At 40.6% G+C, this 60,948-nt stretch overlaps 2 protein-coding genes and 1 non-coding gene across 5 annotated transcripts; 2 read left to right on the forward strand and 1 right to left on the reverse strand.

Annotated features, from left to right (window-relative positions):
- The first annotated feature begins 18,636 nt into the window (after nt 1-18,636).
- On the forward strand, nt 18,637-55,335 carry LOC125006279 (casein kinase II subunit alpha). Of its 3 annotated transcripts, XM_047582197.1 has the most exons (13): nt 18,637-18,797; nt 24,835-25,108; nt 25,197-25,308; nt 25,396-25,497; nt 32,018-32,068; nt 32,327-32,386; nt 32,496-32,579; nt 33,694-33,804; nt 43,474-43,575; nt 47,543-47,643; nt 50,579-50,727; nt 50,815-50,904; nt 53,237-55,335. In XM_047582197.1, the coding sequence occupies exons 2-13, from the start codon at nt 25,008-25,010 to the stop codon at nt 53,353-53,355; spliced, it is 1,182 nt and encodes a 393-aa protein (XP_047438153.1). In that variant the 5' UTR covers nt 18,637-18,797; nt 24,835-25,007; the 3' UTR covers nt 53,356-55,335. The 3 variants fall into 3 exon arrangements, with proteins under 3 accessions (XP_047438153.1, XP_047438154.1, XP_047438155.1); XM_047582198.1 differs by lacking the exon at nt 33,694-33,804; XM_047582199.1 differs by lacking the exons at nt 24,835-25,108; nt 25,197-25,308 and having other exon boundaries at nt 18,683-18,797.
- LOC125007491 lies at nt 32,117-32,252 on the forward strand. Its single transcript, XR_007112711.1, has one exon. It is a non-coding gene; the product is annotated as a small nucleolar RNA SNORA57 (small nucleolar RNA).
- Nucleotides 55,002-59,625, reverse strand: slc2a10 (solute carrier family 2 member 10). Its single transcript, XM_047582200.1, has 6 exons — nt 59,609-59,625; nt 59,408-59,484; nt 57,915-59,192; nt 57,609-57,731; nt 56,722-56,857; nt 55,002-56,630 (listed from the first exon to the last, which is right to left on the reverse strand). The coding sequence occupies exons 1-6, from the start codon at nt 59,623-59,625 to the stop codon at nt 56,537-56,539; spliced, it is 1,725 nt and encodes a 574-aa protein (XP_047438156.1). The 3' UTR covers nt 55,002-56,536.
- Nucleotides 59,626-60,948: the final 1,323 nt, after the last annotated feature.

Below are 60,948 nucleotides of genomic sequence, written 5' to 3' on the forward strand. Positions count from 1 at the left end.
ATGTTCATTTACGTTTGTTCATGATATAGTTTATTTTGTTTTAAAGTCTTTTTAAAATGTTTTTCTGTCTATCAACATGAGGCAAATCAGAGCAGAACATTATTCTCATCATTCAGACAAGTAGAAAATAATGTATGCATGATGTAATATTGTTTTGTTATTTTCCCTGATTCATCCATTATAAAGTAATATTAAAATTGTGGCTGAATATTTTAGACCATTGTTTTAATACCACAAATTGTGTCTCTTCATTTTCAGGGTGCCCTTTGGAGGGCAGTTGGAGTTGAGGTCTAGGGAGAGGAGGTCGAGGAGAAATTCATCAGGGAGAAAGACTAGGTCTCTTGTGATATGAGGTGGTCGTGCAAAAGATGCAATTTTAGGTCAACAAAATGTTTAGAGCTCTTAAAACATTATAGGTTGAAGCATCCACACGCTGGTCAAGGTCGGTCAATTCCCTGCTTGTACTCAGATTGTCCTTGTTTATTTAAAAGTTGGAGGGCACTTCATGCACATTTGTCCAGAAATCATACAAAGACTCAACACTCAGGGCAGATAGTTTGATTTCCGTGTCTTGTATGTAATTCATGTAGTTTTAACACAGAGAACCAATATTTTGAACACCTCGGGCATCTGAAAAAGCACAAAACTGTTAATTGTGTTTTTAAAGATTGTGACTACAGTACGAATATATATTCAACTTTTGCTTCACACAAAAGAAGAAAGCACAATCCTCACTGCATTGAAGATTTTAAAAATACTGTATTCCAGACACATTCAAGTCAGGCAAGTGAGGTAACAGAGGATAGTAGTTTGATTGAAAATGAAGTTACTTCTGATGAAACATTTGTCCAAGAGGGTGAAGATTTAGTCGAGGTTATTGTTGATGAGCTTGGTTCCTTATTGCTTAAGTTACACTGTATATTCAATGTGCCTAGAAGATGTATAGACAGATTGTAGAGGAGCTTCAATTTATTTAATTGTTCAGCATCTGCACCTGTTATTAAAAATATTGTCCATAGCACATTACAAAACCATAACTTCACTGTTGAAGAAGTGGTGATCACAGATTTAGTAAAAAGCCTTTGCCAGTTAAATCCTCTTAGTGTAGCCTTTAGTGAAGAAGGCTCTCTTGGTATGGCATACAAGAGAAATAGTTATTTAAAGGAACATTTCTCTATTGTTGAACCTGTTGAGTATATACTAGATGCAAAAGAAGGAAAGACCTTTCAGTATATACCTGTTTTGCAATCCTTGCCACAATTTCTGAAAAATAGTGACATCCAGGAGAAGGTTTTCAAAGTGTAAGACATTGTGGTTCTTCATGCCAGTACACTAGTTTTCATGATGGTACCCACTTCAAGGAAAACACATTTCTTTGTGGAGAAGAGTTAAGGCTTTCACTTCTACTTTACTTTGATGACTTCGAAATATGCAATCTATTAGGAACCTCTCGTAAGAAGCACAAAGTAACAGGTGTTTACTGGGTGTTTGCTGATATTCCATCTGTATTGAGGTCTACATTATCATCTATTTACTTATCTGTTTTGTGCAAGGCAAACGACATTAAGAAATTCCGTTATCCCCAAGTGCTAGATCCGTTGTTAAGTGATTTGAAAAGACTTGAAGAAGATGGTCTTTTTGTGTCCTGTTTAGGAAAAATAATAAAGGGCACTGTATTTTCTGTGAGTGCCAATATCTTGGTGCCCACTCAGTTGGGGGTTCTCAGTGGGTCACACATTTGCAGATTTTGTGTAGGAGAGAGATCACAGTTTCAGGAATTTGAGGTCAGGACAGGAGCATTCCCAGGTAGAACAAAAGAGCATCACATGTTGGATATTGAAGCAGCATTCGCTAGTAACACTCATAGTTGTGGAGTTAAAAGACGGTGTACAATTACTGAAAGATTAAATCATTTTCATGTGACAACAGGTTACCCACCCGATGTTCTACATGATTTACTTGAGGGTATTGTACCTTTAGAAATGGCATTGTGTTTAGATAATTTGGTAAAGAAAAAATATTTTTCTCTTGAAGAGCTCAATAGAATAATCAAACAGTTTCCATACAAGTGGAAAGACAGGACAAATTGTCCTCAAGCTATACCACCAACCTTTGCCTCCCGTAAAACCATTGGTGGTAATGCAACTGAAAATTAGTGTTTATTGAGGCTACTTCCACTTATGATTTGCTCCAAAGTACAGGAAGAAGAACAAGCATGGCAGTTGTTGATGACACTCAAAGATCTTGTTGAGCTGGTTATGTCACCTACTCACACAGATGAAAGCATTGGTTTCCTCGATAGCCTGATTTCTGAGCACAGACATAGATTTACTAGTGTTTTCCCACAAGTGAACCTGATCCCAAAACACTAGAGAGCACTATCCCCAGCTCATTAAATCATTTGGCCCACTAGTGTCCTTATGGACAATGAGTTTTGAAGGAAAGCACCGCTTCTTTAAGAAGATTGTAAGACAGACTAGTTGCTTTCGTAATATTATAAAGTCTATGGCAAACAAACACCAGTCCATGATCGCATGGCATCTCCAAGCTTTAGTTGCAAAACAGCCTGCCGTGTCTGTATCAAAGATGTCAAGAGTTCCATTAGAAGTTGTCAATGAGAACGTACAGGAATTTCTATCACAGAAATTTCCCAAGGAGACAGGTGTTATTTTAACCAACCAGGCAGAATTTCAAGGCACTAGTTACCGTGTTGGCATGATGTTGGTATATGACTCCACTGCTGGGTTTCCTGACTTTGCTGAAATATTACAAATCATCATTGTTCATGACACCTTAGTGTTTGTAGTGAAACTGCAAAGTGCATGGACAATGTTTCATTAAATCAAAAATCATAAAAAAAAAAAATGTAATGATTTCCTCTTTTGTAAAAATATTAATTTATACTTTGATTTGTGTAGGGCATGTATTAATCAGGGTGTGAAAATATATTATTTGTTTTTTAGTATTTTGTTTATTATTTTTTGCTTTATCACCACGTCTTCTTTCTTAGCTCTTGCAGTTCTGCTTGCCCAAGACTGTGATCATGTCTGCCCCAACTCAACTGCGTGTTGTTATTGAAGAGACATAAGTTTATAAGTTAACCCTGCCAGATGGAATCCCTAGCACTGTAGATGAACTTTTGGCAGCTGCACAGAATCAGCTGCACATGGACAAAGATTTTGATAATCAATTCTTCACACTAACATCAACCGATGTGGTTAAAGACAAGGACACAATCAAACTAGTTGAAACAGAACCATCTGTTTTGACATTGACTCCTATCAGAGAGCCTCAGCTTCCTCCACTCCAGTACTGCTGAATCAGTCTACTCAAGATGAGAGTTCCTCGGCTAGCTCATCTGACACCATTATTTTACAACCTTCAGTGGAGTATCGATCACAACCATGGCGAACCAATTTTCTGATACCCAACTTTTCATATGGTGTCGAAAGGATTCTTGAAGCTGGAAATCAAGCTTATGAACGTGATGGCTCAGTCCTTCAGGATCCAGGTATCTACTCTGCTCTTCAACAGCTCGAAGTTGTAGAAGCTCTACTGAACAAGCACCCATGGTTGAGGTAGCAAGGAACTTCATATTCAGGCACATACGGGTGGCAGAATGGTCTCAAAATGAAGATGGCCAATTACCGAAGTAAGCTGAAAAGGCGCACTGTTCCTTGTCCTGAGCTTCACATCAACTCCTTGAAAAGGAAGTCCCATGGCGAGAGACATCCTGAAAAAAACTGCAAGAAACCGAAGCGAGCCGAGGTGAACTTCCTTCCTCCACACCCAAGTGGAGAAACCAACGACAGTCTAGAGAGTGACAGACAGGAGCTCCTTAGCGAGGTTAAGAAGAAGGACAATGCTAAATTAATTAAGCAAAAAATGGCCAACACATTTTCCTATCGAAGACTCAAGGTTGTGAGTGATAGTCCTGCCGCTGCTGACTTCAAAGACTTTGACTACTTTGTTTTGTGAAGCTGAGGTAGGTGAATCTATAAAGCTTTAAACATTTCACTTGCTTTATTGAGCTGTAACAATAATTAATAAATGAATTTTTTTAATGAACTAATTTTTCTTTTCGAACATGTAAATTTATATAAAAATATTGATCTTTGTTCTTGTGAATCTATTGTCCATCAGATCAAGGAGGAATTCAGGAGAATAAATATTCACCTGGAGGAAACCTTCATGCACACACTTGACGAATACACACCAAAACTTTTGACGCTAATGAAAGCCAAGGGAGATGTCATGGGGATCAAGATGAGGCCGCTCCTGGACAGACTGAGTCAGGTGTGCTTGTTTTGTTTGTTTTTACAGGGAGATGGGCCTACACATATACACATATACAGCACAAGACTCACACTTGGTAGATTCAATGCCCTTGCATGCTCTGGGTCCATGCATTTAAAACACAAGAGCAAACATATGCACTTGTGTTTTCACTTGACAGTTCACTGTGTATGTATAATGGTTATGTTCATGTTCTTAATCTGTTCACAGAAACAGAGCATTGAGATCAGATGTGAAACTGTTATCCACAGCCTTATACTGTACCTTGGCGAGAAGGAAGAGGAACTTTTTGAAGACTGCTTGGTAAAAATAATTTTTAATGACAGGTTAATTTAATGTTGAAGTTAAGAGGAAAGCAGACAAATGAACAGAGATATTATTTTGTTCATTCTTCCCTGATAATGAAGTCACTTTGAATGATTCATGCAGTTGTATTATTTTTTTCTCAATAACATTCTTATTTTTACTTGTACATTGTATGCAGAAGGACAGCTGGAGTGATGTCAGTAACCACATCCTCAAAAAACAGGTAGGATCCAGTTGATGTCTCCATACTTATCGAAGGCCATGAGATTTTGCCAGGGTGCAACAGTACTGCAAAAGCTTGCTCACTGCTCACGGGACTGATTTATGCCCTGAACTTGGCATACACTACCTCTTGCTGGAGCTGGATGGATTTAAACTGTCCCCAAAAGTAAACACCTTGAAGTTGAAGTTGCTGTCCTAAATGAATGTCATCCTAGAGGAGAAAAATGTGGCATCATGCATGGACCCTTGTGAAGAAATACCAATAATTAGAACTGAGTTCCAGTTCAGCTTGGTTTACTAGTGGGAAGTTGCCTGTCATAAATGTTTTTCTTTTTTTGTATAAATAAGGTATCTGTTAATCACAGTAAAGATTGTATCCTTCATCTAGAATGGTTAGACACATTAAGCTCTTCTGTTGGTTTTATTTCATTAAGGTTTGAATTGCATTCTTAAAAGTGCTCTAGTCTAGAGGACTGGTTTACATGTTGAAATTGCACTGTTTAGTGTGTAGGTTTGTAAGATTTTTATTGCATATTTGAGAAGTGCCTGAGTTAACAGATCTATGTTGGATGTGGTGTATAATGTGTAGTACAGTGTATTTACCAATCATACCAACCTTCCAGTAGAATGAATATTTTTCTTTAAATAATATACTTAGTCTTACTTTAAATACCTTTTGCTGAAGATGCATCTTTAATTTACTGTAAGTACAAATTGTAATGCAGTCCAATATAATGTGCTTTTACTATTAATGCAGTAGTTGTACATTCTGGGCAATTCAGTCCACAATAGTAGTGGGTTTACTTGAATGGTTGTTGTTAAACTGTTTATTTTAAACAGTTTCATTCTATTGTAATTTAGTTGTGTGGTATGTGATAAATATATATGAAATGCATAGAGTATTGGTTAAATTTATTTGGTAACATTTATCAAAAGAATAATGGCAATGATTACCTAATTTTAGTGAGTAAGGTAACTTAATGCAACCAAGTAAATTAAAATGTCAAGCACAAGAAAATGATTAAAATCTACTAAATTACTTCATAACAGCAAATACTACAGATATATAAAATTTATTTAAAATGTTGAGTAAAATGATGTTCCTGCCTATGAAAAACAAGTAGACTTTACTTAATTTGTTTAAATAAAACTTAAAACTTAGATGTAATTAAGTAAATGTTATGTTTTACTTACCATAAAACATAACAATTGTGAATTGTTATGTTTTATAGTAAGTAAAATTGAAACCTGCAAGTGAGTGTTACTTGATATTGCAGCATTAAATTTTACTTAAATCATTTGCGTGCAAATACTTGCAATACATTTTTTAAGTAAATCTTATGAGTTATTTTTTTCAGTGTACCAAGAATACAAAGACTTCATGGCAAATATTTTGGACAAGGGTTTTGCCATCAAAATGACACCTGAACAAAAGATCAAAACAGGTCAAAGCAAAAGGATTTGGTACATACCACACCATGGGGTTTATCATCCAAAACAGCATAAACTACGAGTTGTGTTCGATTGTGGAGCATCCTATCAAGGCACAAGTCTGAATGCACTTCTTCTGCAAGGTCCAGACCTAACAAATAGTCTGGTTGGTGTTCTCACAAGATTCGAGGAGAAGAGCATTGCATTCATGGCAGATATAGAGGCCATGTTTCATCAGGTCAAGGTGCCAGAAGATACTGATCTACTCATGTTCTTGTGGTGGCCTGATGGAAACCTCAGCAGCAAGTTGGAGGAGTACAAAATGGTTGTGCACATATTTGGTGCAACATCCTCACCTAGCTGTGCAAACTTTGCCTTGCAACAGTGTGCAAGAGACAATAGGGATGGATTTAGTACAAGGCAATCTCCACTGTGCTAAGGAACCTTTATGTGGATGACTGCTTAAAATCAGCGGAAAATGACAAAAATGCATTAAAATCTCAGAGGAGCTCTTGGCTTTATGCAATAAAGGTGTTTTTAAGCTGAACAAATGGGTCAGCAACAACAGAACCCTGCTGCTTTCAATACCTGAGGTAAGTCAATTAAAGGAAATGAAAGACCTGGACTTTGATCATTGACTTTCGCTCTAGAGGACCTCTTCCTTGTCTGATGTTCCCTCTGGTGCTCATCAATGGCCACTTGGACTTCAATAGCTGACCATTTGCTAATGGGTTTACACCTGAACACACTGGAGGTCAGAATTGGGGCAGTTCCGAATGAACATCATGGCAACTTCCGTGGGGATGTTCTCCATCTTCCCTCCCCTCTTCCGCAAGTGTCTGTCAGCGTGTTCAGCTGCTGTGTTTAGTCGGCCCAGTAGTCCACCGGGCTGTCATCCACGTCTGGCTGTGTAGCGTAGAAATCAGCCAATTTTACGCAAGATGTGTCCATCATATCTATCCACTCTTGGACAGTGTATTTGTCTGTGCCATCTCCTCGATACACCGCTGCTTCCTTAGCATCTGTCTTCACCACAACACTCAGTCGGGACATGTCAGGTGTCAGGTGCTCACGCTTGTCTTTTACCTGTCCTACATTCGTCACGTGAGTAAGCGTATTGCGTCACTTCCCGATTCTGCACCGCTGCTGTGTGTGCTCACACTGTTTTAGCTCCGTTAAACATTTTCTGTATAAGTGTTGAAACTCGTGCTTTGAGTTTACCCAACCACCTGTCCTCTGTAGCACCTTGTTAATCTCTGGTGTATTTAGCGGTTAACTATGGCTACTTTCTCTCCCTCTGCTTCTCCTTCTCTCTCCTGCTCGTCGTGCCACATGTTTAGCTACCCCTCTGCCTCCTTTAGTATTAATGGTACCTGTAATAAATGTAGTTTATTTGTAGCTTTGGAGGCGAGGCTCTCTGAATTGGAAGCACGGCTCCGCACCATGCAAAACCCAATAGCTAGCCAGATTTTCCCCACTCGGCGACACACCCGCTGAGAAGCCAACTCTGGTAATTGGCGACTCGATATTGTCAGGCCGGGACTCGAAGCAGCACTCAGGACTCAGTATGCAGAGATGACTAGGGACTTTAATTGGAAGGTACAGAGATCCCTTACAGAGGGACAACAAATGGCCACAAAAATTCCTGGACGTAATTCAAATCAGGGAAAACAAAAAACTCTCCAAAGGGAGGAAAATTCAAAATGAAGAAACAATTCACAAAATAAACACTCTGAATGGAGGAAACCTCAGAACTGAGGAAAAAAGCTAAGAAAAGACTAAACAAATCAAAGTAATCTCTCCGAGAGGATTCACAGGCTTACGTGAAAAATGCTTGGGAAGAAAACATGAAGCGAAGCACGAGAAGGTTGACGAAGACGACACTCTGGCACGAGACAAGGGGAACACAGACTACTTAAACACATGGAGGGAAATAGGGGACAGGTGGACACAATCAGGAATCAGGGAAGACAATCAGACTGGTGACACATGAGGAAGGGCAAGTGACCTGAAACAAGAGGAGAGTTACTTTTCAAAATAAAACAGGAAATGACATGACAAAACAACCCCAAGACAAGACACCCTCACCACGGTGTGACAGAACCCCCCCTCTTAGGACCGGCTACCAGACGGTCCAGGCTGTTCAGGATGGTCGCGGTTGAAGTCAGTAATAAGGGTACGGTCCACAATGAACCGTGATGGGATCCACTGTCTCTCTTCTGGACCGTACCCCTCCCAATCCACCAGGTACTGTCTGCCCCGGCCCCTGTTGCGTACAGCTAGCAGCCGTTTAACCTTGTAGACCGGACCCCCGTCTATCATCTCAGGAGGAGGAGGGGGCGGGAGGGAGGGAACCAAGGGACTCTCCTTGGCCGGCTTGACCTGACTGACATGGAAGGTGGGGTGAACACGGAGGGAGCGAGGCAGGCGGAGTCGGACAGCCGCAGGACCGATGACCTTGGTAATGGGGAAGGGCAAGTGACCTGAAACAAGAGGAGAGTTACTTTTCAAAATAAAACAGGAAATGACATGACAAAACAACCCCAAGACAAGACACCCTCACCACGGTGTGACAGATATTGCGGAACGTGAAGTCAGCGAAACCAGCGACCATAGTTACATGCATTCCAGGGGCCAGAGCGGGCGACACCAAATCTTACCTGAAACTGCTGGCTAAGGCTAAGGCTAAGTATGGTACGATTGTTATTCAGGTAGGCAGCAATGACCAACGGTTACGTCAATCGGAGGTCACTAAACTTAATGTTGAATCGGTGTGTAAGTTTGCAAAAACTATGTCGGACTCCGTAGTTGTCTCTGGTCCCCTTCCCAATCTGACCAGTGATGATATGTATCACTGATATGTAGGTCGCATGTTGTCATTCCACCGCTGGTTATCTAGGTGGTGTCCAGCCAACGACGTGCCTTATGTTGATAATTGGAACTCCTTCTGGGGAAAGCCTGGGCTCATTAGACGAGATGGAGTTCATCCCACCTTGGCGGTGCTTCTCTTATCTCTAGGAATTTGGCCAATTTTATTAACACCCCAAAACCATGACAACCCAGAGTTCAGCCCAGGAGGCAGAGTTGCAGTCTTACACGCCTCTCTGCTGCTCCTCTAGTACTGTCTCACACCCATAACTCCACAAACTCCATAGATGTGCTGTCTGCTCACAGATTTTTTAAATGGAAAAATAACAACAGAGGAGTTATTTATAGGAACCTTATCCAAATCAACACAAATTCACTAGTACAACAGAGCAATAAGAAAATTAAATGTGGTCTTTTGAATGTCAGGTCTCTCTCATCTAAATCTCTTTTAGTGACCGATTTGATAACTGATCATCAGATTGATCTATTTAGTCTGACTGAAACGTGGCTGCAGGATGATGAGTATGTCAGTTTAAATGAGTCCAAGCCACCCAGTCATAGTAACTATCACATTCCTCGAGGCACAGGATGAGGAGGAGGAGTGGCAGCTATCTTCCACTCTGATTTATGTATTAATCCTAGACCTCAAGAAAGCTTTAATTCGTTTGAAAGCCTCACTCTTAGTCTTGCGCATCCAGACTGGAAAACACAAAAACTAATTCTCTTTGTTGTGGTGAATCGCCCACCTGCTCCTTACTCGGAATTTTTAGCTGAATTCTCTGAGTTTCTATGTGATTTAGTGCTTAGAACAGATAAAGTCATTATAGTAGGTGACTTTAACATCCATGTTGATGTTGGCAGTGACAGTCTTAGCTCATTTATTCATTCATTTATGTCATTATTAGACTCAATTGGCTTTTCTCAGAATATAAATGGTTCAACTCACTATTTCAATCACACCTTAGATCTTGTACTAACTTATGGCATAGAAACTGAAGGTCTAACCATATATTCTCACAACTCTCTATTGTCTGATCATTTTCTTGTAACATTTGAATTTACTATAAGTAATTACACAGAAATTGGAAAGACATTTCGTTATGGTAGACACTTATCTGATGATGCTGTGACTAGATATAAGGACCTCAGTGCACCTCAGTGCCTTATGTTAGTGATGTGGATGTCAGCAACCACAATCTAACTCGATCACAAATAGATTATTTTGTTGACAGCACGACAGCATAACTTAGTACAACTCTAAATCTAGTTGCTCCTCTTAAAAAGAAGGTGGTAAATCGAAGGAGGGTAGCTCTATGGTATAATTCACAGTTGCGTAGTTCAAAGCAGACAGCTCGAAAGCTGGAAAGAATTTGGCATTCCACTAGTTCTGAAGAAGCTCACATAGCCTGGAAAGAGTTTAACAACTTATAAAAAAGCTCTCCGTAAGATTAGGACAGCATATTATTCTTCATTAATAGAAGAAAACAAGAACAACTTCAGATTTCTTTTCAGCACTGTAGCCAGGCTGACAAAGAGTCACAGCTCTGTTGAACCATCTATTCCTTAAGCCCTCAGCAATAATGACTTCATGAGCTTATTTACTGATAAAATTGTTGCCATTAGAGAAAAAATTCATAGCACTCTTCCATCTGTCAAAGATGTAAGTACAGTGGCATTCGAAACCTCTGTAGGACCTAGTCAGTATTTGGATTCTTTCTCTCTAATTGATCTTCCTGGGCTCACTTCAATTATTACAGCATCTAAACCATCAACTTGTATTCTAGACCCCATCCCGACGAAGTTGCTCAAGGAGGTTTTTCCATTATTTAATACCTCCATATCAAATCAGATAAACTTATCTTTGTTAACAGGATATGTACCCCAGTCTTTTAAAACTGCTGTAATTAAACCATTACTTAAAAAACCCAATCTTGACCCAGATGTTTTAGCCAACTATAGGCCAATTTCCAACCTTCCTTTTATCTCTAAAGTTTTGGAAAGGGTTTTTGACAATCAGTTGCTTGATCATTTAAACAGGAATGGTTTGTTTGAAGAGTTTCAGTCAGGTTTTAGAGCTCATCATATCACAGAAACAGCTCTGGTTAAAGTTACCAATGATCTCCTCATGGCTTCAGATAATGGACTTGTCTCTATACTTGTCCTGCTAGATCTCAGTGCTGCATTTGACACTATTGATCACAATATACTACTACAGAGACTTGAAAGTGTGATCAAAATTACAGGAACTGCACTAGACTGGTTTGAATCATATCTGTCAGACAGATTCCAGTTTGCCCATGTATACAACAACTCTTCTATATATACCAAAGTAAGCTATGGAGTTCCTCAGGGTTTGTGGTAGGACCAATATTATTCACATTATACATCCTTCCCTTAGGCAATATTATTAGAAAGCACGGCATAAACTTCCATTGCTACGCAGATGATACCCAGCTATATTTATCCATGAAACCAGGTGAAACTAATCCGCTGGTTAAACTCCAAGCATGCCTTAAAGACATAAAGGCTTGGATGACCTGTAATTTTCTACTTTTAAACTCAGACAAAACCGAAGTTATCGTATTTGGCTCTAAACATGTCAGAGATTCATTATCTAATCACCTGCTTTTGTTGGATGGCATTACCTTGGCCTCCAGTACTACTGTGAAAAACCACGGTGTTATATTTGACCAGGATATGTCCTTTAATTCTCACATAAAGCAGGTGACCAGGACTGCTTTCTTTCACCTTCGTAATATCATCAAAATTAGGAGCATCCTTTCTCAGAGTGATGCGGAAAAACTAGTTCATGCATTTGTGTCTTCCAGGCTGGATTATTGTAACTCGTTACTGTCTGGCTGTCCAAGTAGCTCTTTAAAAAGCCTCCAATTGATTCTTCTCTTTATTGGGTCCCTTTAAAATCTAGAATTGAATTTAAAATCCTCCTCCTTACATACAAGGCCCTGAAAGGCCTAGCTCCATCATATATGAAAAACCTCATAGTACCATACTGTCCCAACAGATCACTACGATCTCTAAGTGCAGGTCTGCTTGTGGTTCCTAGAGTTTCTAAAAGTAGAATGGGAGGTAGAGCCTTCAGCTATCAGGCTCCTCTCCTATGGAACCAGCTCCCAGTTTGGGTTTGGGAGGCAGACACAGTCTCTACGTTTAAGGTCAGGCTTAAGACTTTCCTTTTTGAAAAAGCTTATAGCTAGGGTTGGACTTAACCATCCCTTAGTTATGCTGCTATAGGCCTAGGCTGCAGGGGGACGATGCACTGAGGACATGTCCTCTCCTCTTTCTTCTCTGGCTCCTGTCCTCTAATATCTTATCATTTTATTTTCTATCTCTTATAATTTACTAACCACTGTGTCTTACTCTCTCCCCTCCGCTCCCCTCCCCCTCCATCATCTTGTGAGGGTCTCTGGTCTGGAGTGCTGAATATCTGACCTTTGGAGTTCTAAGCTACATCTGCTGCCGTGGCCTCATCAACCAGCCCAGTCTTCATGGTCTAGAGTGCCGTGTATCAGACCTGTGGAGCTCCATAAACTACATCTGTCCCAGTCATCATGGCCTCCTCCAGTTGCCCACTCCTACCTAGATGAACAATTCACCAACCTGCCCATAATTCCTGTTATACTCACAAACTGTCACAGATCATCAGCTATGTGTTATATTACTAGACCCTACATGTTTCCTTCCGCTTGATGTATGTATCTATGACAGAAGTTTGTTTATCTTGTTTCTCCTGCTCTTCTTTTCTCTCTATCTTCTCTGTTTCTAACCGGCTGGCCTTCGGCAGATGGGTCCCTCCATATGAGCTGGGTTCTGCTCGAGGTTTCTTCCTGTTAAAAGGGAGTTTTTCCTTGCCACCATCGCCCTCAGGCTTGCTCTGGAGGTTGCAGGCTGGTTTTTGTGAAGCGTCTTGAGACGATTTGTATTGTTATTGGCGCTATATAAATAAAACTGAATTGAATTGAATTGAATTGAATGGTGAGGGATCCAGCAGAGGGGAAGTAGTAGGGGGTGGGGAACCTCTTATAGAGGAAGTTGTCTGGTTGGCTAATAGGTGACAACAGAGTCACCATTCTGGGTCTCCAACTCTCCTAACAGACCACGTATCTGCTCTAGGGTGTCACTATCAGTGGTGATGGGAGTGGAAGACTTGGGCTTAGCTACAGGTGTGATATTATCTACACCCAAACTAGACTTGGGCTTCACTATGGGCATAGGGGGCTCTGGCTTCTCTACAGATGTGGCTCCGTCCATACCTAGATAACTACCAAAGCTTTGCTGCCCTACCCGTTCTCTATCTTGGACATCTGTGTACCTCAAGCCTCTACCCCTCCCGATACTAGAAACTGGAGTAAACTCCATGACAGTTTAAATGTACACAATACAGTGTAGTCAACAAAATATAATAGATATGATATGACCAAACAGTTAACTATGTAAAACCGGTGTGGAAATGACCAACAGTTATCAAATTAAAAGGGAAAATTTAGAATGGGAATAATTATTATTATTTTAATAACCAGTGTCTACAATCCTTGGATTCTTCTTCCGGTGCACGCAAAAGCTTACTTGCTCATAACTTGACTTCGGCGATCTGCAGTGGCTGATATGAAGAATCTGGGTCATGGCACCATTTCTAGCAGGCTCCTTTCTGCGTTGTGTTGTGTAATTGGGAAGAGAGACGCACACCGGTGTTCAGCATCTATGGGACTTTAATCTTCAGAATAAAGAAAAAAACACAGGCATCACACACACCAAGCCCGCACTGCATCTTTCCACCAATCTGTTCTGAGCTCACACAGCTCTGAACCTGTATACTACACGATGGCATAGCTCATACTGTATTACAATTAATGTGGAGACAAAGTACGCTATATGAAACAAAATCCAATATATGTAAAACCTGGATTCAAAGTGCAATGAATATGCACCAAATCCTTCCTACACACTGTCCACAGTCTAAAAATAAATAATTTCACCCACATTAGCTCATATATTTTAAAGTACAAAAACGGTACAAAGAACATTTCATACCTTCAGAATAAAGAAAAAAACACAGGCGTTACACACACACCGAGCCCACACTGCAACTATCCACCAATCTACATGGAAAAAGATTAAATTAAAACTTGCACAACCACAACAAATCTTCACATTATATATAAAATTGCCCAGTTATTATACTACAACAATCACATGCAGGGCACAGCTTCATGAAATTATCGTCAAAGAGAGAGAGAGAGAGAAAAAAAAAGTTTCTGCAGGCATAATGCTAAGTTGGCTAACTCTGCATAACTCGGTTAAAGATTCAATTTACGAGTTATTAATCAATTAAGATTTGACCAGCAGTTTCATTAGCATGTTACAACACAGTATATTGCAACATAATGTGGTTTTGAACGGAAAGAAAAATAATAATAACTATATATATTATAACTATATATATTTATAACGTGACTCATCAGCTCTGAGCTCACACAGCTCTGAACCATTAGATGGTGTAATGCAAAATAATACCCCAGGGGAACAAAGTGCATTTAATAATGAAAAATAACCTATGAACCTTTATTTTCTTTTTACACACAGAAAATACTTATTTTGGGGAAGTTCACAACACAAAAGAAATATTTTTAGAGAAAATAAATAAACAAAAAAAGAAAAAGAAAAAATAAAAAGAAAATTTAACTCACCTACCCCTGCACCTTGACTTGCTTCAGACATCCCACTGCTCTGTGTCCTGCCTTGATATGCACGAAGCAGTGGTTACACTCCTGTAGGTTCTGCTCAGTACATTCCTTACTGCGACCTGTTCTACCTCTCACCTAAGCTGTGGGTTGTCTCAGCTGTTGTTGAGCAGGTCTTCTGGAGGGTGGCTGAGGGAGAGGGTGTGGCTGGAGGTGGACTGGCATAGTGAGAGGGTGATATATTTGAGTGTTTGCTGCCCACTGATCAATCAAAGAAGCCACCATGTGTGGCAGAGTCTCCGCCTGGGCAGTAAGCTGTTGTATAGTCTGGAGATTTTTAATGTCTGATGCTTTGTCCTGTGAGTTGTTGTTGTTGTGGCAACCTCCCGCCTCAACCTTGGCACTGTGTGCCTGTGTTGTCTTTTTTTCGGGCGGTTTCAGGCAGCCACGTCTGCGCTGGTGTTCATTCTCATCGCTTATTATTTTCGTGACCTGACTCAGGATCTCCTCATCTGTGACTAGGCTGTTTGAGATTAACGTCCACAGGCGTTGCCAGAGGTTAGCATGTTTCGTCCCTAAGCCCTGATAGATAGTGTGGAGGAACAATTCTTGGATGGTGTTTGGATCATATGAAATGTCTGTACTGGTCTGCCGGAAGGAGTTTTTGCTTGAGCCCAATCATGCGGTACAGGCACTGCTGGGGTGATTGTTGGTCTGACTGCCTGGCACACATCAATTCCTGGAACATTTCAGTTGTTGCTTTCTCAATGAGGTGGGACCTGAGAAAACCTTTAAGCTCAAAGACTGTACTTGAGTTTTTGTTTACCAGCATATCTTTAAATGCCCTTGATTTGATGATCCTCAACACCCCTCTGACCACTTCTGCCTCTGCAAAGCCCTCTTTTATTCCCTCATCGATTTGTTTGCTAACGTTGTTGTAATGTAAATCAGAGCTGACCACCGTCTACGCTGCAGGTAGGAGAGGTCTTTCAGGACTACTGCTGTATGACTCTGACTCACTTTGGTAGGTTTAAGTTGTGGTTGGTGGGGTCGCTGTACATTCACACCGTTGCAGTTGCTCACCCAGTTCTTCATACACTTGTCTCAGTTCTTCCACCGATGGTGCTGTTTTATTGTTATGGGTGTTAGGGTGTGTTGTGTTTGCACAACGGCAGTTACTGCAGGGTGAGAACGAGGCTGTGATCCAGAGTTTGGGACTGTGGCTAATTAACAGGAGCATCAACATTCATTACTTTGCATATCAAATCATTTAAAACCAACAACTGACCCAAACTCCATGCAGCCTTCTTTATCCCCTGGATTCAGTTCTTCTCCATGTTTACCGTGGATTGCAATGTCTTTTGCAACCTGATAGATATTGTTGCTTGAGGGTCTGAATAGTTTTATTTTTTGATGCTTCACACTAGTTCTTTGCAAACTGCTGACATGGTGTATAGTTCTGATGTCACCTTGCAGTTTATTAGTTCAGTAAATCAGTGTGTAAAGTGGTGTGTGTTGGCCTCCCAATGACAGAGGAGATCCCCTGGTACTGGCATGCACTGGCAACAGGGCCAGTAATGTGGCTCACTGGTGACTAGTGTGCATTGGCCTCAGGCTCAACAGTGCTTCTCCTAAGCGAGGTGAAGATCCTTTTTCTTCTTGGTCTCCCTCGTTGGACACCCACAGGTTGACTCCTGGCCTGCAGCAGCGTCTCTTCACCTTGGCTGTATGGTTCTGGTATCTCTGGATCTACTCCTCCAATGATTGTGATGTGGAGAGATCCTGAGCCCCCACAGTTTGTTACGAGTTTCAAAATATATAAACTGGAGTAACAAATGACATTTATTGTGGTTCACTGCTCTCACTCTCCTGGATGGGTTCCTGGAAAATAGAATCATGAGTTCAGTGAGTGAAAGAGAGAGTCGCCATCTACTTCCCCGAAACTCAGTTTGGTTTATTAGAAGTTTGCACTATCATGGTATAAAACAATTAACATTTCCCCCTAAGTTATAGAAAATAAACCTCCCTTTTTCCTTAACATTAACGCTATTTCATAACATGTCAGTACCTTAGGAACTGCAACAAAAATATTGCCAGGTAGTGAAGGATACTAGCGTACAGAATCACACACGTGTACAGTCATAGCACATACAGGCTAAAAACTGCTAGCGAGCCTAGCTGGTCCTAACCACCTAAAAATGCTGGTGTAATACAAACCGTGATATATCCTAAGTTGTTTGACACACAAGATGTAAATACCAGGAAATAAAAGCTGACATTCTGAACTCTTGTCTCATACTCATCTTTTGATCTTAAACCCAAATGTCTTCAGTGAACAACAAAAACAAGGGAATTTGCCTTGCTGTTCCAATACTTTTGGAGGGGACTGTATACATCTATGCATCTGTATATGGTATACACAGTGAATTTGATGATTCTCCATAGTGTCATAGCTGTGAAATGTTCAAACATCCCAGGGTGGACAGGAGCTGGATGTGCACCGGGATGGCTTTGGTGCGCTTTGTCTCTCACTCCAACAAGAGTTTCAGATCATGGTGTAAATCCATCAGTATGTTTTTTGGGGAAGCGGTGTTGAACAGATTAACGCTCTTTTAAAACACACGGTTCTCAAAATCCTGTTCATCAGGACATGTGGGAGGATGAGACCATGTCCCTGTCTGCTTTTGAGATGTCCTCTTCTCCAGCAGCAGAACAAACTAAAATATAACATAATGTTCATCAGTGCCACCCGTGTAGATACATATACATATGGGTCGTTCCTACTATTTAGTGCCATTTGAGTCCCCATGACATACTATGGCGTAGGGTATTTTGGGTAAAAATGTGCTAATACTTATTTCTAAAAGCTTGGCTCATGTTGTTAACTGTTGTCTACCATCAAATACAATGATATGTATGCAGGACTAGTTGAAATTAAACAATTTATTTTAATAATAATTTAAAAATAAATAATTAAATGTTCTGATATTATAATATAATATAATTAATATTTAAATATAAATTATTTCATTACTATTTGTTTCCCAAATATATTAGTGTGTGTGTGTGTGTGTGTGTGTGTGTGTGTGTGTGTGTGTGTGTGTGTGTGTGTGTGTGTGTATGTGTGTGTGTGTGTGTGTGTGTGTGTGTGTGTGTGTGTGTGTGTGTGTGTGTGTGAATAAGAGGCATTAACTTAAAGGACTTTGTAGAAAGGCACTTTATGAAGTTCAGTCCATTGCTTTTTATTAGTTTACGGGGCAGATTTGCCACATCCAATGCTCAACGCTCAATACGGCGTCTACGTATCTATGTCTATGATGACAGAAACACGAGCCGCGACAGGCAGGAAGTTACGAAACTAAACAAAATAAAACAGGAAACTCAAAATCATGATCACAAAATAAAAGACAGAACCATGACACACATTTCTTTCAGATTATCTTTTATAGCTCGTCACACAAATCTTCAAAGTGTCTGCTAAATTACTGATTGAGCATTTTTATTATTTGACGAGACCGGCAATATGTGGTAAGTTAACAAAGTTTGAGATTGCTGAACACTGCGACCCTATTAATGATATATAATAGGGATATATATTGAATATATATGTAGTTCCATTATTTTACAACTAGATTTTCATTGTGTATGCACAGTCGGCGTTGTGCGTAAATTTACGCACTTTTCTAAGCACAAGCCCAATTGAGAAATTCCATATTTTCCGTCGGAATGCTTACGCTCTCTCTACGCGCTCATCTGTGTGCATGCGTTCCGTGATTTTATAGAGCTTTTTGTACCTTTACGGCCCCCGTAGCACTACTTGAGGACTTAGGTGGCCGCGGTCGGCCATATTGTCTCTGATACAGCAGAAATCACAAACTGGCAAATGTACACCGGCAACGGGGGGAGGCGAACACTGTTGGCTTGACGAAATTCGGTTTATTGGGAAGCACTTCGGCCCTCGAATTGATCAAGGGGGTAATTATCAGCTCCTTTCTCCGCTGTTGCTAATGCCTAATTGCGTTATCTACGATAACCAGCGAGCCGCTAACGTTAGCCGCGCCACGGTTGGCATGTTAGCAGCAAGGGCCCGCCTGGAACCGAGTTATCAATACATTATGCTCACACACCGTAAGCCCCGTTCCAGTGAGTACAGTGTGATCTGTATACTGATCACCTTGCCTTACAAAGCAAGACGACTTGTTTTTATTGGTAGAAGTTCCCGTTTTGTTTGAACTAAATGGAATTCTAACTAGTGTGGTTAGCTCAAGATAGCCCAACCGAGGAGTTCATCTGGTCGTTCCGGAAAAGCCATTTGCTGATTGTAAGCTATGTGGACTCGTAATATTTGCTGATTGTAAGCTATGTGGACTCGTAACGTTATGGGTTTGGTAGTAAAATCATTCCCAATACCCCACACTATCTAATGTATATTCGTAGATGGCAATATGACGGAAGAAGCGGCCGTTAACAGATTAACTTTGCTACACAATCAGCCCTTAGCGTGGCAAATTATTAATAATTTGCACAGATTTCAGTTAGGATATGGATGGTTAAAAAAAAGTTAGTGGGTTACTTGGCTATCTTGTTAATATTGTTTGGAATTCATTTTAGTGTGACGTATTGCCTCATCACCAGCTAGTAATGTCATCCAAAGCTGCAATTTGAGGAATATCCCCATCGGATGTGTGAATCACTTAAATCAGTCTTTCCCAAACTTTCTTAAGCCTTTGGTACATATTTTACATTCAAAAAATCCCATAGCACATGGTGGTTAGCACTGATGCCTCCCAGCGAGAAGGTCTGGGTTCGAGTGAGGCTGGGTGAGGTTTGCGTGTTCTCCCTGTGTCTGGCTAATTGGTGACCCTGAATTACAATGCAAATTTTCCACTGATGTTCAGTTTTTAATAATAATAATGCATTGGTTTTATATAGCACTTTTCCACTAGATGCTTCAAGTGCTTAGAATTGAATACATCATTAATTTGCTTACACAGTCACACCCTATTGATGGTAAACTACCTCCGTAGTCACAGCTGCCCTAGGGCAGGCTGGCGGAAATGTGGCAGCCAATCCGCACCTTTTGACCACCAAATGTCACTCACTAGCAAGCATACACCAATGGAGTACACTCTGGGTGCAAGGTGGGTTGAGTGTCTTGCCCAAGGACACAAAAATAGATATGGGATAGGGTGGAATCCAACTGCTGTTATTTGATGCGCTAACTCCTCAGCTACTGCAGTCACATCTATCCTTTCACTGTCTGCAGACAAATCATCACTACAGCTGGCAATTGTATTATTTGAAAGAGGGACTTGAACTGTATCTTTAACCGTTATGCCCTCCTCAAATTTCCTACCTTGTTGGCAAAAATGTACACGCATAAAGAAATTGCCATAAAATCCTCATACATCAAAATTTCAGTAACTTTCAGAATTTCAACCCTTTGAATGCCAGTCTAATGATTCAAAGTAATTATTATCATTATTATTTTTTTACACTTGACTTCACTTGACTTCAGAATTATTGGCCAAAAATGCTCCATAGATTTTTATTATAACTACATTTTTTAATCTGTCATTCAAGTATAAAACCATGTATTCTGTGATGTTGGCGTTTAATTTAGAAGAAAACTAGTGATATTTGACACTAGTCAAAGTCAGTCATTTTTACTGTATTTGATCAGATTCAACCATTTTCTCATTGTAAGTCGATGCATGAAATGCTTGTAAATTTGTATTTATTATAATGGAGCCATGTGACTACCAGGAGCCCCAAATGTGAGTGTGTGTGCAAGACACAATGTGTAGCATGAACTGATCATTCACCTCCTTTGAGGGATTTTTTCCATGAGTCTTGCATGAAATTATTTCATTTCTGACAGCTATTTTACGATGAAATAACTTTTAAATCAACATCTGATTAATCAGTGTGAACATTTATTGTGCAAACTGCAACAAAAAAAACAAAAAAACAACAGAGCAACAAAAGAGAACTCATCAAGAGAGATGTTGGGGGGACATTTTATTAGTGAGCAGAGAAAGATCTGGAGCGATGAGAGGGAGCAAAAATTACGAAGCATTTCAGTGCAGAGGAGGTTTTAGAAATGGTCATGCAGCCTTTATGGACTTATCTGAATCAGTCACAAGCTTCAGGGGGAGTCTGACTTAAAAAGATCACTGGAATACTTCTCAGAATGTCTCTGACCCTTCCTCTGAACGTGGAGAGGACACTTTGGATCCTGCCCATCCTAACAATGAGTGGACAGCAAAGAATGGACAAGTCTGGACTCCATTTCATGTGGAGAACCTGTGCTACATTCAGACACCCCCGGCTTGATGCCATGGAACCTGATATCTGCCTAAATGTAGCACAACATCTCAGCATGAGATGGATGGATCAGATTGGTACATTCTTTTCCGTCCACTCACTGTCCCACTCCTGTTCAATCCAGAGGACAACATCTCTGTGGAAGAGAGAGATGCTACTAATTGAGACAGTGTATTCCCAACAAGCCAGTGAAGTATGGGCTAAAATTCAGTTTCTCTAAAATGCACACATGTATATAAACATCACATATAGACTTTGTTTCGAGGTCATATGTTCTGTTGTGGTCTCTTATGTTGTTTTCAATGTTGTTGCAGTTTGCATAATAAATATTCACACTGATGCATCAGATGTTGATTTAAAAGTTACCAGTCACCACAAAATAGCTGGTAGAAATAAAATTATTTCATGCAAGACTCATTAAAAACAGCCCTCAAAGGAGGTTATTCTTGATCAACAATGAAATGATCACTTCATATTATACACGTCTCTCTTGCACACGCACGCAAAACCACACACACTAGGGCTGGATGATTATGGAAAAAATAATCACAATTATTTTGATTGATATTGAAATCATGATCAATAAACACGATTATTCATTGATTTCAAAAAAGTATTTATTGAACCACCAAGACTAAACTTTAAATATAACTTTTTATAGCATAAATGTAACAGCCTCCGTTATCTCTCGCTGTCGCCGGAGCCGGTGGGATATAGAGTGGCATTGTAAAGAGAGTCCTCCGTGGAGGATCGTGTTGTGGTGGCTGAAGTTGATGCGCTTTTGGGGTCTTTAGCTCCTTCAGTACTTTGTCATAGACCACTTCATGGTAGAACTTTAAATGGTTAAATACATTTGTCGTGTTGCTTTGGGGTGCAGACAGTGTATAGTGACAACTTGAGGTCAGGTGTTTATAAAAGTAATAAATATAACAATAATAATTAGTGATGGGTAGATGAAGCATAGTGGCACATTACCCAAACTGTATTCATACACCATTGGTCCTGTGTTACTGTGTTGCTCAATACTGACATCTATTTAATCTTAAACATCAATGCTGGCAGCCTAGTTGCGGGACTCACCTACTTATTTCAATTACTTTGTATATACAGTGATATTGAAGTTATGTATTTTAGATTGTTATTATGTGTCTTAATCTAAGTTTAAAATATCTTTGATATATTTAAAATATACATTCAAAAAAGTATGTGAATGTGTGCCATAATGTGAAAATCAAAGTGAAAGTGTTGTAAATATAACATTTAGTATTTGTCTTTGAGGTACATTTTATTATAAATTTTTATTCAGAAGTTTTTCCAGTGTCTTGGCATTAAGGCAATTACGTTTTCATGATGCAAGTTCTTTAGCTTTAGAGAACAGCCGCTCACATGGCACTGATGAGGCTGGTGTACATAAAAATTGTAGGGACAGCCAGAAGAGGTTTGGATATGTGTACTTTTGGTTGTCTCAATATTTTAAAGGATCCTGGGACAATTGACTCTGCCAACTATCTCTGTACCTCAATAATTGAATCAGCTGTGGCGTTGGTTATCCTACAAACAAACTGGCATTTTAGTTTTAGTCATCAGTTACAAATCAGTACTTGATTTATAAGCAAATAAATGCACAAATAAACCGATAAAATTAAATAACAAGCCTGAATGTGTATATCTGTTCATTATATTCATTTGTAATATACCTGTACCTTCATTCTAGGTGTATTTGTGACCTTTTCATGCCTTGTTCTGTAATCAGCATTGAGGAGGTGCTTTAATTCATGTAGGACAGTTGAACAAATGCGACATTTAACCTGCAGAAAATAATTTAATTAAATGAATGATTTAAAATAAGATTCAGTAGAGAGCACTATTGTGCTTCAAAATATCTAATTCCTTGGGCAGAGATGCATCCTGTTTACAGATGGCAGATGTGCTTCCATAGAAACACAGTTTGGCGCTTCACTTATCGTTTTTATGCACAGCTTAATCAAGCTATGCTCGAAATCCGACTTTCTGAATGTGGTCCATGTCCCAGTTTATATGCAACGGAGAAAATCGAATAACTGACAGGAACATGTCCTCCTCCTCCACACAAAGTGGAGATGTGTGTCTTTTCAGCGGGTTAATATGCCCCCTTTTCCGGGGGCAAGAGTCGTTCATGCAGAAGAAAATTGATTTCCAAGCATTATCTGGGCGTCGTGACCGGACCGTGCCATGGAAGTGTGATGTACCCAAGTATGGTACGATTGTGCTCACCCTAGCCATAGAATCCGGGTTTTAGAGGGAAAGAGACCAAAGGGATACTTTTCTGGGTACTTTTTAGTACCTCCTCTGTGGTCGGTCCGAAGTAGGTGAATTGGGGCAGCAAATGTGAGTAGAAAGCTGCTTACTACTGATTGATCAGAAAAAAAAAAATTGTCACGATGCAGCGCCAGGTACAAAGCAGGATGTTTTGATTTTGACTAGAGAGGTGAGTGATTTTGACTAGTAGTAAGCTGCTCACTTTTAAGTTTCTGCCCTTGTGTCAGTATATTGTAATGACTGGAAAAGCAATGTGGTGAGGTGCAGGCTTTTCTGTCCTTGTTGGGAGAAGAGAGTATACAGCGGGAGTTGGACTCGGAACGTCAAGGTTTTCAAGCGGATCGCGGATGAGATGGCCAAACTTGGCTTTATCAGGATGGTAAAACAAGTGAAGGAGAAGCTTAAAAATGAAGGCCGATTATCGGGCAGCCAAGGGGCACAACAGTACGAGTGGTGCTGATCGAAAGGTCCCGAAATGGTATGAGGAGCTGGAGGCGATACACTAACGTTCACTAATGATTCGTTTGAAAGAACGAATCTTTTGAGTGAACGAACTGTATCGAATCACTTTATGAACTGATTCGTTCTTTTCTCGGTTCAGTTGCCGCGAGCGCGTGGCCCGCGCGTGCATTCTCTGACTCGTGACTCTTAGTGAAACTTCGGAACGGATCACTTACTGATTCATTCGCCAAGTGAACCACCAGTACGTGAACGGATCAGTTAGTGATTCGTTCGTCAAGTGAACCAGTACACAGCAGGTCGCGAGTCAGCCTCTGTGTTATTGCCGACCATATGGTGCCGACACAGAGGCTGAGATGTCGGAAGCCCCGCCGGTTGAAAGAGCTTTCAACGATTCAGTTGAACGAATCATTTTAATGAACTTATTCGAGTGATTCGGTACTGTAAAAAGAACGATGGTTTCCATTACTACGATATACGACCACAGACCAGGGAGCGCCGGTAGGGAAGCTTGCCTTGAATCCATTACACCGTTGGTGCAGTCCTCCGCTAAGTTTTTATCTTTTATTATTATTATCATTGTGTTCTGCTTGACAGCTCATAATTGCATGACGGTTGTTTTCTTTCCTTCACTGGTTGTTAGAACATAACTTTACTGTGTAGCCCGCTGTTGCTAGCAACAAGCGTGGGTGTGGCCAAAGCCGGGGGGAGCGGGGGTCATTGTTTTGTCTGTCACTACACGTTGTTGGTCTTTTCTGTTTGATATTCTGTATGATATTATTCCAAATTGATTGGAATGGATGGATGGATTGGATTGAAGTGCCTCTAGTGCAATGTCCTTACACAATGTGCTAGAGGCATTTTCCTGAATGAGTCAGGATTTTAGTTTCTCTAATCTTGATTTTTGTCTCCCAATTTTTTTTGTCAGCTATTCCACCGTACGCCTTGTAAAGCCTCCCCTAAACCCCTTTCCCTGTTAAGATCACCCCCACCCCACCCCTTACCATTCCTCCTCGCCCTCCTGTCCACCTGTTGTCCCTGCACTCAAACCGCCCTCTGCTGCAGTAAGGTCTCCACACCATCGCTGCCAAGCTGTCGGACATGTCAGGACCCGTGCCGAGCCGGGCGAGAGTGTACACCGAGGTCAACACTCACCGGCCAAGGGAGTACTGGGACTATGAGTCCCATGTGGTTGAATGGGGGTAAATACTTTTGCTATCACCAAAATCCAGCATGCTTCTTTGCAAATCTTCAAGACAGATGATGCAGAGTTGTGGATTTTCTTTACAGAAACCAGGATGACTTTCAGTTGGTTAGGAAGTTAGGACGTGGCAAATACAGTGAGGTCTTTGAGGCAATCAACATCACCAACAATGAGAAGGTGGTGGTGAAGATACTCAAGGTATATCTGTTCAAAGACTTGTGTAGCTGAATGATGACAAATCCTGCACCAATTTAACTAACTCAGTCTTATTCTTCTTTCCTTTAGCCTGTGAAGAAAAAGAAAATCAAGCGTGAGATCAAGATTTTGGAAAATCTGCGGGGAGGTCCTAATATAATCTCCCTCATTGACATTGTCAAAGACCCTGTTGTAAGTATTGTATATTTATTTACTATGCTCATGATTACAGAAATTGACTGATGGATTATTTGGGGCCGATACCATTTTTTTTTTTTTTTACATCAGCACTGGTCGTTGGTTGATGCGTACTGCCGATATTTGGAGCCAATAACTTTTCTCCCACTATTTACATTATAAAAATACCACAATGGTAACAAATGTTACGAGTCTCAATATTTTTAGGGGTGCTTGACACGCCTACAAGTACGAGCATTTTCCAGCTTCCTGCGAGTACTTTTTCTGTCTATGGCTAGATTGATGTATATGAGTACTTATACAGTTTATACCACATTCATGGCTGGGCGATATGACCAAAAATGTTCTTTATTCATTACAAACATATTTGGGCTTTCAAAATTAAGATGTTAACGCGGATAAATTCCTCATCATGATTAATCTGATAAAAAAAATTGGCGCCACTTAACCCATCTGCATCACAGAATGACTCTGAATGTCTCTGGCAAGGGATTTTGGGGTAATTGGTCCAAGTAGAGTCACGCAAGTTGAACAAAGGGTGGCTACCTTGATTAGATGTTGTAGCAACCATGGGGCAGGGAGTGTTTGATTCTCATGGCCTTTCCATGTGGAGTTTGCGTGTTCTCCCCTTGTTTGCATGAGTTTTCTCCGGGCACCCCAAAAGCGTGGGTGCTAAGTGTTGGGTCAGGTTGGCCCACAGTGGGGGTGCGCCGTTTGCAGTGGCTCAATAATCAATCAATCTTTATTCATTATAGTGCCAAATCACAACAGAAGTTATGTCATGACTAGGGGTGGGACGAGACTAACGGGAAGAACACTTATGCTACCCTTTCAGTTTTTAGTCTGTGACTGTGAAAATCTTTTGGTGTAAGCCCAGCATTAGTTAAAACTAGACTCGGACAATAATAACAAAATATCTTGACAAATAATCTAAATAGAAACATATTACAGACAGTAGCAGCATTAGAGTTGGAACTCATTTGTTTTAACAGTGGCTCAGTCATTATGAAACCATAAATACAGAATTGAAAAAAAAAATATCTATAGATGTGTGAAAAAGTATAAGATATGAATTACAGGTCTGAATAGATATGCATTCTCATATACATGTATGTGCACATGTATGTATTGCCCTACTTCCTCGTCTGCACCCAGTGAGCTCCACTCCTCACCAAATTCATGACCTGCAAAAAACGGCAAACAGAACTTGTGCTCAGTATCTGTACTGACAAGTATATGTAGCCATGTAGCCTTTTTGTGACGTAGTGAGTGTGTCTCAAAAGAGCCTGCGTAACTGTTAATTGAACTTAAAAGATATGCAGATGTTTGAAATTAAAATCTTCAACAAGGAAATAATCACATATACACAGATATTAAAGTTACACACAAATTATACCTACAAAATAGTTATCACCTCAGTAAACAATAAATTAATTCAAAGATTACAATAAATTCAGTGGCAAATATTGCCAATTAAACTAAGTATTTCCTATAGGTTTACTTGTATTTCGTGCTAAAATTCAAAGTATCTCATCTGTATTTACAATATAGCTTGATTCTGCATCTCTATTTTCAGGTCATTAGTCCATGTCAATGTTTACTCTTGCTATGGCAACAAGAGACTCCTGACGTTAGCAGCTGCTAGCTAGTTTAGCTAAATCATCTGAACAATAATAACCCATAATATCACAGTCACGGCCCTTCAACTCTGGGCTAATATGTTGTCACAAGTATGCAGTTAATTAGCCCACAGCACATTCAATATAAAAACGTTTTCTACCTTGTTTTGGCAATGTCTCAAAAATGTAGCCTAGCCATGCCCAGGCTAACGTTACTTACCATGTATGCCTCCGCTCGCGCGTCTGCCGGCGCAGCAGCTGCCTGTCCCGCGACTCCCGCCCATGCCATGAGGTCCCGCCTCACCATGGTTTGTGTCGTGATCGATTGACAACTCTGTCAGTGCTCTCTGAGCCTGTCAGCCTGTGATTGTGCACCACCATGGCAGCAGGAGCCTCACTTGACTCACTGTCCGACACCTGCTGCTGAGAGGGACCCACTCCTGAAGCCGCTCCGGCCATGCAGCAAACATTTCTGAAATTTTTTTGCTCGTAGCAGCGTCGGTTGCTAGAACTTTTATTTTTTTATCTCTTTGTTTTTCCGCTCCGCCTTTTTGCTTTTTAGCCGCATTGTCAATTTTGTTGCAGTATTTCTCACTATCTCTCATCTGATTGCTTGTCATCAAAGGTGATTGGATGAGGGTGGGGGATGAGCGGTCAAGAACCAGCGTGGGTGGGACTCCTGGGCTTCTGTACTATCATAGGGCCACTGGGCCAAGTATTTTTTAGACAGACAAGCCAATGGGCCTCTTATGTGTCTGCAGGCTGCAGCGGAGTTCTGTGGGCCCGTGCATGTCTCTGCCCCTGGGCCGGGAGAGTAACCTTGGCAAGGCGCAGCAAAAACTAAATAAACAAATTAAAAAAATAATAAAAAAACGGCAGCCACCGGCCCATTATTGACCGGCCCACCGGGAAAAGTCCCCGTATTCCCTATGGCCAATCCATCCCTGCATATAGATATAAGGTTTATTCCGTAAGCCGTAAATTATACCGCTTTCACAGACCCGGGTCGCTTTCACATAGGCAAAAATCCCTGGTCGGATCTTCCGCTGTGAGAGCTGCGTGCCTGTTTTTTTTTTCTGGCTCATACGTCATTGTGTACATTGCAGATAACATTGCAGTTTGTTGATGACCTGTAGAGTGGACTGGTCGAACCCCCGCTCCTTCAAAAGGCTGCTGATATTAGAATAAATCACTGTGTCCTGCGCAGTGCCCGATATCTGCCACCAAATCCCCTCTTCTCTTTGGATGCAGAGCATTGCCACGATCTTTAAAAAAATGTGGGAGATCACTATACAGGCTGTTTTTTTTTTTTATACAACACAGTTGCCGTTCACCTATGCGCTTCCATTAACGATCGTGTAACAACACATTTGATTCGTTTGATTGAAAAAAAATAAACAAAAATCTCTGCCCTTCAGAGATCAGTCTTTATGGGAGTAGACCAAAACTTGTTTTTGACCTGAAGCTTCTACAGTGATACAATCTGTCAGGCCAGCGTGGGTCAGAATGTAATAGGCAGATATATCAGGGTCAGAGCAAAAAACCCGTGTCGATGTGGCATTCATATTCACATTGAGCCGATAAAATCCCAGGTCGGTTGCCGAGTCGTTGACCCAGGTCGACCTGGCTTTAGTTTACTCTCGTGAGCAACACTGATTTAATTAACTTAAGCTACCAATACATTAATAACGTTAGCTGGCCTTCAATATTTTTCGTAAAATGTATTATGAGCAGACTTAAGCTAATAAGTCTACCTTTTCTTCGGTAATTTACTGCCGTTTTCTTTTTTCCAAGATCACACTCCTTTGACTTTCTGACCTGGTGCCTGGGTGCTTGAAGTGATGTCACTTTCAAGGCCATGCTCTCGTTAGTAATTAAAGTCGTAATACGACTACCCACCCCGCCCTCCCAGAGAGTAGATACTTAGCAAGATAGTTATGTTTTTTTTACCTTAGTACTTGCGAGTACCCGTCCCAACAGGACTTTTCTGTGAAGGTGGGCACATGCAGCTGTGTTGTATTTGCGACAACAGAACAAAAAAAGAAATTTGAAGGAGCGGCAGCTAGGATTTAGGAATGGCAGCCTGCAACTCCTAAATGAATGTAGAGGAAACACTGGGGAACGTTAATCAGGTACACTGGGGTATAGTTATATATTGATATCTAATGTCTGTCAGCAAAGGCTAAGGTTGTCTTTTGAGATGTACATTTGTTTTTTTGTTTATTTATGGCAAAGTCTGATCTGTTGGCTTTTAGAAGTTTTGCACAATGTGGGGAAGCTTCAGTATTTACTCCTGTGAATACTTGCTCTTGTCTCAGGGTGACTTTCATATATATTTCTTTCCATTTCAGAAAGGGAATGATACTAATATTGCGCTTAACCTGGGTTTAATTTGTGTCAAAGTTTGATTGGTCATAATTTTGTGAGGAAAAATCACTTCATTTTGAACGAGCATCTAGGCTATGCATAGTAAACAAAGTTATTGCACATGTTGAGAAGACACATTGCTGCTGGCAGTACCCTGAAAACTCTTATGAAGATGCTTCAAGTCCACTGTTCGTGAGTTCACACTGCAAACTAAAAACTGGGACTGCAGTTGGGCTGAACATCAGTCATTTAGACCATGTGAGTGTCAAACATCTTTACAGCTACTTTTAATTTTGAAATTATACTGATTTGTATCTTTTGTGTTTGGTCACATTTTTATATCAAACCAAGATCAATAGAAATGACAATTGCTTATTTTCCAAGGATTGCCATCATTTCACATTTGAGCCACTGCTTTACTAGCTGGTCTATGGCAGGCTCTTCAGTCCTAAAACCAATCAGGTAACTCTACAAAAAAAGCATTGAAAATTGTGGATAAATAAAAACTTACACTTATCACCACTGCAATATTTTAACTAAATACAACATGTTTTGATAATTTTAGGAAATTCCTCTCTGCCTGTTTACCATATAAAACTTTGCATGGCTTAGTACCATCTCCACTCAAAACCTTTATCAAACACAGGTCAACTGCTCGGTCCAGCAGAGCTGACATGAATGGGGACTGTATGGTTCAGTTCAGAAGCACCTCGTTTGGTCAGAATGTGCTGTCTTACAAAGGAGTCCAGCCTTGCCACCTTTAAGAGCCATCTGAAGGCATGGCTTAGACTTAATCAGACATGTGATAATGTATAATAACACAGTGTGCGCTCACATGTTCCTTTTAGAACACTATTAATGCTCTTTAACTTTTTATCTCTTTCTTTACTTTCATTAATTTTTAAATGTGCTCTTTTTTTTTGTCATCCTATGTGTCTGCTCACAACTACATCCAACCTGCCAGTGGGACTGGCAGATGGATACTAGCCTTCGGGCTATAATCTGGCACATTTACATGTACACTGTACTGTCCATTAATGTGCATCGCCTCTTTCTTTCCCCAATTAAGTCTTCTAAAGTTCTGTTAATATTAATAGCCCTGTAAGCCCCCCCCAAAAAAACAACAACTGATAATGTAATATTTGACAGATAATGTAATATATATGTTCATTTTCAGTCCAGAGTTCTACATTTTGTGTTTTGAGAATCTAAGAATGTTATATACACTAGATTTGAAACAACAGAATGACTATTGGGTTAAATTGCAGAACTTGAGTACCGTACAGCCATATGCATATGTTCAAATACTCAGGGACATGCAACTACATCCTGGTCCTACCAAGTGGGTGATGGACTAGGGTTTTATAAAGAAAAATTGTGGTGAAAATAACCACTAACAAAAGGTCTTATGTCTATTTAAATCCTGTTTTATTTACGTGATGTTATTTCTGCATTATTATTTTTTATACAGGCACTAGTTTCGTTAGAAAAGTTTTTTCATTTTGGTGCTGACTGTGTCAATGTTAATTTGACCTTGACAGTGATATAATAACCATTTATGAGTGGATATGTGAGCCTTTGTCTATGTCAGGTGTCATGTAATGTGTATGCAGGTGTTATGAATGCTTATGTATACTCTCTTTAAATGAAGTGTTACTGAAAGTTGTTTTTGTTTGTTTGTGGTTGTTTTTATGAGGTATATTAGATTCTCAAAACATAAAATGTAGAACTCTGGACTGAAAATGAACATATATATTACATTATCTGTCAAATATTACATTATCAGTTTTGGAAAAGAAAAAAAAATCCCGAAAATGTAATCAATTCCCAAAATGTTAATACAATAGGATATTTTATTACATTATTGGGGAAGTTATTACATCATTGGGTTTTATTACATTTTCGATGGGGTTAAGTGCAAACTTTATTACATTTTCAGGCATTATTACATTTTCAGGAAATGATTACATTATAGGGTGCTACAGGTCCTGTTTTTACAAAGAAGTTTTTTTTGTTATAGCAAATTAGCAAGTGTTTGTTGTTTAATTGTGGTCAATTTCAGCTATAGTTCACACTGTAAGCAACAAGTAGCATCTGTTAGTGTGTGTGTATGTTTTATGAATGCCCACAGTTTTAGAGGCATTAAACTGAAACTTAACAACTTTTATATTGTAATATAATCATTTTAACGGCTGTATTTCAGCCATTTCACTGACTTTTACTTGGTTATCTCAACAGAAGATGAATGAAGTTGTGCTGTGTGTAGGTTCTTAATGCTCTAAGTCATAGCATGTCCAAAAAGCATTCATAATAAAGTTGGTGATTATCAGTTGGAAACTGGGCATAATGTTGCTCACAGTGTGTTTAGTTGGAACAGAAATTACTCTGGCACTTGAATGTGTTACAGTATAACTGTTAAAGGCAAATGAGCAGATTTAACTTTGTCTTGTTTGTCTTGTAACTTTGGTTATTGTGCATTCATTATCTTAGCTGAGTGTTAACCTTTATGTTTTTGTTTTTTTTTTCAGTCTCGAACACCTGCTCTGGTCTTTGAACATGTTAACAACACAGACTTCAAGGTAGGAGATTTCTATTTTATTTTTTTAACACGTGGAGCTAAATCATAACCTCCGTTCTTGGCATATTTGTTGTGTTCCATACACGTGTGTGTATGTAATGGAGGAATGTGAAAGTCCAGTGCTATGTTTTTGGTCCCAGAAAGTCAATGGTTTTCTGGTTCTATCCTCAGTCGCTGGCACAGCCCCAGCCTGATTTGCTGTGACTGATAGAGGATATTACTGTAGAAAGCCCAATGATTTTTTTTTCTTTGTGTCAAGCAACTCTACCAGACCCTGACAGACTATGACATCCGGTTCTACATGTATGAGATTCTCAAGGTGAGTACACTATGTTCAAGCTTCTGTTTATAACACAATGTGCAACTTAAACATCCTGAAGGAGGTGAAGCATGAAGTTGTTAAATTGAAAACTCATGTTGTCTGCAAGGCCCTGGATTACTGCCATAGCATGGGAATCATGCATAGAGACGTGAAGCCTCATAATGTGATGATTGATCATGAGCACCGTAAGGTGAGTGATAAACACAATCCTATCCTGTTAAATTATTTATTTATTAACCAAGTTTGATATTTACTGCTGTGTTTTGTAGCTTTCTGTTCCTGTGTTTACCTCAGTCCTCCTATTCTGGTTCATGAGCTGAACTATGTCTCTTTACTTTTTTGTGTTGAGGAGCAATACATAATCTGTTTGAAAGGCTGGGCAACAATTTATTTGTTTAATCATGTTCCAATGTTGGAATTCAGGATATTTATTGATTTTGTACAGATGAAACATAATTCATTAATAAATAAGATAAAGGCTCACTCTCATTTTAAAGATTCTAGCAGAGCAGAGCAGCTTCAGTGACAGACTGCTTCACCCTCGCTGTGTGAAGGAAGGATACAGAAAGCCTTCCCTTCCTGCTGCTGTTAGGTGCCACAATAAACATTCATAATATGTGCAATATTATTACTCTTCAGGGTAACAACACTCTCATCATGCACTACTCTCTCAGTGACAGTGGCGACAGTGACAGTGGCTCAGGTGGTAGAGTGGGTTGTCCAATGATCAGAGGGTTGGCGGTTCGAATCCTGCTCTGTCCCACTTTCTGTTGTAGTGTCCTTGGGCAAGACACCTTACCTACCTTGCCCCATATGAATGTGGTGGTGGTTGGAGGGGTCGTTCGGCGCGCATTGGCAGCCACGCTTCTGAAAAAAAAGTACCTTACCACCACCAGTGAGAATGTGTATGAATGAATAATGGGTTCTGTAAAAAGTGGTTTGGGAACCGCTCTGTGCGTTGAAAAGCGCTATATAAATCCAGTCCATTATTATTATCAGCATTACCCCACTCTCACCATGCACTCTGGACTGTGTACAACCCTGTGCAATATCCATTATCCATTTTTTGTTGCAATTCAGTTACCTTTTGTTGCTTTTTGTTTGTTACTTTTAAATATGCCAATACTTGTATATTGTTTATTCTATTCTATTTGTTATCTTTTATCTTATTTATCTTTTACACACCCTTTCTTTGTTATTTTTCTACCCTTAAAGTCAATTATTAATTATTCCGTAGTTTATTTTCACCATATTTCCCGCCCCTATCTATTGGTAGATGCTAATTGTTTATTTCTTCTGTCTAGTTGCGCCTTATTGACTGGGGTCTTGCTGAGTTTTACCACCCAGGGCAGGAATACAACGTCAGAGTCGCCTCCCGCTACTTTAAAGGACCTGAGCTGTTGGTGGACTATCAGGTATAGCTGCTTGTAGAGGGCTGTGATTTAAGTACCCAGTGGATGTTAGAAGTCTCTCAGCATTGCCCCATTTTTTTTTTAACTCTGGTCTTGATAATCTGTTTCATACAGTCCTAGATAATGCAGGAGAGATTTCAGTGTTTCTGAAAGAGGTGGGCGGTTGCAGATGCTACCTCTCTAAGCCTCTGACCTTGCTTTAATTGACATTTTCACAGAGATCAGAACAAGCAAGAACCTGGCTTGTTTTTAAAATAGTTTGAATACACTGAAAAATAAGGATTTGATGTCTACGTATGTGACGTATTTTGAGGGGTGGGGCTTAGCTGGAGGCGAAACATCTCAAATGCTCCAGCTTGAAAACGCCCGATGGCATATTTCAACGGACTGTTTTGGCAAGAATGGATGAGGAAAATGCATAATTTAGAGCAGTGGTTCTCAACTGGTCTGGGTTCAGGGCCCACCATCACCCCTTAATGACAAGCCATGACCCAAATCAACTTCTCAGTTATTGAATGAAAAGATGCCGTTTCAACCTGGGCTAGTACAATAAAATATTACAGTATGAAAACACAAAAACAACAAATGTAACAATAAAGCAAAACAACCAGCAAGTGGCAGTGCTAGAGAAGGAACTATTCCCTTTTATGCTCAGTTAGCTGCATTTTAATTCAAACCAAAACTCTAAAGCTGTTATGTACAAACATGAAATGTAAAAGTCCAACTACTGAGAAGTAGTTATAAAAAAAAAAATCCAAACATATAGCCTTAGCTGATGACCCACTCATTAAATATATAACAATGTCAAATTAAAACTATTCAGCCACTTATTCAGACATTAATCAGAAGGCTGACATGACATGTTTTTAAATAACTTAAATAAAAGATTTCCAAATGGCATTGAATAAAGGCAACTGGACTTGTAGATAAGATTGTTTTGGTGAAACCAAGGGTAGCACCACCACTAAAAAGTCAAAAGAAAAACATAGAATATTTCTAAATAGGCTGATTTATTACAGCCCCAGCGCACCCCGTCCACTTTCATGCATTTAGTTCTTGTAAGTGATGAACAGGTTTACATTTACTGTCCTGGGCTAAATCCAATCAGCCCTCAGGTCGTTGGTCATAAGTGCTGCTGGTGCCAGAGTGGGAGGAGGGAGAAGAAGTTCAGCTGTGGCAGGTGTTTTCATGAACGGGGTGGATTACTTGATTTCTAATCCATTTTCCTCAATGTCTTTGGAGGAAAAGTTGGAAGTTTAGAGACTGGGATCTCATCGGCCAAATGATGTTAAAATAACTCAAAGGGATAAATGACAAAATCATAAGTTTTGTGTTTCTTGGTTTGAAAAAATAGACTGGCTAACGGCAAGTGTAACCAAGTGTTTTCCATGCATGCTGTTTGGATTAGATACAGCATGGATCCAACAAGGGATTGTGGATTCAAAACATTTGTCGGACAAATTAGAAAATATGGATGCAGCGCAAAAGTTGCACTTTTTTATTTCACTTACTTTGCGTGAAAACAACAACTGAATCTTTTAAAATGGCTGTTAGTAAAATGTAGTTATTGTCATGTCAGCCTTATTATTAATGCTTGAAGAAGTGACTGAATAGAACAACACTTTGCGCTAATTGAGGTTAAAAGGGAATAGTTCCCTCTAATATCGCCACTTGCTGGTAGTTTATCATCACATTATTTTTTTGTGTGTTTTCATGTTGTGGTATTATATTCTACCATTTCAGGTTCAAACTGCTCAATGTTTTCATTCAATGAATTTGAGAAGTTTTTCATTAAGGGGTTTTAAAGGGTCCTGAAGCCAGACCAGTTGAGAACCACTAAAAAAGTGTAGTGCACCTGTAGTGTACGTGTAACTGTACCGTGTAAAAGAAACTATGTGATGTTTCTTTTACAGCTTTGTTAACTATTTAATTAGGGCCATGGGGCAACCCACCGAGGCACTATTGATATACTGCGTGTTTCTTATTATTTTTCCTATCCTCCCTTATACAGCAGGTACAATCAGTATTCAGCTCATCACAATTTGTCATAGTAAACATATTTCAAAAGGTGCTTTTGACATGAAATTTTCACCAGGTGTTGGTAAAAACCCATGTAATCCATACATAGAAAGAAACCAAAACAAATAAGTTCAGAAATTAAGTTATGTGTAATAATGTGAAATGACAGAGAAAAAGTATTGAACACGCTTATTGATATTTATTTAATACTTTGTACAAAAGTACAAAAAAAGTACTTCGTTGGTAATGAGAGCTTCGTGATGCCTCCAGTATGGAGAAACTAGTCGTATGCATTGCTCAGGTCTTTAAATCTTGAAGGTTCCGTGAGCCTCTTCTATGAACTCTGATTTTTAGTTCAGAATAATAAATAAATAAGTTCAGCAATGAAGTTATGTGTAATAATGTAAAATAGCAGAGGGAAAAAGTATCCCACTGCGCAAAGAGACGTCTAGACGACGTCTTTTCCAAGTCATTTTTGCAGGTCTAATTTGGGTCACCTGAAGGTGCAGACTGTTACTCCAGACGACATCTTCTTTTGACGTCTACTGAATGTCCATTCATGACGTTTACAGTACGTCCTTCCCACTGCGCAGAGACGTCTAAACTAAGTCTTTTCCAAGTCATTTTTGCACGTCTAATTCGGGTCACCTGAAGGTGCAGTCTACAGTACGTCCTTATAGGGGCTATTTGTAGTCCAAATGTGGTCTTTGGACGTATTTTCTACGTCAAATAGAATTCATGTTAGACATTGGACGACATTTTCTGCGTCAAAATCAATTCAGTTTTCGACACTGTTTTTATACTGTACTGTTGTACTATAATGTACTACTGTACTCCTTTTAGTTTCTTAGACTTAGACAGACTTTAATAATCCACAAGGGAAATTACTTTGTCATCGTAGCTTTATTGTATATAAAAGAAAACACAAGAAAGATAAAATGAGATTAGATTAAAATAAAAATAAAAAGTATAAACAAAACATTTACAGAATTAGCATTATGAAAAAAATATACAAAAATAGTTGGCAAAACAGTGTCCGATATGGTTGTTTGGTCAGTTGCAGAGCAACAGCGGCATGGATCGTGTCACTGCATGGTGTTTCTCGTTAATGGTGTCTCATTGTTGTTGTCCGCTGAGGGAAGGATGTAAACGCCAACAGAGTGTGTCCATCCGCAGAGTCTGAAGCAGGGCACAGACGTGCTGTGGTCCTATGAACCAGGTCTCCAAAGCTCTTCTCAAGACACACTCCCTCTGGTTCCCATCAAGTGCTCACAGTCCGTCCACTGATTTCAGACAACTGTAGGTTGTTGTAGAGGTCGACGGTGCAAAGCACTGACATATATACTTAGACGTCACATTGAGCGGGTTGGTACGTTGCTGTAATACGTCAGCGTGTCCGCCATATTGAATGTGGCAAATCTGCCCCGTAAACTAATTAAAGGAAATGGACTGAACTTCATAAAACGCTTTTCTGCAAAGTTAATGCCTCTTATTCACCCATTCACACACACACTGATATATTTGGGAAACAAATAGTAATGAAATTATTTATATTTTATTTGTTTATTTTTTTAGTTATTATTAAAAATAAATTATTTTAATTTCAACTCGTCCAGCATACATATCATTGTATTCGATGGTAGAGAACAGTTAACCATGTAAGCTAAGCTTTTGGAAATAAGTATTAGCCCATTTTTACCCAAAAAACCCTACGCCATAGTATGTCATGGGGACACAAATGGCACCAAATAACAAAGCGTTATTCCAGCCCCCTAAAACACATACAAACACCACATTTACATATACAGTTACCTGGATAATATTCATACATGTAAGCAACAAGTGACAGCTGACGTTAACAGCCGTTAGCTAGATTTGCGCAACCGTCCAAATAACAACCCATAAGATCACAAATTGGCAGATTTAAACAAAATCAACTGCAACCACCAACAGTTCCAACAATTAAACTCCCTTTTCATTATTACCTGTGAAAGTTAATGCGAAAGGTAAGTGAGATGTGGTTTGTACTGTAAACCCGTTGGTACACATGAAAATGAATGAGGAATCTTCTCTGATGGCTCCACTTAACGTCGCCACCATTTTGGATGTGGCAATTCAGGGCACAATGTGGTGTCGTGGTGTTGTGTCGTGTGTGTTATTAACCATGTTGGTAAGAACAATATTGGTATTTTACATTTATTTTACACATATATATCCTATACTACTACTGCTAATAATAATAATAATAATAATGATAATGATACATCTTGTCAATTGCCTGCACCTGTCTTAGGCGTTCAAATATTCAGCTGCATATTGACGTCCAAATACAGCCATGATTAGACGTCTAAAACGCAGACCTTGTTTGCACGTCGTGTAGAGGTCCAAAATGGGTCTTGGACTGACAGACGCAATATAGACATGATCTGCACATCCATCAGATGTCTAATGTTTAGTTGGATTGAACACACGCAGAACGGGAGGTGGAAATAGGCATGAAGCCAAGACACCAGCTGAAGTCTATAAGTGATCAGAAAGTCATCTTGCCCCTTGTCAGTGCAAATGAATATCAGCTGGTTCAGTGCAAAGTGATGGCCTATAAAAAGGTGTGTCATTACCAAGGTGTCACACAAGGAACATCTCATGATGGGTAAAAGCAAAGAACTCTCTGAAGACCTTCACAACCTTATTGTTGCAAAACATTCTGATGGCATTGGTTACAGAAGGATTTCTAAACTTCTGAACGTTCTAGTGAGCACTGTAGGGGGTAATAATCCGGAAGTAGAAAGAACATCATTCAACCATAACCACAACCAGGTGTTGGGCGTCCAAGAACCAAGGACCACTTGTGGAGAGCTTCAGAAAGACCTTTGAAACAATTGTTTCAAAGAAAACAATAAGCAATGCACTGAACAGCCAGGACCTGTATGCATGCTCACCACGCAAGACTCCATTTCTGAAGAAAAAGCACGTTAAAGCTTGTTTAAAGTTTGCTGCACAACATTTGGACAAGCCTGTAAAATACTGGGAGAACATAGTCTGGTCAGATGAGAGCAGAATTGAACTTTTTGGATGCCATAATACACACCATGTTTGGAGGGCAAAATGCACTGAACGTCACCCCAAAAACACCATACCGACAGTGAAGTTTGGAGGTGGGAACATCATGGTGTGGGGCTGTTTTCTGCATATGGTACTGGCGAACTTCATATAACTGAAGGAAGGATGAATGGAAAATGTACCGAGACATTCTTGAGAAAAATGTGCTGCCATCTACCAGAATAATGATGAAACAAGGGTGGACATTTCAGCAAGACAATGATCCCAAACACAGAGCCAAGGAAACTCCCAACTGACTTCATGGAAGTTTTTAGTTCATGGAAAGAACTAAAAATCAGAGTTGATAGAAGAAGCCCATGGAACCTTCAAGATTTAAAGATTGTTTGTGTGGAAGAATGGGCCAAAATCACACCTGAGCAATGCATACGACGTGTTTCTTCATACAGGAGGCGTCTTCAAGCTGTCATTACCAACAAAGGCTTTTGTACAAAGTGTTGAATATCAGTAAGCATGTTCAATACTTTTTCCTTGGGGTCCAAGCAGCAAAGCTGCAGGAACCCCATTGTTTTTGTTAGTGTTATTATTGGGGGTCCAAGCAGCGAAGCTGCAGGAACCCCATTGTTTTTGTTAGTGTTATTATTGGGGGTCCAAGCAGCAAACCTGCTGGATCCCCATTGTTTTTGTTAGTGTTATTATTATTATTATTATTATTGGGGGTCCAAGCAGCAAAGCTGCAGGAACCCCATTGTTTTTGGGGTCCAAGCAGCAAAGCTGCGAGAAACCCATTGTGTTTCGACATTTTCTTCTTCTTCTTATTATTATTATTATTATTTGGGGTCCAAGATGCAAAGCTGCAGGAACTCCATTGTTTTTCTTAGTGTTATCATTATTGGGGCTCCAAGCAGCGAAGCTGCGAGGAACCCATTGTGTTTCTACGTTTTCTTATCATCATCATCATTATCATCATCATTATTATTCCGTCTTCTGCCTTTAAAAAAGTTTCTAACCTTTAAAAAGTTTCACACGTCTAAAAATTTTCTCTGATTCTCACGAAAACCGTCACAGACCATCTTCAGACCAAGACCAGACCACAAAAGTTACCTAGTAGCATTTTCATTGTCCAATCCATTTGCCCGCAACAGCCAATCAAAATTGGCGGCGAAGGTTCCTGACGGGATGTGAGGTCATATCTCGGGAACGCTTTGACGTATCGAAATGAAATTTGCCCGTACGTCTCCACCATCCACGCCAAGGAGACATGCCAAATGTGGTGTCATTCAGGCACTAGAGGGCGCTGTAATTAACAAAATTGTGTTTTTGCTCTTTTCTCTTGATGTATTAGGATTTCCTAATAGTACATTTTCATGTTTGCTGATACTGTGGAATGTCCCCTTTCAGGAACTGGCAAAAGTTTTCACGCAATCGCAAGAATTTGGCCGCCATATTGGATTTTGTCAAAAACCTTTAAAAAGTTTCACAGGTCGCAAATTTTGTCTGATCTTCACGAAAATCGGCACAGACTATCCTCAGGCCGAGCCGCACAAAAGTTACCCAGTGGCGTTTTCATTGTCCAATCCGTTTGTCCGCAATAGCCAATCGAAATAGGTGGCAAAGGTTCCAGACAGGATGTGAGGTCGTATCTCGGAAACGCTTTGACGTATAGAAATGAAATTTAGCAACACGTCTCCAGACCCCGCCCCAAAGTGTCACGTTGCCTCATATACCGTAATGTATTTGGATGTAGACCTGAACTGCTTTTTATTTCCCAGTAGGGGGGGCTGGAAGACCACACATTTTCTACTGTCTCTTCATATAAACCAGTGCTGGCCCATTTTTTTCACATCCGTACAAGCAGGGGGAGCTCGAAGGCCGCACATCTCGGCTGTTTTCTAATTAGTTTTGATGCCCAGAGGGCGTCATTCGCGCCATGCCTGCTATTAATTTTCGTGTTGATATTATTAAACTGCCAAAAATTTCCCCATAGAAATGAATAGGGCACCGGGAGGGCGGCCATTTTTCCCAGCGCGCAATGCATTCTGGAAGTCGTAGTTTCCGCCGCTACCGACCGCTATGTGTGTTTACAACGGGAATCTCACAAATGTTGTCCTATAAGCATGTAAATTACACTCCCAGATGCCGCTCATTCACCACATTAGTGCTATTACTTTTCGTGCTGATATATTAATTTTCCGAGATCTAAGTCGCGAAAAACTGCCAGAAACTTCCCCATAAACATGAATGGGATGGCGGGCGGGCGGCCATTTTCCCAGCGCGCAATGTATTCTGGGAGTCGTACTTTCCGCCGCACCTCCCGTATGTTTGACATTGCAATCTCACACATTTTGTCCTATAAACATGTAAATTACATTCCCAGATGCCATTCATGCACCACATTAGTGCTATTACTAGTCTTGCTGAAATATCATTTTTCGCGACGTAAGTCGTTTGTTTCTGAACTGTCCATGCTGTGTTTTAGTTCATGCTGGTCGGGCTATTCCCTCTCTCCCCCTCCCCTCGGAGAGAGCCCGGTGGTCACCTGTTCGCCCAGCCTTTGAAACGTGTACCACACGTTTAATGTCTTTACGTTCGTTGCATTATGTCCCAATCACAATCATTGAGATAGTACGCAGCAGTTGTGTTTCGTGTTATTTTGTTCAACTTTAACGATACACAACAGCTCGGACAAGAAACTGCTTCAGAGCGAACGACCGATTCACTCAGCAGTACGTCAATGCGCATGCGCACCTCTCAATACAAGTAACACGCGCCCCTCTAATTAGGGCCGGGCAGATGGCGCTCGTTGCTACTGCAACAATTTACTGACTATTAGTGAACTGGGGCAGAGGTCTATCAACGATTACAATCATCATTACTCACTGAATTCTCAACCGATTTTTTAATCCCTTTGGTTTATTAGAAATGTCTGACATATATTTATGATACGATATAAATTGGTCGAATTGAAAATGCAGATCATGTGCAACGCCATTGAAAGGCTTGTATGCATTTATCAACCCCGATTGATATTAATAATCAACACAGTGCTAATGATATATTTAATAAGAACACATCACACTTTGATATAATGATCACAATTGCTCTATTATCCTTACATAAGCTAGTAACAACATACATCAGTTTAATTTTCCGAAGCTTTACACATACATTCAACACGTCCAGAGCAGTCACATGATATAAAACATCTTCATCAAATTGGGAACATTTAACAAGACATCTACGGACATAAGCATGTACATTTACTTGGAGTTACATCGGCGATCATTGCTACATCCGCACATGGCACATCGATTGTTTCCAGCCATTGTTATGAATGCAAATGAGGATTATTTAATATAACCCAGAGACTCTCGTTGCAAACACATTTCGCGGAAGGGAGCGGCGGAAAACTACGCATCCAACAATGCATTGCGCGATTTCCAAGATGGCCGCCGCAATGTGCGTGTCTGCGCAGATTTCCACAGGTATGGCGGGCGGATCGGCAGAAGGCAATCACAATGCATTTCTGCAAGTCTAGTTTCTTTTTATATATGAACCGCTGACATTATGGATTACTTGGATTGTTACCAACAATTGAAATTTCATGTCAATAGCCCTTTAAGAAATATGTTTACTATGAAAAATTGCGACATGTTCAATACTTATTTTACCTGGTGTATATCAAAATGCACGGTTTGATCAGGATCGGTGTGCTATTCTCTACAAAATACAAAACTATGAATAATTTTGCATTGAATGGGATGGGTGAAAAAGAAGAGCGCAAAAGAGAGTTTTTCAAATGCCTACTACTCAGGCATACTTTCACTGTGAGACTTCATTTAAACTTCAAACTGTAGGCACAAATCTTGTGTATTGGTGTATTCATCTTTTTGATAGGTCATATAGTTTTTGATCAATCACTGTTTAATGACCATGATCATTTTTGGAGACATTTTGAGATTATCATGGGTGTGTATTGCGTGGAATGTTGGTGCCAGAGTGGGTGACATCATCAGTCAGAGTGGGGGAAGTTGCCTGAAACTTTTCTCTTTCCACGCTCTTCTCGGCCACAATTTGCTCTCCTAATGCAAAGATTTTGTGAGAGAGGCAGAAGGGACCCCTGTTTCGTCGTTGATTTGATTCCCATGTTGACTGAGATGGTACCCTCGGTAGTAGCTCCTTGAGATCAAACTAGGCTGACTGTGGCCACCAAACTAAAATGACTTTGACCCCACTGCCTTATCAGTAGGTAAATACTGAAAAACATTGAGCTTTAAAGAGCCAATTCCTCACTTCACGAAACACACCGACATTAATCGCTGAAATAGCGGTAAACTGCAGATGGGGTTGATGGACCAGCAAAACAAACATATGCACTGAATACCAAAATGTGAACAGTATTTGTGACTGTGCTGATTTCCCAATTGTGCATCTGATAAAAAGATACACGTTTACATAATAATATGACCAATTGTCTTGCAGCTGTGTCAAAACAGTGGCAGTGTGTTGGGGAAGCACTGAAGATACTTACTTACTTATTATTATGTTCATTCTGATTGTGCTCCTTCTGATTGAGTCTTCTTCTGTGTCTTTCAGATGTATGACTACAGTCTGGATATGTGGAGTTTGGGTTGTATGCTGGCAAGCATGATCTTCAGAAAAGAGCCCTTCTTCCATGGTCATGACAACTACGACCAGGTAAATAAAATGTTGGGTTGTTTATTAGCGAATTTTCTTTTTCTGTTCAGCAAACTCATTTATACACAGGACGAGATGTTACAATCCCTTGTGCCATGATCTAAGGCAAAACTCCCTTAGAAGCCAGGTCCAACTGGACAACCAACCAGCAGACCAGTGGTCAGCTACTATGTCAGAAACGAGGTACAATTAGCCTAGCCACAGAAATAAAAAGCACCAGCTAATTAGCCTGGACACCAGCAGTCGGTAATGGAGATGATGGGAATTCAACTACACTCAGACCAGGACATCTCATCCTTCTGCCTATGTCAGAAACGAGATACAATTATCTAATTTTGGCATCCAAAATGGAGTACTGAATATTAGTCTAACTATATAAGAGCAAGACCATTTACCATGTTTCGTTAAGTTAGGCCCACGAAACCTCAAGAAGGCTTAACAGTGAGCTCCAGCGTCCCAGAGTCACCCGCCTCAATGCAGCCACCGCTAACTACAACTGCTACCTAATGTTAGCACATAGCTAGCCTTACCTTTAGCATGCTCCCCAGCTAACGTGTTTCCTTCGTAGCCACAACCACTGGCTCGCTCGCTCCACTGCCAGGGACATATTCTTTACGGCAACCCTCTGTTCTTTTCTGCGAATGCCCAACTCACACAGGAGAGCAATGGCGGATTTCGCCACAAATCCACGGCAGCCGACCTCCACTAGGCGCACACGGGGACTCCAGCCTCGCTGCTCAGCTTCCAATGCCAACTCCGCATATCTATCTCTCTTGCGCTCATTCGCCTCTTCAACTCCCACGGGACAGTTGACTCCACAAAATACACTATCCTTTCTTTCTCAGACCACAACAGCACGTCCGGTCTTTTAAGGGTCACGGCTATCTATTGTGGAACGTTCAGGGCGCCATCTCGGTCGGTCCTCAGCTCCCAGGCTCTGCCCACACTTAGCTACCCTAAATTATGCCTGCTCCTCGCTGATCTGGCCATATCTCCCTCCTGAACAAACATAATATGCGTATTCTCCTCTCTAGCACCTGAGGAATTTGCTTTTCCTCAATTGCAGCTGCTAAGCATTTCAGAACCTGGTTGTGGCGCCAGGTGTATCTACCTTGGGACAGACTAACCCTACAACTTGACAAAATGTGGCTGAGCATACATGAACAAAAACAAAGTGCACATCATAAAGCACAGCACATCATAAACTGCCAACTAACATAAATCTAATCCTACTAGCCTCCATGCTCCACACCTTCCTTTTCTCTACACTCTCCCAGTTCACCCACTGTCCTTGCTTAGCCTGCGACACTGCCTTCGTGCATCTCATTACTTCCTCTTGCCTATCAATTTCCTCCACTACCGTCTTCCTCTTCTCCGCAACAGACACCTTGCTCCACAGAGGTTTCCCTGCACACAGTCCCAGGCCACCACGCCCTTGCTGCACATGCCCCATGATATCCCTGAGCCTGAGGGCAGCCTGCGCCTCCTGAACCGCATCTCTTGGGTTCCAATTCCTCCTTCCTCCCTGTTTTAAATGTGGGGGCTGTCCACCTGACTACTGGATCTTTTGACTAAGAGTCATCTCCAGTCTAGCCTTAGCACACTTAAACTCCTCTGTTAGACTAGTTACTGGGAGCTCCAGTATGCCTTTCCCATACAAGGCTGCACCGCTTAAACAGCGTGGGACACCAAGCCATCTCCTAACTAATGAATTAATCATTCTTTCAAGCTTCTCAACTTTTGTCAGAGGGACCTCATACTCTGTCAGTGGCCACATTGGTCATGGCAATAACCCAAATTGCATGCACCATAATCTCAGCTTTCCTGGGAGCCCTGACCGGTCTATGCTTGAAATGCCTTGGATCATATCTTGTCTCAATCCCTCAAACTGTGCTACATTGATGAGACTTGCGTCATACCACCTTCCCAGGCTCTTCACTGGCTTCTCTATCACTGTGGGAATCACCTCCTCATTTATAACAAATTTCTTATCTACTACCTTTCCTTTAACAACTGAGATACTCCGAGACTTACTCGGCTTCACTTTCATCCTAGCCCCCTGCAAGTTGCTGTTTAACTTATCCAGCAGTCTGCTAGTACACGGAGCAGTAGACGTCACAGTCGTCATGTCATCCATGTAGGCCCTAATTGGGGGGAGACGGCTAGTGGATTGTACACCCTGCCATGATGCCTACCTCCAGCTGCTGCCATACTGTAGTATACTCTGCTGTGGTAAAACAGAGCTGTATATCTGGCAAGTATGCTTTGACTAGGCCTTTGATACTGCCTGGAACTTTAGCTTTGCTAACTGGATTTGTTGCCAAATCATACTGGTTTGCTCTAAGCACCCAGAAAAGCCGGGGATTCCAGCCTTTTGCACCGAAGTATCAATCAAGCCATTTTCCTCCAAGGACCTAGACAGCTTATGTGCCACAACACTGAAGAAGTCCTTCCCCTCAACATTAAGCAAACTGATTGGTCTAAACTGACTTATCTCTACTGACTCTTTGTGTACCTCCACCAAGTACTCCTCAAGTTCCTGCTTTGGCACCATAAGGCTGCCATTCTTCTCTTTACTAAATAGCGACTTCACAAATCTAAATGGGTCCCTATAAAATGCTACTCTCGCCCGCTTTCCTTCTCCTATTTTTCCTAATGCTTTCCGCTCTTCTTAGTGCTGCCAGTCGTTCTTTCACACCAGCCTGTAAGCAATTAATGCCTTTCTTCTCCTCCTCTGTGGCCTTCTTCCACTGCCTCTTAAGCAATCTCCTCTCCTGTATAAGTCTATCACTAATGCCAAATTCCTTACCATAATCGTAGATTATATCTCCCATCCTCTCCAACTTATTCTCTACCGTCCCTTTTAGATCACCTAACGCACTGGCTAAATCATTATTGATATCCTCCCACTTCTTAGTTTCAGCTGCGTCTGGCCACTTCACCCTTGGTTTCTGACCACTAATCTTCTCCCTCCTTGGCTGGCTGCGCTCTTGTTCTGCCTCCGTGCTCATACCTGCCTCAACGTTAGGGATGCTGATATCCTGCGAGCTGTGGGTTACTTCCTGTCGCTGGACTTCAACCAACTGACTTGATACACTTCTTAAAAAGTAGCTGTATATGCGGTTTCCCTGCATTCCCTCTACCAAGCACTTTTTCCTCCCTTGATGGATTCTGAGGCCCTTTACTGTTGTTACTTTCTGCCAGCCAAACGTACAAACCTGCTGCTTCTTTCCATTTCCATCTGAACCACTAGGTTCTAACAAAAAGTTTTGTCTATCCTTAGTCAATTATGTTCCAGAGTCAATAATCGTATTAGCCAATGGTGAGTTATCTTCTGCCCCTGCTCTCGCAGACTCTAGGGGTATTTTATCATTATTGAATCTGTAGCTACATAGGGTGCAGTCAAAGGCTTAGGAAAGCCTTGGCTACTGCCACAGTGAAGTACTAACACACTGTAGCCCCAGTGGGGACTATTCCCTCCTGTCAGCTGTCTTTCCATGCCGTCACTAAGTCTTTCCCTTGTTGCCAGCTGCACTGTTAACAGCAGTCACTAGCCTAGACTAGCTTTCATATTCATTAATACACAGTACGAGATGTTACAATCCCTTGTGCCATGATCTAAGGCAAAACTCCTTTAGAAGCCAGGTCCAACTGGACAACCAACCAGCAGACCAGTGGTCAGCTACTACTCAGACCAGGACATCTCATCCTTCTGCCTATGTCAGAAATGAGATACAATTAACCTAACCACAGAAATAAAACACCAGCTAATTAGCCTGGACACCAGCAGTAGGTGTCTAGGCTGAAATAGTTATTATTATTAGTTATTGTTAGTAACTTCAGTCACTGGGGTCACACTTATTGCTTCTGGCCATTCTGATCATTGTGTATGTATGTGTATAAAATGGGTGGATGTCTCTTAAACACAGCAGTGATTGACTGTTCTGTGTTTTTTTTTCTCCTGTAGTTGGTGAGAATAGCAAAGGTTTTGGGGACGGAAGACCTCTACGACTACATCGACAAATACAATATTGAGCTGGAGCCTCGTTTCAATGACATCCTGGGAAGGCAAGCGTAGTTCCTGTGTTTCCTCAGTGTGCATATATCTATGTACATACAGCGTGTGTATGTGTAAAGTGGTAGTAAAAAGTTTTCAGACACCCTTACAATTTTACACAATCTCAAATGTTATCATGAAATATTGTGGAAAAATATTTTGTCTTTCAAGAGGTGTGGCTGCATTAGATAGACACAAAGAAATAAAAATCATATTTATTTGTTCATTGTTTACAAGAAAAACAAAACTAAATTATTGACAATTTCTTTATTGTCAGTATGGGACATTGTCAGTATCAAAGTCAAAAAATAACAGAATGTGTTCAAAACTGAACAAAAAATAAAATAAACCATCACACCATTAAATTAATATTCAGTACTCCATTTTGGATGCCATTAGCACACAGTAGAGCTTTAATCCTGGCTGGCATTATCCTGAGCCTTTCACACTGTTGAGGGGTGATCTTGTCCCATTCTCCTTGAATTACTACTTTTAATTCTTCTAAATTCTTTGGTTTGCACTTTGAAACAGACTTTTTGATAATCCACCATAGATTTTCAATGGAGGTCATGTCCTCTAAGACCTGGATACTGTGCTACTGCAGCCAAGTTCTACTGGCCTTGGATGTGTGGCAAGGGGCATTATCTTTTTGAAACATGCAGTTTCGACCTCGGCGGAACAGTGCATGTGCAAAAGGGAGCATGTGGGTTTGGCACAATATTTGTGAGAGTTCAGTGTGACATCACAGACAGTGAGATGACCAACAGCACTCATATATTCCCAAACCATGATACTGCCTCCACCATTTTTAACAGTTGGTACTATACATGCAGGAGATTATGCTTCTCCTGGCCTTCTGCATACCCTCACATTAGCAGGAGGAAGATAAAGCTGGAAACTGTGTCTCTCAAGAATATACAACTGCTGGGTGCGTTAACAGGAAATTAACAACAATGTAAAAAGTACTTATTAAAAGTGCTTCTGTAAGAAATTAGGGGTTCATTCCCACATGGACGGATTTAGATTCAAAAGTCTAATAGCAGAGGGGATAAAAGATCTGGAATAACAATTTGTTTTTCTAGGCGGAGCTTTAAAACACCTTTCTGAGGGCATGAGCTGAAAGTTTGCAGCTAGGATGTGGTCATGTTGTGCAGTAATAGCTCTACCTTGACCACCCTTTTGTCCCAGAGAGAGGACAAGTCTTCCTGCTGCACCCCAATTACTTTGGAAGACACCCTCACAATTATGTTCAGCGAATTTTTGTCTTTTACACCCGTGCCATTGAACCATCAAATGATTGAAAAAGTAAAAACGTTTGATAAAAGTCTTATAAAAACAAGCATTGCATCCTCCTACTGACATTAAAAGAGTTCAGCTTTCTGAGAACATGAATCCTTTGTTGTAATTTTTTGGCAGCTTTGTTTGTCTCTGAATAACTTTCAAATATACTGGCTTTATATAGACACTAAGCAAGACAACAGAAAATGTGTCTTTTAATAAAAATCCCCGAAATGACTCAATAGTCAAATTTTTTTTTTATGTATTTTTATGGAACCAATTAATTTTAAGTTTTTTATAGCTGTTTTAGGAGATGTTTATTATTCTTTCTGTGACTGTCCTCAAAGAAACTGCACTTGAAGACTTTAAGTTTCTTAATGCAATATTTCACAAATGCATGGGGTGTGAGAAAACTTTTGGCGTAAACAAACCGTTTCATGTTCCTTCTCAGCTGATATTGCCACATTTTAGATTGCCACATCAATAATCTATGAGGTAAATTGCTTTGTCACAGTAGCTTTGTTAAATATAAAAGTAAACACGAGAAAGATAAAATAAAATTAGATCAGATTACAGTCAAATAAAAATAAAAAGTGTAATCAAAAAATTTACAGAATTATCATCATGAAAAAATATACAAAAATAATAGGCAAAAACAGTGTCTGATATGGTTGTTTGGTCTTCTGCTCTTTGTCCACCACCACTATGGCCAGTTGGTAAGCCAGGACCTGTTTGTCAGTCTGGAAGCTGAATTCCTACAGATCCTTGGCCCCGTTGTTCTCAACCACCATCTGTGCTCATTGGGTACATTTGTTCCATACTGGGTACATATGTTACTGTATGCTGTCCCAGCCTTGGCTGTGCCTCTCCATGTATGCTGACCCAGCTAGCACCTTACACCCTGCTACTATGTGCTGGACTGTCTCAGGGGCATCTTTCCTCAGCCTGCATCTTGGGTCTGATCTGTTCTGGTAGATCTTGCCCTCTATGGCTCTTATACTTCTCTGAGTCTGTTCTTCTTGTGCTGCCATGATTAGCGCCTCTGCTGTCTGTCAGTCCAGCGTTTTCCAATCATTGGTAGGTTTATTATATATTGGCCACTTCTGCATTTGATGGTGGTACATGCCATGTAGGGGTTTGTTGGTTGTGGTTGACTTCCTTGCAGTTTCCATTAGGAATGAATTCTGTTCCAAGAAGATTTAATTTCACAATTATTGTGACCACAATTATCACAGTTATCATTATTATCATGGTATTGTTGAAATGTGCTCAAAATGTTCAAAAAGTACTTATTCACCCACACAGAAATCATTTATCCAAATTTTGTTTTGAAAAAACAAATAATAGTGAGAAATGGTTTTAATGAGAATAAAAATTTTAAATGGTATTGCTAAGCGTTGGGAATTTTACCGTGGTTTATCATGAAACAGGTAATTACATTATATCCCTAGTTGTATGATAGTGGTCTATAGTCTTTATCATAAACTGAGACTGCTGAGTTAAAGGTGTCATGTGGTTGAATGGTTACACTTCAAAGTGGCGTTGAGGTATTAAAAGCTATTGAGAAGGTCTTGAAAAGTCTTAAGGTATTGAAATTAACTTGAAGATTCTTGTATACACCCTGGCGTGCGTGTGTGCATGCATGCGTGTGTGCGTGTGTGTTTATAGACATTCTCGTAAGCGGTGGGAGAGGTTCGTCCACAGTGAGAACCAGCACCTGGTCAGCCCTGAGGCTCTTGACTTCTTGGACAAGCTGCTGCGCTACGACCACCAGGCCCGACTGACTGCCCGTGAAGCCATGGATCACCCTTACTTTTGTAGGACCTTCACCATCCAACATGTTTTTTAAACCTCAAACTCTGTGGACCATCTCTAAATGACTTGAATGTTTGTTGTTTACACAGTCCCCATTGTGAAAGATCAGTCTCGTGTGGGTGGATCAGCTAACATGCCCAGTGGGAACCCAGCTGTTAGCACAGCCAGTATGATCACAGGTGAGAACCCATACGCTATCCCTCTTGATGTTAACCTTTTTGAAACTTGTTGAATTTCTATGTATAAGCTTGCTGCTATTTTTTTAACGATATATTATTTCATTTAAATACAAAGAGAGAGTTTACAGAGGATAGATACAGCATCACATACTGTATATATATATCATATACACACACACGGTCAATGGCCACTTCATTAGGTACACCTTGCTAGTGAAAGGTTGGACCCCCTTTTACCTTCAGAACTGCCTTAATTCTTGACATACACTGTTGCTGCAGATTTAGCGGCTACACATCTATGATGCCAATCTTCCGTTCCACCACATCCCATTGGTTCTCTATTGGATTGAGATCTGGTGACTGTGGAGGCAATTGGAGTATAGTGAACTCATTGTCATGTTCAAGAAACCAGTTTGAGATTATATGAGCTTTGTGTCATTGTACATTATCCTGCTGGAAGTAGCTGTCAGAAGATGGGTGCACTGTGGTCATAAAGAGATGGACATGGTCAGCAACAATACTCGGGTAGGCTGTGTTATTTAAACCACACCCATTACACCACCACCACCATCCGGAACTGTCAATATAAGACAGGATGGATCCATGCTTTCCTGTTTACGCCAAATTCTGACCCTGCCATCCAAATGTTGCCGCTGAAATCGAGACTCGGTTTCCTGTTTTTGGTTGACAGGAGTGGCGACCGGTTTGGTCTTCTACTGCTGTAGCCCATCTTCTTCAACAAGTGGTTATTTGAGTTACTGTTGCCTTTCTATCATCTAACGCCTAACAGGTGTAACTAATATAGTGGCAAGTGAGTATATATATAGAAACGTTATGATTTTTTTTTTTTTTTTTTGAAGTTCATCTGGTTGATAATATACACAATACATACAGAGGGGAAAAAAGGCTTCCCCTTTTCACCAATGAGGACGATGCAGTTCTTTACCTTTTTTCCCTCTGTATGTATTTTTGATTTTGGATACTTGATTTCTGATTTTTCTGGTGTTGCCTGCTGATAAGGATTGTCAGGCTGGACGGCTAGCACCTGGCTGGATGTGGTCACTGGGCCTCAGTAGAAATCCTCTGCTCAGTGGACGCACTTTCTCTGCAGTTCGTCCCGCTTGGATCTCCAGGCACCATGTGACGATAGTTTGGAGCATGGCTTTCTTTGTTTAGCGGATTTAATATGCAGCTTTTCAAACAACATCAAGCATTCATCCTGGAACAAATCTATTTTAATTCGATTGTGAGTAGCCCAAATGTAAAAACCTTGGTCTCGTTTACTTGAATTGATCATTTCCCCATATTGGGATATAAAAGGACACTTAATATATAACTGAATAATATTGGCGGAATAGAAGTATGAATTCAGTGTGAGTTTCGTTTTAAGCAAGAGCAATTCAATTTCTACCCTTGATGGAGTTGGTGTGGCCCAATAAATACCACAGAAAATTAGGGAGTTTGAGTCCCCCTCTGTGTGCAGAATATTGTATAACGTATGGGTCCCAAAATACACAAAATTGTCAAATCCAAATTGAAAAAAATATACACTATTTAGTACAATAAATATCATAAACATGCTCAATGAAAATGTCACATGATCTGATGATGTTGGTATGGTCATGGGCTCGCAATATATTGTCCAACCAACAGTCCAAAACTATTCTATCTGATTCATGGTCATGTAATAAACTGATTTATTAAATAAATAACAAAAAGGTACAATATGATGTTCCTAAACACTCTCTTTCATTATCTTAAGTTACGGTCAGCTCTTAAGCCTCTTAATATCCAATGGGGTTCAAACTTAAAAGCACACCCAATTGTGGGTGTGCAATTCAGAAAGCCCCTAGAAGAATAGTATAATTTCTTTACTCTTTTCTGTCTACACATTCGAAACATGAAGGAAGATTATTGTATTACATGGTGCTGTGCATTTTTCCATTTTTGCAAAATTCAGTAAACACTGCGTTACAAAAAAAATAAATAAATAAATAACAAAAGGTCCAATCCAAAAGGGCATAAAGTAGCTACAAATGGGCACAATCGCAATCAATAGACACAGCATTCCCAAATAATTTGTAATCACTAAAACAATCTACTAAACAATCTACTAAAATACTAAAATTTCAATGTTTTACCAAAAATAATTCCTCTCAGGAATTACTGTTGTAAAGCTTCAGTATTCAGCTTAAAATTCACACTTCACATGCATTTCTCACCAGTTGCTCAGATAAGTTGCATAAACCAGACTTTAGTTAAATGTTGTCTATTTAAGGGAACATACTGGTGTTGGTTATCTCACTGTATCGGCTGCCTCTCATTCACTCAGGTATCTCCGCCTTGCCAGCCTCCACTGCCCTGGGCCCGCTCACTGGCTCACCAGTCCTTTCTGCTGCCACCAACGCCCTCAGCACCCCGGTCCCTGCTACTGCTGGTGCTCCGCAGTGACACCCCACCCAAATCAACACCCCTTTACCCCACCCCTGTGTGTCTCTTGACCTCCCACTTCCACCATTACCCAACCGGTGGAAAAAGGAGACTAGACAGGTGCCATTTGGTGTGACGGCGCCTTCACCGGCCTCCTGTTTGGAGGCTACTTTTGTCTTAAGACAGATTTTTTTTGCATTTCCTCCTCAAATGAACATGTTAACCATGACATCTGAAATGATTGTTGTGTCTAACTGAATTATACAGGTATTCCTTTCATTCTCCTGCAAGCTGTAGCGAAATACAAAGGGGGGGAGGGTATCGGTGTGGTCAGTGAGAGAAAGTGTCGCACATGGGGTCCCAACAGGCCCCCATGTCCTTCCCTCTTGCTTTCTCTGTGCGCGTGTGTGTTAGTTTGGATTTATGGCACTGGTCAAGAACATCAGCAGAAAATTGAAAGAAAGAGACATTGGCCTTCCTTCAGGACCAGTAGGAGGACATCATCTATAGTTTACTACTGCAGCATTGTCAAAAAAAAAAACAAGACCTGGAGAGAACATTAATTTACCTCTCCAGATGAGTTGAAACACCACCTAGATCACAGCATTTTGGAAGTGTTTGGTGCTGTACTGTGCTCCGGGGGCTTGATCTTTGTACGATGCCTAAGAGGTCCAAGATCAGCTGGCTGATCTAGCATCTACTGATATTTGGTGGCAGTAATCCAGTTTGCTTGGTTGGTTCAAGGAAAGTTATTTATCCATGGTTTCTAAGGTGTGTATATCGATACTGGAATGACATAATAACTTATGTGAAGTATTCCCTCATAACTGAAGTGATCAGGGTATGCTAAAGAATCGCCACTTGAAAAAGCTCATGTTAATCATCATTGGACCAATCACAGCTCATTCCTCCTGCAGCAAAGTCACAGCCATGGTTTTGTGAAATCGCTGAAGCAGGATTGAGAAGTCTGTCCTCTAATCTTGTTTACATTGAATAAACCTGTTCTCAAGTGCAAGTAGGTTTGATCTCACCAATATGCTGCTGTCTGTCATTTCAACAACTGACATCTGGGACCATGCCAAATCCTCAACAATTGAATCCACGTACTGAGAATGGACCCCAGTTGTACATGAACACAATGACACTTAAACATGTCTGCCCGAGTAGTCCCTCGCCTCTTGCCTTTCTTACCAAATCTGATGACCAGTCATCTTTTTATATGCCTCTTCCCTTCCCCTCCTCACTTTGTCCATCTTTTTAATTTGTTTTCTATACTAAAATGTTCTGGACTGCTGAATTAAGGTTCACCATCAAGTGGTTTGATCAACTATAGTGTTATGCTATGCTGTGGACTCCTTCAGAAGCCAGGTAAGGTTTATTCAGGTTCTCAAAGAAATGGTTCCTCAAATGTGCTGCTTTCCAGTTCCTTGAATTACTTCAAGTGGCTTTTTCTTGAATTATTTCAAGACATAACCAAAGTTTATTCAATTGGTTGGGAGAATAGACTGACCAAACGTAGTTTCATTTTCGCGAGAGTTACTCGACATGCTGTATCACAGGTTGACAATGTAATGTGTAGTGAATATGTGTCGACATGATAACTATAGTCAGATGTAGTTGAGAGACGTTCACTTCGACCAAGTGTAGTGACATGGGTTGGTTTTTGTTTTGTTTTTTTGAGGTATCAAAACAGTTTATTGGCTTTCACCAACATGTCGAGGGATGCAGTGAAGTTATATAGCACTTGAAGGGTAGAGTTTTTTTCCCCAGTGTTATAGTGCCAGAGTTTGAAAATAAGTTTTAGGTCCTGTTGTACATAAACATCCTTTTTTTTTTCTTTTTCGAAAAACTGAAGATGCAAATAAATCATAACATGTACACATTAATCTGTGGATGGAGCAGTATGAGTCCCTACATCACTGTATATATTTTTATGTCCTCATGTAGAAGACTAGTATTTGAAAATATTTGTGTAAATAAATGTGTTTTATTTATCAAGTACATCTGATTTGTCTGTCGTGTTCATACAGTCTTCCCAAACACATAGATTATACATCTACATTTGGTTTTATGAAATCATCAGAAACCATGAGCCCTACACAAACCCTGACCAGAGATAGAATGTCATTATACACTGACAGCCACAACATAATCACCACTGATAGGTAGCTTAGAATTTAGTCATCCACAAAGGAAATTGCTTGGTCAAAGTAGCTCAGTTGCACATTATTATTAAATAAAACACTCTTGAAAACCATTACTAAAAAGAAATCGATGCACAATAGCTTGAAAAAATGAAACAAATATATACAAAAAAAATTGTGTAAGAAAACAATGTACAAGATTCGCATATGTACAAATCCACAAGAAATAGGAACATACTGAAAACATACAGGAAGGATAAATGATAAGGTGCATTGTTCAGTTGAGTTAACAATTTAAAGATTAAAGCTGTTGCTAAAAAAAAAAGAAGAAAAAGCTGTTGCTACATCCACCCCCTCGTTGTAATGGCTAATGAAATGTTATGGAAAAACTTAGACAGTTTGAACATGTCTGACTTAATGTGGTTATCATAAACTGGTTTGTGTGGATGTTACTAAGACATGTTTCACCTATAAAAAGTCTGCCGTGAGGAAAAAAAAAAAAAAAGATCTAAGGACAGTGTGGTGACAGCATGCACTGGTTAACTAGTATGAGTTGGATCTAAAAAAAAATGTGAACATTGAAGTTGTAAATGCAAGCTACTACAAATATTTCAGCTGCTCTTGAGTTTAAGCCCATTCCTAACATGGCAAAGTTTTCAAGTTACCAATATTGTGCATTCTTTTTCTATTCAGCAACAACACTAAAATCTGCTTTAATAAACTTTTTTTTTTTTTTTGCTTGGATCACTGTGCTGGTAGAGGACCTCACATTGAGGCCTCGTGTTATTATTCATGCGGATACGATCGCTACCAGTTTTGAAACTATTTGAGATAATGAAATCCATTCCTCCCTCGGCTTTGGAGACCACCCCTTGAATTTTTTTTTTGTTTGGTGGAGTTCAGTCTTGACAGTGCCACAGTTTAGTAGCTAGACCATCAATTCTAAAATGCTCTGCAAGGGTGAATCATTTGGTCTGCAGCTGCATCTCAAGTTGGAGGAATTATTTTCCCAGTGCAGTTAATGTGCAAGGAAGTCTTTTGTGAGAATGTTGACATAATCACCCCAATGTGCTAATTTGACAGTGCACTCTCTCATACTGGAAAGTGTTTCTACTACTGCCAAAGCCACAGCACCCTTCACCATGGTAGAACCTGCAGGACAAGGCCAAAGACACACATGAGAAACATCATATATTACACATGTTCATTTGATTAATCAGACAAATACAAAGCAGTATACTACCTGTCCAAACGTAGTTCTTTGTCTATCTCCATCAGATCCTTTCCTCTGGTCTCTGGTAGCATGAAGTAGAAAAATATTACAGCTGCCACACTGGTCAGCCCATACAGGAGAAAGATCCCTGACAGGCCAATCATCTCTGTTGAAATCAAACGCATGTCTCTTTTTTTTTTTTTGAACTTCCAGCCCAGTCCAGCCAAAGTTTTGTTATGACCTCACTTGTATTTTGTAGGATCACTATAACACACTTTGCAATCCCATCAAGTATCCAAGTACACAATTAGACATAACATTAAAACCACTCACAGGTGAAGTAAATAACCATCTTGTGACAATTCATTGTTTTGCTGGGAAACATTTGGATCTGGCATTTCTGTGGATGTTACTTAGACTTATAGCATCCACCTAGACCAGCACCCCAACCCCATAGCAATGACACTCCTTGATGGCAGCAGCCATCCCCAGCTGGATGACACAGACACCCACAAAAATGCTTTAGGAACAACTCGAAAAGCATAAAAACAACACAGGGTGTTCACCTGGCCTCCGAATTCACTACATCCCAAACTGATGAAGTATTTGTGGGATGATTCTCATAGGCACCTCCACTCAACCCATAGGCCCCCCACTAACAATTTTCTGTTGCCAGACACCGGAGGACACCCTTGGAAGGCTCATGTCCATTCTCTGATGAATTACTGTTCTGGAGGCACAAGACAACATACTCAACATTAGGAAAGTGGTCATGACGTCATGCCTGATCTGTATATTAATACTGGAAACATTTTATTGATGTGGCCCAGTTCCACACTTGTAATATTACATCTGACTACCAGTGAGCCTCACCCCAAAGGTCAGTTGTGCGACTGAGACTACAGTGGAATACTCACCAGTAAGATTTAAGAAGGTGAATGTGACCAACAGGTTGGCAGCCCAGTTGAAGCAGTTGGTGAATGCAAATGCCCTTCCTCGTACAGCAGCTGGAAATATTTCACTCAGGAGAAGCCACGTCACTGGTCCCAAAAAAGACGTGAAGAAGAAGTTTTGTATGTCATATAATGCTGTTGTAGTGACAATAAAGCTACACTAGCCCACTCTATATGTTCTTAGCACAAAAATAATATCTATATTTAAATGCAAGTAAGTACAATCATGTTTTATCTCTAAAATGATCCACTTTGAGTATATATACACACTTGGTCCAAATCCAATGGAGTATGCGCTGACGACAGCCATCATACACAACAGAATGATCCAGTTCGCAAGTGCCCCATGAACACTCTGAGGAGATTCTGCTGCAGGTTCCAGGGAAGCTTGGCTGACTTTATCAAATGTGACATCATCTTGTGTGTTGTTAACAGGAGAGTGCTTTGAATTAGGATACACGTCAAAAACTGACTGATTACCAACAGGTGAATGAGGTAGACGTGTTCTGTCAATGCTGAAGTCCTGAGAATCACAAGGCTTTACAGCATTTATCTGTGAGTGATCACTGAGGAGTCCGATGGTTAGTAGACACAGTGCCATGATGGAACAGCCACTGATGAGCAGAGGCCTTCTGCCCAGCTTGTCTGAAAATACCATGGAGGTCAGGGTAGCGATCACTTTGATCGATCCCAAGCCCACGGATGCCAGCATGGCTGAGGCCTCACTCTTAAATCCCAAAGAGTGGAAGATGGTAGAAGCGTATAAAAGAATGTTTGGCTGGCCTGTGAATTGTTGAAAGAGAACCAATCCAAGTCCAATGATAGTCCGAGTCCTCATATTGTCTTTACGCTGGAACAAATACAAGCTTCTGTACTGACCCTTTTTGATTTTGCTGCTGGAGCTGACTTTTGAGTTATCTGCTTCTTGGGTTTCAACGCTGCTCATGGTGTCTGTTTCAGTTTGAAAGGACTCACTTGGGTTGAAAGATTCCATAGTACCGGAAGGGAGACACCAGATGGAGACCAGCTGCAGCAAAGTTGGTACAATGGCTAATGCAAACATCCACTTCCACCCTCTTTTAGAACCAGACAAGATGTAGTTCATTAAATAAGCTGCCAGGATGCCCACTGTGATTCCAGCTTCATACAGAGTTACCAGGAAGCCTCTACACTTGGGAGTTACCATTTCAGACACAAAAATGCAGCAGGACATGGAAGAAATGCACATGGCAAAGCCGACAGTGATCCTGCCCAACACCACGGCAACGTAGGAGCTAATCAGCATGATCAGGCTGCCAACCAGGACCAGCACGTTGCTTAGCAGAATGGAGGCTCTGCGCCCTTGATGGTCGATGAAGTAGCCACTCGAGATGGATGCCAGCAAGGCTCCTGTCAACAAAGAGCTGACTAGAGCTTCTTCCTGGACACATGAGAGTTTGAACTCTGTCCTGAGCTGCAGCAAAGCACCTGAGATGATTCCCAGCTCATACCCGAAGACCAATCCACTAAGACTGGACACCACACTGGCCAACAGGAGAATGGAACAACCTGTGAGGAAGGAAATATTCAGATTCAGAAAAAAATAAAAATAAAACATACATTTACTCACACAAATAGCCTGTAAACACTGATCAGCCACAACCATCATGACCAGACAGGAGAAGTAAATAATATTGACCAACTTGTGACAATACAATGTTCTGTTATAGGAAACTTTTGGACATGACATTCATATGACTGTTACTTAGACATGTACCACCCACCTAGATCAGGCCTGACACCCCCGCCCCACAGCAATGACACTCCTAGATGGTAGCAGACATCCACAGCAGGATGCAGCCTGACACAGGCACACACACACAAAAATGGTTTAGGAACAACAACTCGACAAACATAAAAAAACAGCAGAGGGCCCCTCCCCTCAACCCATAGGACCCAAAGGCCCCATTTTACAGGACACTCACAGAAGCCTCATGTCCATTCTCTCATGAGTCTCAGCTGTTTTGTAGGCACAAAGGAGACCTATACAATATTAGGAAGGTGGTCATAATGGTATGACTGATCTGTGTACTTTTTATATTAATGTTTGAACTTCATGTGGTTTTGGTCTAAATGTGTAAGTGTTTTGATGTACTGGTCAGAACTCCATTCAATAGCACAGAGGATAAGATGTTAAAGTTTCATTGCAGCTCTAGATTTAATACCATCATCCCACAACAGCTCGTTGAGAAGTTGAGGTCACTGGACATGGACACTGGTATCTGTAACTGAGTCCTGAGCTTCCTGGCACAGCAACAGCAGACAGTCAGGATCGGGAAATCCAGCTCCACCACTGTGAACACAGGGTACCCCCAGGGCTGTGTCTTGAGTCCCCTGTTACTCACACATGCCTACTCACGCTTGACTGCACTGCCTCCCATACCACAAACAAGCTAATTAAGTATGCAGACAACACAACAGTGGTGGGATTTATCACGGATGAGGTGGAGCTGTTGACATCGTGGTGCAGGTCACGGAAACTCTTCCTCAATGTAAGTAAGACAAAAGAGCTGGTGATGGACTTTAGATGAACATGTAGGCTGGATCATAGCCCACTGGTCATCAATGGTGCTGTGGTAGAAAGGGTCAGCAGTGTCATGTTTCTGGGAGTTCAATTGGAAGAGGATCTATCCTTCACCACCAACACTGCTAGGCTGGTTTCCCTGTCATCCACCTGACCACTTCCTTTAGAGGCACAGCCTGTTTACCCTGTTGCCATCTGGAAAGATACTCGGGAGCATCCGCTGTAAGACCACCAAGCTAAACAGCTTTTGGGCGCCTCCCTTCACCAATGTTTCATTAAAGCCCCTTTCACATTGCACAAAAATTACGGGTCAACGTGGGTCAAGCTGGGTTTTTATCGGATCGGCTCAGCTTTGCTCAGCTGCAGTGTAAAGGGGCATCCCACGTCAACCCCCTAATTTACACCATGACGTTGATGTACCTGTTCTGTTCAAAAAAGAGCAAAGTTTTCCCCATAGTCCCCATCAGTTGTCCTGCTTTCGCTGAAGGGCAGAGATCTTTGTCCATTTTTTCAATCGAACAAATCAAATGTGCCATCACACGATCGTTAATGGAAGCTGTTGGGCCTGCAAGCCTGACTGGGGCCTGTATGTTGCAACTACAGCCTGACCACAGGAAAGCGCCATAAAACTCAAACAACAGGAGTCCTAAAAAGACTATTTTTCCCATCATCCAGTGTGGCATTCACACCTAGGTGTGAAATCCGGTGGAATGAAATCCTGTCAAGTCCTGTCAAGTCCAG

The sequence above is a fragment of the Mugil cephalus genome, chromosome 4, assembly GCF_022458985.1.
Source record: "Mugil cephalus isolate CIBA_MC_2020 chromosome 4, CIBA_Mcephalus_1.1, whole genome shotgun sequence".
NCBI lineage: Eukaryota > Metazoa > Chordata > Actinopteri > Mugiliformes > Mugilidae > Mugil > Mugil cephalus.

Coding starts and splice junctions, on each gene's coding strand:
- LOC125006279 (XM_047582197.1), top strand. CDS start 25,008: ATGTCAGGACCCGTGCCGAGCCGGGCGAGAGTGTACACCGAGGTCAAC. Junction 25,309..25,395: donor TGGTGGTGAAGATACTCAAG/GTATATCTGTTC, acceptor TCTTTCCTTTAG/CCTGTGAAGAAAAAGAAAAT. Junction 43,576..47,542: donor GTCATGACAACTACGACCAG/GTAAATAAAATG, acceptor TTTCTCCTGTAG/TTGGTGAGAATAGCAAAGGT.
- slc2a10 (XM_047582200.1), bottom strand. Junction 57,732..57,914: donor CTCCATTGGATTTGGACCAA/GTGTGTATATAT, acceptor TTTTGGGACCAG/TGACGTGGCTTCTCCTGAGT. Junction 56,858..57,608: donor CACCTTCTTAAATCTTACTG/GTGAGTATTCCA, acceptor TGATTTCAACAG/AGATGATTGGCCTGTCAGGG.